Source organism: Papaver somniferum, chromosome 1 (assembly GCF_003573695.1).
Source record: "Papaver somniferum cultivar HN1 chromosome 1, ASM357369v1, whole genome shotgun sequence".
Taxonomy (NCBI): domain Eukaryota; kingdom Viridiplantae; phylum Streptophyta; class Magnoliopsida; order Ranunculales; family Papaveraceae; genus Papaver; species Papaver somniferum.
Window position 1 is genome coordinate 186,252,150 of NC_039358.1, and position 72,089 is coordinate 186,324,238.

Sequence of the window (72,089 nt, forward strand, 5' to 3'; positions counted from 1 at the left end):
TTGGCTGGCTGCGATCACGATCCTTGACAGGGAGGAGTGTGGTGGCTACGGGCACGAACCTTGGAAGGAAGGAGTGTTGAAGCAGTTTCGGCTCCTGGAGAGGACTTTGAAGCTTATGGAGCAGAACGCCGAAGCTTCGGCTTCGGATCTGGGAGAGGATGTTGAGGCTTCGTATTTAGCTATGGATCCTGGAGCAGCTTATGGAGAGAACGTTAAAGCGAAGCGGCTGCTGGAGCGAACGTTGAAGCGGAGCGACTTCTGGAGAGAACGTTGGAGCGGCTCCTGGAGAAAATTCCAGTGAAAGCGCCATTAACCCTTGACTTCGAAAAATGAGTTGATATGATATGGCATATGGGAAGACGGCACACAAATAGTGCTGGTCGGCAAGTCGTGTTTTTTCTCCTCATGGGAAAGAATATGCTTCTTCTGTTTGATTTTCCCTTGCAACTCTCAGAGTCTTGACGGTTACAATGTTGAAGTTGGAGACCTCGTTAATCAATATGTTGTCAAACTCGACATACTTCAAGTGAACAATGGTTAGGAGTCCCCAGTTCCATCTATAAATCATGCTTTCCAGGAGAGGTTGGGGTTTGGGAACGACTTCGCTGGCTGGAAACAGCTGCTTTTCTGATACAGTGTGGTTGAGGGCTGCAGATATGTCTTGACGCTGCACCTTGGAGAAATACAGAATCTCACATAAATGTTTCATCATAGAATGCACGATTTTGTGGACGGAGTCCCCAAAAATCATGCAGATCCTGATGGGAAGAGGGTCTCTGTGAACTCAGGAGGGTTGTTGATTTTCTTTGCCTCGATTTTGGAGAAGTCGTTCCTGATCTTCACGTGTGATGAAATTGGATTGCTGATTCTTTTCTACTGGGCGTTCAGGAGCAACACGAGCCTCTTCATCTATAGAGGCGCGTCCTACTGAAGTGCTTGCGTCGGATGTTAAAATTATTCCTTGTCAACTCCATCTGGGGTTGACGTGACTCTTGTGGTAGCTGCTCCATTAGTGTCTTGAGGAAGATAGGTATCTCTTTCTGAATTATATCCATGTATGTATGAGCCTTAAGAGAACCTTTTGTCTTTCTATCAAATCAACAATGGTAAGAGTAGGTTGGCTTCCTCTGTCTCCTCCAGTCTCTCGTCCCGGTGGTGGAGTTGCGGAGGCTTCGATGACAGCTGGCGGTGTCACTCTTGAAGAAATATTGGGAGTAGCGTTGGCTCTGGCTCTTGTTATAGGAGGTGTTACGCCAGAGGGGATGCCCCCGGTGTTGCTGGTGTTGGCGCTAGAGGGCGTAACGCCATGGGATGTTTTGACTGCGCTTGCAGAGGATACATTGGTGTCGGTCATTTCCTTTTGCTCTCGTTGGATACGTCTACATACTATGTCTGCATCGTCGTTGGAAGGGGCACATACCTCATACAAGGATTCAACATTTTGTGCCATCTCTGAAATTGGTGGCGTTCTCCGAGCGAATGTTTCCTGGATCTTGCTACAGCCGGTTCGCCATACTCTTTAAAAGACAAAACATATCATTTTGCGGCTTGACAACATCAGCTCGATTTGCGGCAACATCTTCTAATATTTTTTTTTCCATGCCTTTCATGGTGATTGGATTTCGAACATCGCGGCTTTCGAAGTGCTTCGGATGGTCGGGGTAACTCCTGAAGCGGAAGGTTGGGATTGGTGGTTCAAGTGAATTATGGTTAATGATTGAATTTATACCTAAGACCCACCATCTTGAGTTTGGGAAGATTGGAATGAAAATCGAGAAATTGGCTTCGCAACCGAGAGATTAATCTCCTACTGTGGTCTCCAATTGCTTGTGGGTGAAAATTGTTTCTGCTGATTTTGGTAATTTTTGGGTGTATGGATGAGAAACGAATCTAAACCTTAAACAATGCACTGCACGGGAGTACTTTTGATTCGAGATATCAATCCATACAATCCTTGCCTAAACCAAGAAATGGCCGTTCCAGGATTTCTTTGGTCACAAAGTGAAGGAGAAAGGTTGGTCTTATGGAGGGAAGCGAAGAAAGTGTTGAGACAAGAATCGCTGATTCTGAAGGTCTGGTTGTTTACGACTTGTATCAGAAAGTAGAACTGGTTAGCAGAATGGAAAGCTATCAGCTGATTTCTGGATACTGTGTTGTTGCCGACCAAAAACTTGTTGTTTGGTGGAAATAGGTGAAGCCTATTTATACAAGTCATATTGAAACGTACCCTGGTCTCGTAGGAAGTGGGAACATTTGGGTGATGGAAGAGTGGAGTAACGTATAACCGTCAGAAACCCATGCTTCCATGATGAAGGAAGTGGATACGTTTACACCCGTTACTTCTTCCCGCCACTAATTGTCCCACTTCATGACACTTTCTTATAACGGGCGTATTGCACGCCGCACGCTGTAAACCGCCAGACCAATACCCTGATGAGTATCCCCCAGTTTGTGACATGTTTGATGTCTCGAGTGTTTTCGTGGAAAACATGTAGCACTTTGTTTTGTGCGGCAAGTCAAAGTCAAGAGTCTTGCCACAGGAAAATAGCGTGATGCTATTAGGCACGTCTTGGCTGGTCGCCAAAAACTTGCCACAAGTTCGTCAGTTCGGTGGCAAACTTGGATGGCTGAGATTGCATCTCATGAGGAAGGGTATCCATTGATTATGGATACCTTCTGTTGGCGCCTGGTAATGGCGTTTTGGTGTATGCCAGTGGCACTGCAGCATGACTGATATATCTCGTGCATGCCAGTGTCACGATGGTATAAGTGGCGCCTGGCGTAGCCATGGCCACGAGATTTAAGCGGCTGGTATCCTAAAACTTTCCAAAATCCTGTCAGTTCGGTGGCGAATTTGGATGGTTGAGATTGCATCTCAAGAGGAAGGATGACCATTGATTATGGCCAAATCTTGTTGTATAACAAAATGGCGCCATTGGCATAGTGGCGTCTGGCGTAGCCATGGCGTGGCTGCATGCCAGTGGCAACTGTTGTGGCATATTGGTGTTAGACCCAAATATGACTTCGGTAACATTGGCCATGTTACTAAGTTAATCTTAAGGACTTAGGAGAGTTACTGAACTCAGTTGGCATGTAAACTTTTGGCTAAATTAGGGTTTGGCGTATCGCAACCCTATTCAGCACGTGAGTTATGATGGTGGCGTGGCTAGCATAGTTAGCACATGGCAGTGGCACGAAGTAGCGTCTGGCGTAGCCATGACCGCTAGATTTTGGAGCATTGGCGGGGAAACATTGTCCTTGTTGCCACATCAATCCCAATGCTCTGGGAAACATTACTTGGCTTGGTTGGCGTAGCAACTTTACCCAAATTAGGGTTTGGTGCGTCAAAACCCTAATTAGCGCAAACGCGCGTGCGGCATGTGGCATGTAGCCATTGCACATCGATGTTTTGTGCAAATGGTGCCATAGCCACGCCAAAGGAAACATAGCCAGGCCATCATGTAGTAATGACCACAAGAGCAGGATTCCCACGGGTGGCCATGTCATGGCGCCATTATTAGGGTTTCCTGGGTCCTGTACGGTTCGTGGCATGTTGTTGGGCCCGAAGTGGCATGATTTTCACCACGACTGCAAATTATGGTTAGGACTAACGCCACTAAAGCAGAGCTGTGTTTGGAATACCCTAATTGAATATGTTAAGGCGTTTGGCCATGAAAAAGGAGTGGGTTAGCACATTGGCGCGCTATTCATGGCAAGTTGCCACGTTCGGCATGTTTCTGTGGCAAAGTGGCGCGTTCGGCATGTTTGGCATGCCAATTAGCGTATTGGCGCGACTTTTGGAAATTCAATTTGGCATTGTGACCATCTGGCGCAACTTTGCGTCTTTTAATACTGTGGCAGGTTTAGAGCGACCTGATTGGTCGATTGAAAGAGGGGTCGCCCAAACGCGAGCGTGGCCACACTTCTGGTGTACGTGTGGCAAGTTTGGAATGACCTGATTGGTCGATGGGAAATGGGGCCGGCAAGCAACATGGGGCCGACCTCATTCTAAATGCGTGTGGCACATTTAGGGCGACCTGATTGGCCGATAGAAAGGGGGGCCGACAAGCAAGGGCGTGGCCACACTTCCAGTGCACCGTGGCGGATTTAAAGCGACCTGATTGGTCGATGGAAAGGGTCCGGCAAGCAGCATGGGGCCGACGTCATTCTAAATGCATGTGGCGCATTTAGAGCGACCTAATTGGTCGATGGAAAGGGGGCCGGCAAGCAAGGGCGTGGACACACTTATAGTGCACCTTGGCAGGTTTAAAACGATCTGATTGGTCGACAAAGGAATAAGGGTCGTTTGGGTAGCATGGGGCATGGACAAGTGGCGCCGGCTAGCCTATGGCATGACCACGCTTCCCTCGTTGTTGCGCCTACTCCGCGGATCTGTTTATTCTTTGCTTTCTGACTGAGTATTTTGCGCAAAGGCCTTAACCTTGGTACTTGGAGGTCCGTGCTACTCTGCTGCGAGTGAACACAAATCCGTCATGCCATAATGATATTAAGGGTTCTGCCGGGGAACATAGCACAGGAAAAGTACTCAGTGAATCTTATATTAATAAGTAATATAGGCAAGACGCCGAAATTTACAGAACATCTGGGATGATTGCTACATGCGCCAGTCTGGATAAATTTCATGTAAATATATTAAACGACTCAATAAATATGCCAGTGGAGAGGTTAAGACTCATGGCTCCGTTTCCTTACAGAGTGACATCACATTAGATGCAAGGTTTTACAATTTTAACCCTAAGCTAAAAACCACCATTAACAACCGTGCAGCAGATAAATAAAATAAAAACCATGCAAGCCAAAATCTTTTGAAATTGCGTACACCTTTACTCATATAAGCCAACATTTAATTATAGGTTCCTAATCTAGTGTCGGAGTTATTCCGGCCAACTAACACATTGAAAGATGCGAATATGAATTCTATCTAAGAGAACAACCTAACGTGTAAAAGCACTAATCAAGTTTAATTCCCTAGATGCATTAAATTCTATGAAATCTGGCCAATCAAAGCAATTGAACGCGTAAAAGCACTAATCCGATTTAACATAGGTTATGACTCACTTGTGACTACTAGGATGTATCACTACAAGCAACATTCACAATTATGCTACTTGTAATCAGAAATTTATCACTTTTGCGTATAATAACCTCTAATCTAGCAATCAAGATGAAAGCAAACTCAATCGACTCGCGGCTCGATTAAACAAGCATTCAAATCATGTAACGATATTAATGGTAAATCATAAACTATAATATTGAGAATGTGGTAAGAGTGTTGATTGGAATATGGGAAAATTTCCTACCAATAATCTTAGTCTTCCTTTGATGTCCTTTGGTAAACTTGGTATATCTAATCTTTGTCCCTCCACGATTGAGAATTCTCGTTGGAGTCTGGTAGGCTCAAAATCCTACAATAAATTACTGCAAGTGCACAGTGTCTAACTATTAGAACAATGGCAAGTACAGGTCGTTCCCACGAGGAGTGTGAAATACTCTACTAACTAATACCATAAACTAGCTAATCAAATTCAATAATGTTTAAACGATTTTTAGAAATTTGGAGAAAAATGAAATAATTGATAATTTTAACGATAAACAAAATGGGAATGGGTTATTAGGATTTTCGATTTCCACCAATTAATTATGCAAACTCTACTAATTTTTAAAAATATATTCCATGCATTTTTAAATATCGTTTCTCCGCCATAGTTTTCTTCGCTTCATGGGTAGTGATGCTAAAGCATTACCTATCAATCCTAAAGTATATTACGTCAAAGAACTTAACCCAAGCATGCCATATCAATTGAAAGACATAGTTAATCAAGAAAATCACATGAGCAATTAAATCCCAAGCTATATGAAGAAAAACTACTAATCAATCAAATCATTATTAAGCATATAAATGTAGAGTTTACACAATGAAATTGGTTTCTACCTAAAACCTAACATGCTCTAGCTAGACATGGCTTTCTCAAAAACCATAAACATATTCAAATCGAACTAGCTAAGCAAAAATGAATTCAAAGAAGAAGAAACTCCAAACCCTAGTATTCTCTGTTTACGGACATAGCCGCACGCCAGCCTCCCTTGTCTGCTTCTCAAAAATTCTTCTTATGGGTTACAAAACGGACACTAGATGTTGTCATCATCCTAACCACGTACCAATCATAATCTTCCAAGAATGGTAAGATATTACCATTTTACGTGCATTGGACTGACCCCAAAATCCCCATGTATAAAAGATTATGCATGCAGTTCCAGACGAATATCTTGACTTTCCTTATTTCTCAATCAGACACCAAGAGTGGTGAAGTTGCAAGACCAAGGTTTCGACATATGTTGATTCTTTCCCATTTCATTTTATCCTCATTCAAATCAAAGAGATTTTGTTTCCATATTTTGAACTAATTCCCAAATGAGACTCACTACCAAATGTCTTCCCAGCCGTGTAGCACCTACTCCATTTCTGTGACCTGACTAATCACCGGCTGCACAACGTCAGCGGCTATTCCCAGACCACTTCGGCACCCACCAAAACCGATTCAAATCATGCCATCCACACAGTCCATCTCCACCGGTGGCAGTAGCTAAGAAAGACGCTAACCAACCACACAAAACCCAGTTGACTGAATCACCATTTAAGTCTTTACTCATCTCGAGAACTCTGAACTTCAATTTGCCCAGAAATCCCATGAATGCAATTGATGTGTGTAGTCGACATCGAAATACCGAGCACCATAAAAAGGAACACTAAACCCATTGTTCCATACACATCTAAAAAATTCGTTCCTAGTCGAGTGCCGTGATTGAAAGCACCACAGATCGTAGCTGCAGCCGTTAACATCATCTCCAATAACTGATTAGAATTCACCACACAGACCCCAAATAGACTCAAGCACACAGCTGCAGTAACAAAGCTGCTTACTCCATCGATTGACTGCATTGCTCAACCATAGCTTGGTCAAAGAAAACAAACGAAACAGAAGGAACATAACTCCTTCATCTTCTCCTGCGATTACCAGTTCACGATAATCCATTCATGCGCTGTTACAGACACCATCCATCACCATCATATCAGCCATCTTGAGAACTTCTTCATCTTAGTTTCACGCTCAACCACGGCAACCATGGCAGGGCACATTTCTTCTTCACTTGCTTTACGAAAATCATCATCTGCATCTCCAACTTGGCATCAAATAATTGAGAACTTCACCATTACCTTCTATTGAAGTGAATCCACCGAGATGGCCAACCAACGTATGCATGTCTCCACTTTCTTCATTCATCACTGGCGTTCACTAGCAAGCTGTAAGGACCCTCAGTTTTGTCTTCATGCACAGTCCCAAACTCATTTGAACTATTAACCCATGCCGAGGTTGGGTAAAACCCATCACAGTACGATAACCTCATTGTTGCTGCACTTCTCATTAGTATTTCCAGCCAAAACTTTCAATCTTCCTGCGACTCGAATGCTTTCTTAACCGAACCATGTCAACAACGACCTAACTTCAATTGACTGCACTTCAGGCCATGAGACCCAAATCCAGCAGCATCACACTAGTTGAAAGCACCACTGGCATCGGCAACCAAAATCCACCTTCATTCTGTCTTCGAACCTCCATCGTACTCGAACTCAGGTGCCTTCTCTCACTCATTTGTTTCTCTTAGTGGACTGAAGTATCTGCATAAAAGTAAAAGTATGAAGTTCTTTGTTTGATTTGCCACTATCTCTGGATGTGTGGCGGCTTAAGTGGCACAACATCATAACTGTTGGCTTGACAGCCCACCATCTCATTCATTAAGTTTTGTCTCCTTCGGTTCACACCCTTGGGCCTCTGGCGGTGAAATTTCTTTCATGCTGCTGATATATGGAGATACCAGGCCAGCTACATTTCATCATTGTGGTTGCTGATATATGGAAATACCAGGCCAACTCCATTTCATAATTGTGGTTTCTGATACATGGAAATACCAGGCCAACCCTATTTCATATTTGTGGTTGCTGATACATGGAAATACCAGGCCAACCTCATTTCATAATTGTGGTTGCTGATACATGGAAATACCAGGCCAACCCCATTTCATATTTGTGGTTGCTGATATATGGAAATACCAGGCCAACCCCATTTTATCATTTAGACGTTATTTTTCAGACATCGAATTTACTTGCACTTTCTGTAAAAGCATCAAAATAGTGTTGTTAGCAAAAATATCGGGTCCTAACTAATATAAATATGAGCATAAAATGTAGCATTTACATGCTTATCAGATTCATGAGTTTGCGGTGTTGGTGTATTTTCTTGAGTTGGGAACTCAAAGTCTCGACATTTGTGGGTTTATCATTTATCAAATGTTGTCAATGACGTCTCCCAAGAAGAATTTAGGCTATCCATGCTTGATTGAGCAAATTTGTTGCTCCTTATCTATTGCTCCGATTGGAAACTCCATTGGAACTCCCAAGCTTGTGCATCCATGTACTTTCAAACGTATGAAGGAGAATGCTTGCAAGAGACAAAGATGTGACACCCTTGATGGTTCATGTGATATCCCCTCCATGAATATTCTTCATCAAATCCTCAAAGGTGTTGCTAAGATTAGTGCCAAAGTAAGGTGTGTGCAAGAACAACTACTTGTGATTGCTACTAGGTTTCCAGAAATCAAGGATGACATGGATAAGATTCAAGCCACTCTTATGGTTTCCGATGATAAAGATGATAATTAGTTTTTCGTGCTTTATCAGTTTTTGGTTTTTGATTTTGTCTAGGAAACTTCTTATGAGAATTTATTCTTGTGTTTAAGAAGGATAACTAGGGTTTGGAATAGCCATTATTGTGAGTACACATAGATATTTCCAACGATTTTCATCTTGCAATGTTTTTAGACTTATTTATTTAAATTCTAAAGCTTATTTGGAAGATGATTTTGCAGTATTAATCTTTATGGTTTTATATATTGCAACTTGTTATGGGATATGTGTGTTTGCGTCCGTGAACTATTATTGTCCCATACGTGGTCAAAAGTTAGTCTTTCATATGTCGATATGTAAGTATTGATAAAAGATTGAATGAACTTTTGACAAACAAAAGATAAGCCTATTATGTCATTATGCAAATATTGATGGAAAATAGGATGAGCTTTTGTTTACAAAGATTAAGTTTATTATATGTTATTGTGCAAATAGTGATGAAGAATAGAATGAATCTTTGTTTATTCCGAAGTATTTATTTTCCCTGATCCATATTTTTATGTAAATACTGTGCGTCTCCGTAAGTTTTCTTATGTGAGCATTTCCGATTGAATTAATCATGGGTTCTCTTGTGGTTAATTTAATTGAGATTTTTGATACAAATTCATATTTTATGTGATTTGTTAATGTCCAAAGAAATCCTTCTTTTCTTGTGAAAGTAAGGTCGCTCTAGTTGTTCTCTCGGAAATGACATTTTATGGGGGAGAGTTCTTAATTGAACTTGTGCTTAATTGCCAAATCTTTGTGGGGAGTGCGGCCGTGGAATATTATAGGGGTTATCTTGTATCTTTATAAACTGCTTGATGAATGCATTTAGTTTCGGCTATATGATTGCATCTAAAAAAGTTAATATGTGCTTTTCTTTTGGTCATGAAGTATCTCTATGGAAATTTCATTAGGATCCCACTAACTTTCGTACCTTTACCAATTTATTGACAAAAAGAGGGAGAATTAATGTGTAGTTCACACTAAAAATACATATGGTTTTCGGATTATTATGTAAGGGGGAGTGGTTTTTATGTGATATGAAGTATTGACTAAGGGGGAGTGATACATATCACCATAGTATTGTCGTCGAAGTTGTGATACAATTGAACTTTGATGCTATGTAATAATACTATGACACTGTTGTTTTGGGGTAAAAACTGATTCTACTGTTTTTTTGGTAAATTTGGGTGCGTTGATGAGAAAGGAATTCAAACCCTAAAAAAATGCACTGCACGAGAGTACTTTTAGATTCGAGAGATCAATCTGTAAGACTCTGGCCTAATACAAGAAATGGTCGTTCCAGATTCAATTCGGTCACAAGGTGAAGGAGAAGGGTTGATCTTAGGGAGGGAAGCGAAGAAGGTGTTTGAGATCAGAATGTTGAATTATGAAGGTGTGGATGTTTTACGACTTGTATTATAAAATAGTTTCTGGCTACTTGTGTCGATAACCCTTGTCATCCTCTGTCGAAATAGATTGAAAACCTATTTATACAAGTCATGTTCGAGCACCCCTGATCTCGTAGGAAGTGGAGGTGATTAAGAAATGGAGAAGTGGAGTTGTGTAGAAGTGGTGATCACCACGTTTCCACTATGAGGGGAAACTGGTCACGCCTTCACCCACTATCTCATTGTTGTTAACTGTCCGTTCTTTCCTGACACGTTCTCGTAATGGGCGCGTTGCACGCCGCACGCTGTAAACCGCTAGACCAATACCCCAGGGGGTCGAGTCGTGAGACTCGTCGCTGAAATCAGCACACAGTGCTTTTAGGTCAAATAATAAATTATATGTGAAACCAATATTTATAAGACATCGTTTATAATCGATGTGTATGAAGCATCGCTTTTAAGCAAGCAGCTGAAAATAATCGATGTGCTAGAAGCATCGCTGTTTTTGAGCTCGATCGAATCAGTCACGGATTGAGCGTCTTAAAAGTAGCACAACCGGCCATCTTTGGGTGATCGTTTGAAGACCCTATGGGCATGCTATCACTTTGTCGATCGCTCCCTGTGGAGGAAGAATGGCTGGTGATCACAATGTTGCTTTGTTGGTTTTCTGAAAATAAATCTACACTGTCCAACTAGGCTGGCGAAGTTGGGTGGACGAGATGATTTGCGGCAGTTGTGTATTGTTGTTTGACGCAATTTTAGGGTTTAGGGGCCGCACGACCAACCCTCTTTTGGGCGAGCGATTCGAGGCCTTGAGTGCTAGTTCGAACAGGTCGATCGACCATGTGCAAAGATGGGTTTCCGGTGAGCATGCTGACATCTCCTGGGCCATCTAAAATTAGATTTAAGCCGCTCGATTCGGTTGGCGAACATGGATGGTCGTGATCGATTTTCGGCAGTATATTACTGCCGCAAACACCAATTAGGGTTTCAAAGCAGCGCGTTCACCCTACTTTTGGTGAACGATTCTATACGCTCTTGGATTTCTGTGAGCAAGTCGATCAACCATGGGTGTAGCTGGGTCGCCGGTGAACACGCCAGTGCTTTTTTGATCGTTCAAGATGCGATCTAAGCCGTCCAACTAGGCTGGCTAAGTTGGACGGTCATGATATTTTTGAGACCGTGTTTGCCGGTCTTAGATAGTTTGAGATTATTTTCAAGTAGCGTGAACACCCATGTTTGGGTTAGCGTTTGAAGCGCTTGTGAATGAACTAAATAGGACTCGATCGACTAGGGCATTAGTGGGCCTTCCGGTGGTCAATACGGTGATTTCCTAGTTCCGTCAGGAGTAATCTAGGCTTACTGAATCGCGTGGCCAAATTGTGTAGCCGTGATCATTTTTGAGACTGATATGAACAGTCTAGATTTTCCTTAAGGAATTTAAACGCGGTCGATCGCGCTAACTTTTAATTAAAAAAGTGTGTAAACACGTTGATCTCTTTATAGAGAGTGGTGTGGCCAACGTGAGTGTTTTCATGCAGGTCTCAATACTGACACTTCAGGAGATTCATGCTACTCTGCTGCGAGCGAACATTAATCGTCATGTCATGCCAATATTGAGAGTTCGGCTCGGAACATTGCATAGGAAAATACTACGCAGGAAATGCATTAGTAAATAATGCAATAGATTAAAATTTACAGAATATCTGGATTGTTGCTTCATGCACCATTCTAGATAAATTTCAACAAATATATTGAATTGCTCAATACATATGTAAGTGAAAAGGTTTATGCACTCATCACTTCCAAATGGCTTTTGTTCCTTTGCAGGATGACAACGCATTAAATACAGGGTTTTACAATTTTGACCCTGAACTGAAAACCACCATCAACATTAAGTCCCCTGCTTAGCACGTAGTACCAACGCTATTGCGGGGTAAGCATTAGATGGTGACTTACAAAAATGTAAAAAGACGAAATAAATGAGGCTTACTCGAAGGAGCTTGATCGACCGCCATCGAACCGTGCAGCAGTATCGGCGTGGCCATGGAGTATCGGCGGGTCCGGTTGCCTTGGCGCGGCCATGAAGTGTCGGTGGGCCCAACTGCCCTTCTTTTCGTTTGAGTCAAAGAAGGAGTCCTTCTCCCATCTGGATTCCGCAATCGCACTTTTATAAAAGGGGGTCGACCCCCTTTTTTTTGATTTGCTCGTTGGAAATTCTTTTGTGGCAGCAGTGTTCTCTCGTCGTCGTCGTTGTCAGCCGTTGGAGCGTCCGCAACCAGCAAGGTACATGTTGCTTCCTTTACTCCTTTGTTTCTTTCTCTCTCTTTTTTTTGTGTGGATATAAACCCTAGATTTAGATGTAGTTTTCTTGAACGATAGGGTTAATAGCAGAGTAGTTAACATTGCTAGAATCATTGGTAAAACGAGCAAAGAACCCTGGGTAGATTCAGTTTGTTTGCTCTTTTCTCCACCCTTTTTTTTTGCATGCAAAACCTAGTTCTAGGTTGCGGGCGTGAATACAACGTCCGCGGCAAAAAATTTCGAGTGGGTGAAAACCCTACTGGGCCCGACTGCGTGCGTTCGTCCCACGGCCAACAGAATGATTGAGCAGGCTAAGAGGGTGATCGAGCAAGTGACGATATATATATATATATATATATATATATATATTTTAATCGTCCTTGCTAGATTGTTTATCCACAAACTTCTTCGACCATGAGCTTTCGACCATTAGCGACCATGCTGAATTTTGATAAAATATTGTGCGCATGATTCCCCTTTTGGCCTGAAGTAGTGACTCTTTTCCATTGTGCTTCATTGTAGTTATTTGAAAGTGAACAAAGAAGTTCTTGTTAAAATGTCACCTGGAAATGCTTCTACCACCAAGCAAGGATGTGCTAGCAATGCCAAAGATATTCCAAATGTAGATGATGAGCTCTTCGTCGTACCTTATCCGAATATTATGACTCATCCTGGTCGTAAAATAACCCTCCTCACAGGTTCAGAGAATGAAGAGGCTACTCCGTCAGTTTCTCCGGTGTGTGTGATGAGGTTTTGTCTCCAAAAGAAAGAGTATCCATCTTCTCCTATTGATTTCAATATTTTTCACACTCCGCTGCACTCTTATGAGGGATGGATGAGGTATATGCTGAGCAATGAATACATCAAGAGTAATTTGACTAAAGAGAAAGTTGTTGAAGCTGTCATGCATCCTCAACACTGCATATTAAGAAATATGTTGCGAGTTTAATCACCCACACGGCTATATGCAGGTGGGGGGAGATGACCATCTCTTTAGAAAGGTAGCCACTTTGTTGAGTCTTCCAGTTGCAGAAAATCTTCACTTTGAGTTGTCCTCTGAAGAAAAGATGATGTTCGCGCTCTAGTTAAGAAGGCGGAGGGATATAATAAAAAAAATGTGATGAAAAATGTTTTTATACTTGGTGGGTGTCTGAACGGTTTCCTACGCGTCCGAAAGCGGGCCAGGTGTTGGATGATGTACTTAGTGTTGCCGCGTTTTTATCTCTTTGGATGTCTAGAGATTTTTTTGATGATGACTCTAGTAAGAAGACCATAAGAGAGAAACTCATCATGTTTGCTATTAAGCTGGCGCAAGACGTAGTGCTTCCCTTAGGTAGTTTGTTCCTTGGGTCTTTGTACTCTCATTTGGATTCCATGGCAGCGGACATGTACGTTTCCAATGGATATATAAAGGTGGAGTCACATATTCACATTGCTTTTCTCCAGTCATACTTATGGTAGAACTTTAAAGGTTATGCTCCTGTCACTGCAGTTTCGTTTTCCAGTTTATATGGGGGTTCCAGAATGCTTCGTTGGCAGAAGAGGCTTCCAAAGCCTGGGTTGAAGCTAATCGATTTCTTTGATGATGTGCACACCATAGATTTCCGTCCGTGGGCACCGGTTCATTCTTCTGTGGTCCATCCAAAAACCTTTGTAGTTGTTCCGGATACGGTGTTGCACATTGGAGAGAAAATGAGTCTTGGAGAGATCATATTTATGCGAAGCTGCATGCCAGGATATGTTTCGTCCTTCTTTAATGAATCCCTTACTATAGTTCCGTATAATATTGACAGGGACGCTCGTCACATGGGATTTGATCAGGGTATTCCATTTTGTCGTCCGCCCATGCCTCTAATGGAGCTTTTTCTGCCGGTTTTTGATACTAACCTCTTCGCCGCAAAAAAGAGCCTTCCATTCTTGCTCCCAGAAAGGAAACCAGTGGCGACTAGTAAGTATGATGATTTCTGGAGAGAAGAGATCCTGGCTTTTCAAAAATTCGCAGAAGACGTTGTGACAGTCCCGTGTGACAGGCCTTCCTCTGAGATCTTGAAGCAACATAAGTTGTTGAAGCAACTTCCCTCGGGTAAACGAACCCGTAGTTCTAAACAAGGTGAACGCAGTCTCAGGAGAAAGAGGCGTGGTCAAAGGGACATGCAGGTGGCGCTCGAAAGACTCCGACTGTTCCGGTAATCTTCAACTCTTCTAATATGCAGGTGTGTACGTGCCTTTTCCCAAATGGTCAGAATTTTATGTTTTGAAGCAGTCTTACCGAATATCTTCTTTCTTTGAAATCAGGGTTTTGGGACTCTGAACGCCTTTTCTAGACTCGCTCGTTGCCATGATATGATATCTCCAAAAGATAAGTTCGGAGATAATAGATCTCTCGAAGATGAGGATGAGGTTGAAGATGAAGAAAGTTCAGAATCTGACAGCGATGGAGAAAGCACTTCCAAACGTGGTAGGGAATCCAATTGTCCCAGCCAGCCGGAAGATGAACTGGTACATCTTCTGTACATCTTTCTTTCAAAGATGATTCACTCTTTCATGTGAAATAAACATTAACCAATGATATTGCAGGAGGAGGTCGTCATAGAGAACAATCTTGAGATGGAGGTGGTTGATGATGCAGAAAACGCCTCTTCCCCTCCTGATGAGAACGAAAACGCTGCGTCCATGGCTGTAGATGTGGCTGTCCCCAAAGAAACTCTCGGAAATGGTACGACATTAGTTGTAGGATACCCCCATTTGACGCCCCTTACACATACCATTTGTTGGTTGGAGGATTTAGCATGCCGACTAAGTATGCGTAGTTGTACACCAAAATATGGAAGAAACACGGTCACATTGCCACTTTCAAGAAGATTAAGAGTCGCTTTTCATTGGTTAAGCGCGTTGACGAATCCCTATCTTCTATTCATGATATGTGCAGCGTGACTGGATGCAAAGTTTGAGTTTAACGCCTCCTGGTTGTGTGAAGGATTTTCTAAAGTCCAAGAGCTGCAAGGCGAAATAGATGATGTTCCCTCCATGGACTTTATCACTCAGCAAGAGGAAGAATCAAGAAATTGTCTCAGGAGTTGAAGCTGAAGCAGAATGCTCTCCAAAACATGAAAGACGCCTTTGCCAAGAAAGACGAGTTATTGTTGGATGATTTCCCTTGAATTATTTATGCTTTCTCCTTTACGTTTAGGTGTATTTGAGTGACGTGAGGAATTCCTTTCATGGTTTAATTTTTTTTTTTTTGGTTTTCAACTAGCAAGTTATTGCTTTTTATGAAGATATTTGGATTTTCTTTTGGGATAATTCATGAGTAGTTTTCTAAAAGGAATTATGCTTGGGTCGACTGTTCAGACTGAAATTCTAATTTTTGAATACAAGTAATGCAACCTAGAGAAATTGTGCATGTTGCATGAAAATTGCAAACGTTGCACGAAAAGGGAAATATGTAGAGGAAAATGTAACATGGAGATTGAGAATGATATTAACTCCATTCTCAAAATGAGACGTGTGCGTCGATTCCCCAGCTAATTTCCAAAAGATCTCTCGCACAAATAATCGTTTAACTAGACTTACTTGTAGACGAGGTTCCAATGAACGAAATTGAGCACTCCATAATTGCTAAAACTCCAAGTTGTGACCCAAGTTATTGCAACGCTCCTCTGCTAATGAAAAGTCCCCATCTGATTCGATCTCTCGTGTGAAACTACAAACGTTGACTTGTGGAGAAAGGTGTGAGTGGGGAAAAACGATTTGCTGGCTTTTACGGAATTGAAGAGTCGACCGTGTGGAGACTCCTTGAACCGAGCGAAATTTTGAACCTTACACAGATGCACTGCAAGAAGGGAGTGCTTTAAGTTTGAGAGATCAATCTGTAAGACCCCGGACTAAACCAAGAACAATGGCCGTTCCAGAGTCAATTCGGTCACAAGAGAGGATGGGTTGATCTGTAGGAGGGAAGCTGAGAAATACGTGAGATCAATGGTTATCTGATATTGTAGGTGTGTTGTGAATTCAGCGTGAAAATGCTCTGAATGATTGAATTTTTCTCAATTGAGAGTAATTTCTGTGAGTTCGTGTAGACGAAAGATTGTCTGTATGAACTTTGATGAGAAATTGCTCGTCTTAGCGAATGTTGTTCGAGTGTTCGAAAACTTATGTCTTTTCAATCAGGATTCAGAGACATTTTATAATGTCGGAGTTGAAAACACCATAATCCCATGAAGTGTGACAGTTGTTGGAATCAGAGAGTGGGGAAGTGGGAAATCATGTTAAACCAATTACTCATCATGCGGAGGACTTGGTTAACTTTCCACCCACTACTTTGCTGACTCTTCCAACTGATTGCACGACTTGCTCACATTCTCATCGTGGGTGAACACATGTGCCATAGACCGCCAGACCAAAACCCTAGTTAATATCCCCCCATGTGACACGATTGAAATCCCGTGGAGTCAGTTGATGACTTTGTGGGACGATGAGTCCATGTATTGCTGAGTTGAACATGATTAACAAATGTTCCGAAACTCATGAATTAAATGTATGTCTACTGAGACGAGGTATCATTATAACCTAAGACGAGCAAAACTGTGTTGCTAAATTGTTGAATATTGATAGTTGAACAAATATTCTTTGGTTTGAGCAAATATTGCCGGTTCGAGCGAATATTGCTAATTGAGCAAATATTGCTAGTTTGAACAAATATTGTTCTTTTGATAAATTGTTGGTAGCTGGACCAAATAAAATATTAAATTAAGTTACTGACTGCTGAGTCGAGCAAAATAAATACGAATGTTAATCATAGAATCAACATAAAATTATCAGAGTGTTTGAATCTGCTCAGAATCACGTTTCTGCAGAGTTCTGGATTCAAAACCCTAATTTTACCGAGATGATGATTTACTACAAATCACATAGGACCGGCTACATGGGTTGACGGGTTTGCCATATGATGCCCAAATGCTCGAATGAGATACCAAAGTATCTTGAGGACCAGTTGGTGAAAGAATGATTAAATGTTGATTTAATCATTTACTGAAATAATGCTCGTGTGAGAGACAAATCATAAAACCTGATGTAGAAAATATGAGGGACCGACCAAGAGGTCATGAGACCGGCTCTTGGTGGTCTTGGGACCAGTAGATGGTCGTTTGAGTGAAATTCCAATTGTTTGAAAAGAGTTCGAACCTAATATGAGCAACTGAGCAAATTAGGTTAAAATCATTAAAACATGCGGGACCAGTTGTTTGCAAGCCTCGGGGTCACCCTTGGTCGGTCAAGGGGATGTGCCCGTGTTACCATGATGTCCGTGCTTCAGTCCTGAGAATTTTGATATTTTCTGGTGCACGTTTGAGCAACATTTGGAGAAAATATGAAAAATCCATGGTTTTGCTGAAACTGGGAAAAATACACGAGATGATGAGAATAATAAATAAACAAGGAATCACAAGGTGTGGGACCGGCCACAGCTAGGGCATGGCCGGCCGGCTGACACGCGGTCCCACATGCTTTTCCCAGTTTTATGTGATTTTATGTATTTTTCCCTGATTTAAGGGAAATTCCATGAAACTGGAGAGTTTGGCGAAATTAGGGAACTTCCATGAGATGAGAGACATAAATTAAAACATAAAATAGGGAATGGGAGTGTGGGACCGGCAATGGTCGTGGCATGGCCGGCCGGCCAATGGGCGCGGGTCCCAAGGCACTCTTCCCAATTTTATGTAATTTTGATGATTTTAGATAATTTTCATAAAATCAAAGGGATTTGTTGAAAACCAAGATATTTTGTTGAAATCAGGGAGTTTACATGAAATCAGGAAACAAAACACCAAATAATAATAAAATAATGGGCGTGTGGGACCGCTAGGGCATGACCGGCCAGCTAGAGCCCGGTCCTACAAGTTTTCCTATTTTTTTTAATATTTTCCATGATTTTAGAGAAAATACATGAAATTAGGTAATTTTAGGGAAAATTCATAAAATCAAGGAATTTTCATAATTTGAGAAGGAATAATAAAATAATGGGACGTGAGGTGTGGGATCGGCCACGTCCAAGGCATGACCGGCTGGTGCTCGGTCCCGCAACACTTTTCCCTAATTTTATCATTTTGATAAAATCATGTGATTTGGATAATTTCTTTCAAATAAAGGAAATTTGCTCGAACAAGAGGATTTTCATGAACCCCGTTTTAGAGGATAATGCTCATTCGAGGAATTTAGACATATATATTTTTATGTATGTAAATTTATGTCCAGTGATAAAACTTTATTTATGAGCTTTCATGAGAATTAGTATTTTATCACAATAGGTGTGAGCTTTCACAAAACTAGCATAAACCTTCGTTTTTAATAAAACGCTAATACGAAGGAAAATAGATTTTTTTTAATATATATGTAGCCGTGACATATTTTATTCACATGGATTTGTTCTTATTAGATAAATTCTGAAAATTTATATGAACAAATTGCATTAATTATTGATTTGTAAAATCAAGACATGGGTTTTGAGTAACCTTCAAACTAGACAACTTATTTATGATGAAGTCATGTCTTATTGTAAATTTCATAGTTCAGTTGTGTGAATGTTCACGTTATGAAAATTATGTATATGATTTTATGAGAAAATCAATTTTGAAGATTAATAAAGTTTTGTTCGTTATTGCAGGTTTTAAGGAACGAACTAATTTCGTGTGTTAACTCTTGTATTGCAATCACTATTGTTAGTGAAATTGAAAGAGGTAAGAGTTCAAGATTTACCATTTGTAGACACCGGCGTTTTAATTTGCATGATTCCATCATCTTATTGAATTCGCGGATGACTGAAACATTGTGTGGATTTCACAGCAGCTTTGCGAAGATGTCTGATTCTCTAGCCAATGATGCTTCCAGAGATGAAAGGTGTGCAGATGATGATATCTCCATAGAGGAAACATGCACGGATGAGACTTCCGTTGGTGAGGAAGACGAAACACCTGGAGTCAAGAATGTCCCAAACATAGATGACGCATTCTTTGAAGTTCGGAGCCCGAAAATCGTCTCAAGTCCCCGGTATATCGCCTTCTGATCAATCCCAGGACGGTCACTCAAAAGAAATTGGTGACTCCTCGTGCTGATTCGGTTCTGTCTTGAACGAGGACTATTCCAGGCTTCAATGATTGAATTCAAGCTTTCTCGACCCCCTTAGAGAAGTTCTCGGGATGGTCTAGACACATGCTAGGATTTCCTCGTGTTAGAGCTATGCTGGATAGAGCACAAATTACCAGGGCCGTTCAAACATCTGGAGATTTGTATATCTTTCATGACGCACGAGGTATTGTAGCTCTTCTTGCTCGCTGGTGCATCCCAACTCACACGTTTATATGCAGCTGGGGAGAGTTCACTATTACCTTGGAAGATGTAGTTGCTTTATTGCATCTTCCAATTACAGGTAACTTTCCTGAAGAACTTTGGACAGCGGAAGAGAAAGCAGTTTCCAAAACTTTAACAGCTGAGATGGAGAGAATCAACAAGGTTTTTGGTAAAGGTTGTTACGCTCATTGGTTGACACATTGGTGGCCACGAGACGTCCCTCTTGATGAACCCGACGGTATGTTGTCTATTTGCTTTCTTGTGCTTATGGCTGTCTAGGGATGTGTTTGAAGATGCTGGTACCTTGTTGAAGCCGTTTGTAATTCCTTTCGCTATTAAGCTGGCTCAAGGTGAACAACTTCCGCTAGGTAGCTTATTCTTGGGTCTTTATATTCTAACCTGGACTCTTTAGTCGTAGACTCCAGTGTTTCGAACGGCTTCATGAAGATTGAATGCTACGCCAACACGATGTTTCTCCAAGCTCTGATGTGGGAGCGTTTCGGAAACTATGCACCCATTCCCCGTAGTGTCTTACAAAGTCTGAACTCTGCTGATGCTCGACGTATCTTCCATGAGAAAGACAACGCTAGGATTATGCGCTGGTCTACGAAGCAAATTCAGTCCAAGACACGCTTCATTGACGTATTAGATGACGAGTCTGAGTTCAACTTCCGTCCTTGGGTGGTGGTTCCTCCTCACGTTTCTCAATTGACGACTTTCAATGCTGGAGAAAGTAAGTATTTGAAATCTGGTGCTGATTTGAGCGATGGCGAAAGATCTTTCATGCTGAGTTGCACTCCCGGTCATCTAATATCACGTATGGAGATTTTTGGTGGAGGAGTATAACATTGACAGAGCCGCCCGTCAGATGGGTATGGACCAATGTGTTCCAACCTTCAGAAGGAGAAGACCATCAGTGGAACAACTTAAGACTTGCTTAGATCACACACTGATGAAGGGAGCTCTTATTGGTTCCCTTGTGCTGATCGAACTACGTATGTGACTCCAGGTACATGGAATTCTGGGATCAGCAGCTTGAGCGTCTTAATGATTATGTGACGTCCGTCCAACCTTTAGTGAAAGATCCCTTCTTCTGAGATGAGTGCCTCTCGTCCCAGACTAAGGAATATTTCTGGTGGTGACAAGCGAAAGACATCTCCAGGAGGTTCACCAGTATGTATTCTTTTGCATATTCCTCATACAACTCGTATAATCGTCTTTAATTATCACATCAATTTCTTTTGCAGGAGGGTCGTGCTGTGAGACCTCGAATTGAAGTGAATTTCTCAGAGGCGGAGGCAATTGCCCACGGTGGAGAAGGCAGGAGCAAGAATTGCAAGTTTTGCCCAACACCATAAAGTCCCCAGTCGCCTTTTTGGTGAGTTGTTGATATTTTTCCGCTGTGACTTCTTCCATCCGCATTATCAGGATCTCAAAACCAATATTTGTTATTTGGTCACAGGACTTTGCTCCGTCTAGTATTGACGGTCTTCGATTCTCTGCTGCTGGGCAGACGACTTCTGATTTGAACGTTGAAGAAGAAGTCGCCTTGAGTAATTTCCTTTATCATCAGACATAAATGTTTCATGTGAAAATGCTAACTACTTGATAATATGTCCAGGAGGATGTCGTCATGGAGATGGAAAGTGCTGATGTTCGATCTTCCTCTGATAATATAGACGAAGGCACTTCCAAAGATTCGGAGCCAAATAGAAGTAATGAGCCCCTTGTCGTTAATACGGACAATCATAATTCCTTGAGTACTTCGGAGACCCCCAAAGTGAGTATATACCCTGCATCCTCTTCATAGAAGTATGAAAGTGCTGATTTTTGAATGAATGAATGAGAATCCATGTGTATATACGAAAAACTTGGTCGAACTTCGTCGTCAGAAAATTCACAACCCAGTTCTTTTTACCAAAAACACCGTAAAATCTTCATCTGGAGTCGGATTTTCATGATCTGCATATGCATATTCAATCCCGGAAAATTTACAAGCTTTAGCAAAGAATATTTTTAAGTTTTGATCACGTTTATGGCCTGAAAAAGATGAAATAGTAAACTTCCAGGAGACTTTCAGAACTTTTTCAGATTGTATGTTGCCCGATGTTTTGATCACACCTCCTAACTCGTTCTCCCAATTCCCATGAAATTTTGACATGTTGTAGAGGACTTCCATACGAAGAGAATGGTATATAACCCAACTCTAAAATCCACACCAATTGCTCCCAGTTCGTCATTGAACACAGGTCAGTGTAAAATTTCTTCAGCCGAGTTTCTTTGAAAACGTGTTTCATGACTTTGATGCTACTTGTACACATCTTAGATGTATGATAAGGAACTTAGATGATGTTAGTTCACTTACTCTCTTAATTTTATAATTGTATTGGATTTCTCCCCTTGAATCATTCTAATCCCATATAATCTTCCCATTAGGTGCCTAACAACGAAGTTGGGAATCATGAATCCAGTAATGATGGTTTGGGAAATCTAGGAGTTGATGATGACAATACTTACATATATGTGCCTCAAGATGATGAAGTGATGGTTGTTGATGCCGTGGAGGTAGAAGAAACTCCAATTGTGCCTCAGACGGCGGAACCCGAACCCGAAATATCAAAAGCTACTTCCTCTGAAATCGCCTCTATGATTATCGATGTTGCTCCAGTAGATGAGAACCATATGATAGTGCACGAGTATCCTACTGCAGGGATTTCCTTCGATCCTCAATTTGGTGAGTTACTCCCATATCACCAGCTTGTTGGAGGATTTAGCGTTCCTATCGGATATGTTGTTATGTACAAAGAACTGTGGGAAATGTATGGACACATTGTTGTTACTCAGGATCCAGGACGCAGTTATTTCTTGACGAGACAAGTAGAAGTCATCTTGCGTGTTATAAATGATATCCGGATTACAGCCATAAATGTTGTTACCCAAGACGTACTCTTTGATTGGGAGTACAACTTGAAGAATACTGAAGATCTTGGATTCAATCTGAAGTGGCTCCGTCAAAGACTTGAAGTTATCAGGAAAGGAGTAAAGGGTGATGTTCCGTTCCCTACCAGTGATGCCGTGTTGAAGAAGATGAATGAAGTTGTCGAACTAACCAGGAAGCTGGAGGCGGAAAAGGCAGCCTTGAAAGTCTTGGAGGAGGCAGAAGAGCAGAAATCTTTCTTTGATGGCTTTCTTTAGTTTCCTTTCCATAATATCAAGAACATTGAACTATGTGAGAGATGTGAGATTTTATTTGGGTTTTGATTCTTTGATAGGTGTCGAGTCTGTGACTGAGAATTTTCTTTGATTTTGGATTTGATAGAGATTTTCTTTAAGTAAAGTGAATTGAATTTCTGATAAATTGCTGAATTCAAATACTGATTGCAAGTATTGCAAACGTTTTGAAGGGATTGAAATACAATAAAAGAAAATCCTAAATGTCAAATCCAGACGTCATGAGTTCTCAAACGCCCAGTACCTCAAATGCCTAATAATTTCAGATAAACGCCTTAAGCCAATTCTCGTGAATTACTGGCAGGGTTCTACCATCTGTGTTGATCAATTTGTAGTATCCTCCAGTTATGGACTTAGCAACCATAAATGGTCCTTCCCAATTGGAGCTCCTTGAAGAGTGGAGATCTCGTTTAGCCGCCTTGAAAACCAAATCCCCTTCTTTGAATTTGTTTGGTTTAGTAGTTCGCGCCTTGAATATCTTTTGCTGATTCCATGGTTGTGGCACGTATGGACATTCATGTAGAGGAAAGTACCCAACATATTGTCTGACGTGCTTAGCCAGGTCCTCAGCAATAAACCTCTTGATAGAATGACCGACTTGGAGAAGCTCTGAACCATTGGGTATAATATTGGCGAATGAATTTATCCATTCATAACTTTTGGTAATTGCTAAATCGTTTGTAGGGAGAAGTCCTTGAATTAAAGTATCATATTTGAACATTGGTAATATTGGAGCATGAAGAGAAATAAGACTTTTCTGAGCTCGAAACCTTTTGACAAAGGTATGTGGATTTTCCCCAGGTTCTTGCGTAAGTCCCATCAAGGTTTTTACTTCCTCCAGATGCTCAAACGGTGGGGCGTCCTCTACTTCTTCTTCTGATTTGGAGTCTTTGTCGGCGATAGAGTGTGTTGAAAGCTTTGAAGTTACCCTTCCAGCATGAATCCAAGTTCTTCCAAGGAACATGTCATATCCAGGATCTTCTGGAATTATGTAAAACTTGGTCTCAGTGCAGACCAAATTTTCCGTGACTTTGAGAATGATGAAGCTGTATGCATCTCTGGAGATTCCTTCGTGGTCTTTGATTGCTATGGGAGCATGAGTAGCCTCTTGTCGAGTAATGCCAGCAGCTCTGAGAGTTTTCAAAGGGATGATGTTGACGGCGGTGCCGACATCAACAAATGCTCTTTTGAATTCATTTCCTTTAATATGCACGGTGGTGAGCAGTCCCCAGTCATACATTTCTTTGTCGGTGGCTGATGGTTCAGGAGGTACTTCTGGAATCAGTGGGCGTTTCCCATACACTATGTGGTTCAAAGATGTGAACATATCTCCTATTTGTTCTTTTGATAGATAAAGCAATTCGCAAACATGCTCTATCAATGACTGAACTGCTTCCTTGACTGGTGCTTCAGAAATTTAGAAAGTCCTGACAGGAAGCGGATCTTGTGTACTCCTTCGGCTCCAAGGTTAAGTTCTCCTGACTCAACCTTTTCTCTGAATATGTGTTTCAAAACTTTACAGCTACTTGTGGGGTGATTGACGAACCTATGGAATCGGCATTAACGAGGATTTTCCATGTCTTCTCAGTTGGGTCTCTCTTGACGTATGGAAATTTGATTGCACCATCTTGGATCCAGGCGTCTAATAGTTCGAGCACTTCTCCAATGGGGAGAGGAAAATTAGGTGCATCATCAGGAGCATCTGTGCGTTGGCCAGGAGCCTGTGTCTCTGGTTTTTCCTTCTTTTGCGTCTTTGGAGGAGCTGCAGCATGCTTGTTCGGGGATTCAGCCTTGCGCTTTCTCCCTTCTGCAACAACGTTTGTAGAGGACTGCAGGTTGTACTGCTTTTTGATCAGGCGTCTGCTTCCTCGAGTGTCACGTGATTCCTCAGTCTTTGTGGAATTTTTGGTGACGATGGACATGTGATGCCTTGTGTTTTCCACGGTTCTCCAGAAGGCGCTCCACGTCTTCCCGAGTAATGAAATTTGATGGTTCATTTGCTGATGAATCTGCAGCTTTGCCAGTTTCATCATCATCCACTGTATGGATTGGGATTACTTCAGGATCAGCAACATCTGAGGATTTCTCCTTCTCTTTTCCCTTTTCTTGAGTCTTCTCTGTCATCTTATCAGTAAAAGTTTTGAGATAATTACACAGCTCCTTCTGTGTAGCATCCATGTCCGTCTGATTCTTTGCGAGAGTCTCCTGCACTTTGATAAGATCAGCAATGGTAGGTGGTGGATTTCCTCTGACTTCTTCAGGGTGTCGACCGAACAGGGGATGACCTTCAGCATGAGGAGGAGTTATGTCACCACCGTCAGTGTTGGAGGCCAGAATCGTTTCCGGGATATTCTGATTGTCATTGTTGTTGTTGCTAGTACTAGCGTCGTTTGTGTTGGAACCTGTTACTAACCCAGACCTAAGACCAGCCATCTTGTGAAATCGTGATATTCCAACTGAGAGATTAATCTCCCACTGTGGTCGCCAATCTGTGAGTGGGGAAAAACGATTTGCTGGATTTTACGGAATTGAAGAGTCGACCGTGTGGAGACTCCTTGAACCGAGCAAAATGTTGAACCTTACACAGATGCACTGCAAGAAGGGAGTGCTTTAAGTTCAAGAGATCAATATGTAAGACCCCGGCCTAAACCAAGAACAATGGCCGTTCCAGAGTCAATTCGGTCACAAGAGAGGATGGGTTGATCTGTAGGAGGGAAGCTGAGAAATACGTGAGATCAATGGTGATCTGAGATTGTAGGTGTGTTGTGAATTCAACGTGAAAATGCTCTGAATGATTGAATTTTGCTCAATTGAGAGTAATTTCTGTGAGTTCGTGTGGACGAAAGATTGTCTGTATGAACTTTGATGAGAAATTGCTCGTCTTGGCGAATGTTGTTCGAGTGTTCGAAAACTTCTGTCTTTTCAATTAGGATCAGAGACATATTATAATGCCGGAGTTGAAAACACCATGATCCCATGAAGTGTGACAGTTGCTGGAATCATAGAGTGGGGAAGTGGGAAATAATGTTAAACCAATTACTCATCGTGCGGAGGACTTGGTTAACTTTCCACCCAATACTTTGCCGACTCTTCCAACTGATTGCACGACTTGCTCACATTATCATCGTGGGTGAACACACATGCCATAGACCGCCAGACCAAAACCCTAGTTAATATCCCCCCATGTGACACGATTGAAATCTCGTGGAGTCAGTTGCTGACTTTGTGGGACGATGAGTCCATGTATTTCTGAGTTGAACATGATTAGCAAATATTCCGAAACTCATGAATTAAATGTATGCCTGCTGAGACGAGGTATCATTATAACCTAAAACGAGCAAAATTGTGTTGCTAAATTGTTGAGTATTGATAGTTGAACTAATATTCTTTAGTTTGAGCAAATATTGCCGGTTCGAGCGAATATTGCTAATTGAGCAAATATTGCTAGTTTGAAAAAATATTGGTCTTTTGATGAATTGTTGGTAGCTGGACCAAACAAAATATTAATTTAAGTTACTAACTGCTGAGTCGAGCAAAATAAATACGAATGTTAATCATGGAATCAACATAAAATTATCAGAGTGTTCGAATCTGCTCAGAATCACGTTTCTGCAGAGTTCTGGATTCAAAACCCTAATTTTACCGTGATGATGATTTACTGAAAATCACATAGGACCGGCTACATGGGTTGACGGGTTCACCATATAACGCCCAAATGCTCGAATGAGCAAAAATACCAAAGTCTCTTGAGGACCAGTTGGTGAAAGAATGATTAAATGTTGATTTAATCATTTACTGAAATAATGCTCATGTGAGCGACAAATCATAAAACCTGATGTAGAAAATATGAGGGACCGACCAAGAGGTCAAGAGACCGTCTCTTGGTGGTCGTGGGACCAGTAGATGGTCGTTTGGGTGAAATTCCAATTGTTGGGAAAGAGTTCGAACCTAATATGAGCAAATGAGCAAATTAGGTTAAAATCATTAAAACATGCGGGACCAGCTGTTTGCAAGCCTCAGGGTCACCCTTGGTCGGTCAAGGGGATGTTCCCGTGTCACCATGATGTTCGTGCTTCAGTCCTGAGAATTTTGATATTTTCTGGTGCACGTTTGAGCAACATTTGGAGAAAATATGAAAAATCCATGGTTTTGCTGAAACTGGGAAAAATACACGAGATGATGAAAATAATAAATAAACAAGGAATCACAAGTTGTGGGACCGGCCACGGCTAGGGCATGGTCGACCGGCTGACACGCGGTCCTACATGCTTTTCCCAGTTTTATGTGATTTTATGTATTTTTCCCTGATTTAAGGGAAATTCCATGAAACTGGAGAGTTTGGCGAAATTAGGGAACTTCCATGAGATGAGAGACATAAATTAAAATATAAAATAGGGAATGGGAGTGTGGGACCGGCAATTGACGTGGCATGGCCGGCCAGCTAATGGGCGCGGGTCCCAAGGCACTCTTCCCAATTTTATGTAATTTTGATGATTTTAGATAATTTTCATAAAATCAAAGGGATTTGTTGAAAACCAAGATATTTTGTTGAAATCAGGGAGTTTACATGAAATCAGGAAACAAAACACCAAACAATAATAAAATAATGGGTGTGTCGGACCGGCTAGGGCATGGCCGGCTGGCTAGAGCCCGGTCGCACAAGTTTTCCTATTTTTTTAATATTTTCCATGATTTTAAAGAAAATACATGAAATTAGGTAATTTTAGGGAAAATTCATAAAATCAAGGAAAATACATGAAATTAGGGTTTCCAACTAAAGGCTTTGTATAAGTTTTAAATTTTATTTTCTCAAAATAATAAAATTACCCGATTTGAGAAGGAATAATAAAATAATGGGACGTGAGGTGTGGGACCGGCCATGGCCAAGGCATGACCGGTTGGTGCTCGGTCCTGCGACACTTTTCTCTAATTTTATTATTTTTGATAAAATCATGTGATTTAGATAATTTCTTTGAAATAAAGGAAATTTGCTCGAACAAGAGGATTTTCATGAGATCGTGAAAATAGTAAAAATATGATAAAATATAAAATTGGGCGCGGGACTAGTCTCGGCATGACTGGTCGAGCCTGGTCCCCTGGCGCTTTTGCTTAATATTTTATTATTATTATTTTCCCTTCCTATTTTGCATAGGTTCCTCGTTCGTTCGTATTTTTGAAATGATCGTTCGTGCATTCAAAATGCTGGTCTGTGCATTATCTGCTAATTACACTTGCACCATTTTTGTCAGGGCTTATTCGATGCTCAGATGCCTGTTTCGTTGAATATTTATTACTAACCTGTGGAATTCTGCTGGGAAGAACCACAGATTGAAGTAACGAAATATAACGAGGAATCGTAGAGTATTGCTGGATATTCAGGCGATTAATTGACGACTCGTAGAATATTGTTGGATATTCAGACGATGGCTCGTAGAATATTGCTGGATATTCAGACGATTTAAGATAATTAATTGCTGGCTCTATACTATAAGGGATTCATGTCTAGGAGCATTAATTATCTGAGGGTTGAGCAATATGAACTTGATGGAGTGTCATATTCCTCTTGCATAGTCAGGGAAAACCTGGTTACATCCCGAAGACGTTGTCGCTCTATACTAGCAGACTTGCTGTCTAGGAGCCGCTCAATCTTTCGATTCTATACAATATGAGATGTGCCGTGGCCTCAGCTGAGAGACTACACATCTTCATCTTCCCTGAGAGACTTTCTCCATCATAGGCGGCATGAGCTTTCATGCATAGAGACATGAGTCTCGATACTCATCCGATTGACGGATCCGGAGTAATTACTGAAATTGCTCAGTATTCATGAGACGTGTCATGGCCTCAGCTGAGACGCTACACATCTACATGTACTCTGAGAGACGGCCTTCTCAGTCAGAGATTTTATGGCATGAGCTTTCATGCTTTGATGAGATACATGAGCCTCAATACTCATCCGGTTGCCGAATCTGGAGTATAGTTTTACAATTCTACCCTTTGTCGAAAATCCACCATCTACAAAAGGGAATATTCTTAATTCATGGATGTAACTCCCATGCATTAATTTTCTCCCGGACAATGCGTTTTAGGCTGTTGCATTCACTGGTAGGGTGATGGATGAATCTGTGGTAATAACAATATCTCGGATCAATCATCTCCTGATCAATTGGTGGACGCCATACAAGAGGTAGTTGTACTACTCCGTCTTGCACCCAAACTTCTAGCAGCTCTAAAACCTTCCTCATGGCAAATGGGAAATGCGAGTACCCTGGGTCTAACTTTTCTTGTGCTTGCAGATGTTGTCGTGAGAACTCTTGCGGGCTTTGATATGAGGCTCGTTTCGAGAGTAGAGTTGAGACGTGAGTATGTGTTTACATAGACACAGATCTCTTAGCTTGGCGGTTTTGTTGAAGTGCAACTTCTCTCGAGGGCCCTGCATCAATGACCATAGCGCTGCGACGTGGTTGAACCGAGTACGGTTCATTAGTGAAGCTCTTGTCTCCATGGAGGTCTTGGCAAATTTCCCCTTCCTCAAGCGCTTCTCTGCTCGGTAAAATCAGGGCGGTCGTGGCTGTGGACTGTTGAACAACTCTCTGAACTTCTGCAAGGGTCTTGAGATATAGACTCTCCAATAGAGTTTCATAAGCTGGTTCCCTTCCCTTATTCCGCAGGTATTGTGACTCTCCTGGCGAGTCCCTTTCCCTGTGAAACGATTTTGGATCTTTGCTGCCGGCTGTGCTTCGTTGATCGTTTCCTTTCGGCTCATGTCCGATGTGGTTACATATTCTGTCTGCATCATTATTGGCGGAAGCACATATTTCAGATAAAGATCCGATGTCATATTTATCGTTGATGGTGTTCTTCGGGAAAATGCTTTCCGACTCCTTCCATAACCGGTTTACCATACTTCTTAAAAGACAAAGTGTCTCATATTTCCGTTTGGCGATATCAGCCTGATTTGCGAGGGCATATTCTAACATCCTAGCATGCCTTCTACGGTGATTGCACTTCGATCATTCATGACTCTCGGAGAGTTTAGCTGGTGGGGATGCATTACAGAGTGAAAGTTGAGATTGGTGATTGAAATGAAATTGGGTTAACAAATGTGTTTAGACATAAAATCCACCCTCTTGAATTCGAGAAAATTGAAATGAATTTGAAAATTGATCTTGCAACCAAGAGATTAATCTCCCATTATGGTCGCAAGTTGTTTTGGGGTAAAAACTGATTCTACTATTTTTTTGGTAAATTTGGGTGTGTTGATGAGAAACGAATTCAAACCCTAAACAAATGCACTGCACGAGAGTACTTTTAGATTCGAGACATCAATCTGTAAGACTCTGGCCTAAACCAAGAAATGACCGTTCCAGATTCAATTCGATCACAAGGTGAAGGAGAAGGGTTGATCTTAAGGAGGGAAGCGAAGAAGGTGTTTGATATCAGAATGTTGAATTATGAAGGTGTGGTTGTTTTATGACTTATATCAGAAACGGTTTATGGATACTTGTGTTGATAACCCTTGTCGTCCTATGTCGAAATAGATTGAAAACCTATTTATACAAGTCATGTTCGAGCACCCCTGATCTCGTAGGAAGTGGAGGTGATTAGGCAATGGAGAAGTGGGGTTGTGTAGAAGTGGTGATCACCACGTTTCCACTATGAGGGGAAACTGGTCACGCCTTCACCCACTATCTCATTGTTATTAACCGTCCGTTCTTTCCTGACACGTTCTCGTATTGGGCGCGTTGCACGTCGCACGTTGTAAACCGCCAGACCAATACCCCAATGAGCATCCCCCAGTTTGCGACATGTTTGATGTCTCGAGTAAGTGGGTCGATTCGTGAGACTCGTCGCTGAAAGAAGCACACAATGCTTTTAGGTCAAATAATGTATTATTTGTGAAACCAATTGTTGATGGTGGATTTTCAACAAAGGTAAAAACCGTAAAATCATGATAATGCATGTTTCTGACACGGCTTCAGGCATGTGACGATTCATATTTTATGAGCCATGATGAATATGTTTCTCGAAAGGCCTCCACTAGCTGAGCGTTCGATACCTCGCATTTCATCATGACCTCTATATAGAATAACATAATTGCGCGGTTCTCCGTATGATTGAGGACTTAATGCCTTCAGGACGTCGGTGACACTTGTTGTTCCCTGACAACATAGAGAGACCCACCTCTACATAAACGATCGGGCGGTTCTCCATAAGATTGAGAGCAATAACGCCTTCAGGACGTCGGTGACACTCACTGTTCCCTGACTATGTAGAGAGACCGTGTATAGATCCAGACGGTTCTCCGTAAGATTGAGAGAAATAACGCCTTCAGGACTTCGGAAACACTCGCTGTTTCCTGACTACACACCTTTCAGAATGGATATGACGCTTTAACTGGCTAATATCCATTCTGCAATAGATTAACTCTACCGTGACATTCACCACTGAATTCCTAGAAGATAATCTATTTTTATCTCATTACTCCGATTTCATGATCGAATCCATGACTTATCTCATGGAATGGTAATGGATAATCTCATTACTCCGATTTCATGATCGAATCCACGGCTGATCTCATGGAATGGTAATAACTACTTTCATTACTCCAATTCTATGGTCAAATCCACGATCCCATGGAATGGTAATACTCGTTTTATTATTCTGAATTCATGGTCGAATCCACAGCTGATCCTACGGATTAATAATAAATAACTACTCACTTTTATTACTCAGTTTCATGAATCATTCTCCACTGAATTTCATAAATTAGTAATAAATACTCAACAATGGGGCATCTGGACTATTACTGAGTAAGCCCCATAAAATGGTGCAAGTGTACCCAACAATGATGCACGAAAGAGCATCCGAAAATATGGACAAATGAGGAATCCTACACAAAACAGGAGAGAGAAAATAATAACATTAAAATAATAAAGAGGCGCCCATGGGATGGGCCCACCGGCCGGCCGACCATGCCCTAGCCATGGTCGGTCCCATGCCTCTTCCATTATTTTTCTTATTTTGTTATTTTCATGAACTCATGAAAACTTCTCCATTCTAGCAACTTCCCCTGTTTGAGCAAAACTCATGGTTTCTCCATATTTTCATGGTTTTATGAAAAATAATAAAAATAGGGAAAGGTGTTGCGGGACCGGGAAACTTAGCCGCCGACCATGACCTAGTTGTGGCCGGTCCCACACCTTGCAATCCCTAATCTTTCATAAATTGTTATTTCTCTCATCTCATGAAACTTCCCTGTTTCAGCAAAAATCATGGTTTCTTCATATTTTCTCAAATATTACTCAAACCATGAAAAGGCCAAAAAGTCAAGTGGTCACGTGACTGATTAGGCTACTCACGCCAAATATTTAAATTATCATTATTTTAATATTTTGATCAAACGAGTAAGGTTCTACTTGCTCATTCGAGCAAAATCGAGAATTTCAGTCAAAGATCGAACTCTTCTGAAAATCCAAGATATTGCTCAAACGCACATCAAAAAATGTCGAAAATCTCAGGAGTGAGACACAGACATTATGGTGACACGAGCATGCTCCCTTGACCGACCAAGGGCGGCTCTAAGGCTTGCAACGAGCCGGTCCTACCCGTTTTCACAATTTTGACCTAATTTGCACAATTGCTCATATTGGGTCCAAACTCTTTCCAAACAACTTGGGATTTGCTCAATCGACCATCAGCTGGTCCCGCACCCTCAAGGGCCGGTTTTATGCCTTCTTGGCCGGTCCCTCACTTCTCCATAAATTAGGTTTTTATACCTAATGCTCAGACGAGCACTATTTCAATAAATGATGAAACCCGCATTTAATCATCATTCTTTCACCAACCAGTCAACTCAAGACCCTGGTGTACGCTCACTAGAGCAATTGGGCACCACATGGTCGTCCATCATTTCATGTGGTCGGTCCTCTCCTATTTTCAACAATTCATCAATTAACGAACAATTGATCAAAAATTAGGGTTTCGAACAAACGCTCAACAAATCATCATTCTGAGCAAGTTCAAACACTAAATAAATTTATGTTGATTCAGTAAACAACACGCGGATTAATCATATAATATTTGGTAATCTGCCAATATTTTAATTAATATTTTATTGGGTCACGCCACCAATAAATAATTCGTCGAATTGAGAAATACTTGCTCAGTTGCTCGAATATTAATCCAACTATCAATATTCAGTAATTTATTCATCGAATTGAGCAATATTTGCTCAATTGCTCGAATATTGATCCAACTATCAATATTCAGTAATTCGTCGAATTGAGCGATACTTGCTCAATTGCCAACTATCAATATTCAGTAATTCGTCGAATTGAGCAATACTTGCTCAATTGCTCGAATATTGATCCAACTATCAATATCAAGTAATTCTTCGAGCAATACCTGCTCAGTTGCTCGAATTTACAATAATATTCGAGCATTGTCTAACGTGTTGCATTGAGCATTTGATCACTCATGCTCGATTCAACAAAACCTAGACTCATTTTCTAAACATTCAACAACTGACTAAATACATGTCTGTCATGCAGACTCCACGATTCGTGAGACATCAATCACGCCACATGGGGGGATATCAATTAGGGTTTTGGTCTAGCGGCCTACAACACGTGGAATCATCCACGACGAGAAATGTGAGTAAGTCGTGCAAACGGTTGAAGGAGTTAGCAAAGTAGTGGGTAGACGGTTAACCAAGTCTCCGCACGACCTGGAACTGGTTTCACCACGATTTCCCACTTTCCCACTCTTTCACTCAAGAAACCGCCATACTTGCAGGGATCAATGTGTTTATTCTGACAATATAAATAAGTCTCTGGATCCGTGATTGAAAAAAAACATTTTTTTTTCGAGAAATCACTCTAAAAAATTCCATCAATCACCCAGAACTTATTCGAACTTCACAGTTCATTAATTTGCAGAAACCTTCAACACATCCACAATCCTTCATCATCATTGATCCCACACAATTCTCATCTTCCCTCCTACAGATCAACCCATCTCCCTCTTTGCGACCGAATTGACTCTGAAACGACCATTGACTTGGTTTAGGCCGGAGTCCTACATATTGATCTATCGAATCTAAGCACTCCCTTTGCAGTGCATCTGTGTGAGGTTGAACAGTTTGCTCGGTTGAGAAGTCTCGACAACATGCTCGTCTCTTCAATTCCCTAAAAAACCAGCAAATCGTTTTTCCCCGTCTACAGATTGGCGACCACAGTGGGAGATTGATCTCTCGCTTGCAATCTCAAACTTTCACAAAATAGTTGATCTTAGGTCAGGTTCAGTTACTAATCCTAACACAAACAACGCCAGCACTAACAACAATGGTGGTACTCCAGAAACCGTTCCTGCTTCCAACAATGGTACTGGCGGCACCACCCCTCCTCAAACCAACATAGGAAGTAATCCGCTCTTCGGTAGGACTCCTGAAGAAGTCAGAAAAGATTCGCCTACCATAACCGATCTCATGCAGATTCAAGAAATTCTTTCCAAGAATAAAAAATAGATGGCAACAACACAAAAGTAACTATGCGCTCATCTCAAGGACCTCACTGACAAGATATCAGAGAAGACTCAGGAGAAGGGAAAATCCAAAGAAGAATCTCCAAATGTTGATCCTGAAGTTGTTCCAGTAGTTGACGATGATGAAGTCCACAAAGCTGCGGAAAAGTCATCAACAAAAGAGCCTGCCGGTTTCATCACTCGTGAAGATATGGAACGTTGTATGGTGGATCGAGGGAAAGGCAATGAACCATCTGTCCACTATCATCAAACTCCATATCCTGCTGCTATGCAGAGAATTACTCTCCCAAAAGGCTACACTTCTCCAACGTTCACACTATACAACGGAACATGGAACGCTCGAGAACACGTCTCTCGATTCCTTGAGGCACTAGGAGAGCACGAACACAACCATGTCGTCCGTCTGAAGGAATTCTCGAAATCTCTGACAAGCCGAGCGTACAACTGGAAGAATGGCTCAGAAGAACACTGAACATCCGAACGACTACGTGATGATGTTCATGATTCAAGCTTTGGATTGTCATGACCCTAATGTCACTGAAAAACAATTGGTGGACTTGTGCATCAACGGGATGATCCTAGTATGCAGAGCCTGGATGGAAAATCTTCAGTTCTATACTTTCTCAGAACTCCACGAAGCAGCCAAGTGATCAGCAACTACTGCTTTTTCCTTACTGAAAAGAACAAGAGCTACAAAAGTCGAGGAACTGCAAGAAACTCGAGGCAGTGCCAGGCGCTTGATCAACAAGCAGTACAATATCCAACCTTCCATGAATGTTGCTGAAGGGATCAAGAGAAAGCCGAAGGGCAATCGCATCAGAGGCTTCTCCAAAATCCCAGTCTCCTTTGAAGGCGCAAAGAAAAGATAACCAATCCTAAAATGCGCAAACCTCGACCCAACATCAACGAACGAGGAAATTATCAGACATACTCAAAATTCTTTCTTCTCATGAAGGAGTGATCGAGTTACTGGAAGTCTGAGTTCAAGATGGTGCAATCAAATTATTTTTCATCAAGAGAGAGCCAACTGAAGGAGAAATGGAGAATCCCAGGTACTGTCGCCTTCATATGTCCATCGATCATCCAACAAGTAACTGCAACATTTTGAAACACATCTTCAAAGAGAAGGTTGATCCATAATAGCTTCAACTGAGGACTAAAGGAGTACACAAGAATCCTCTCCTAAACCTTTACACTCTCTGAACAATCAGTCAAATAAGCAGTTCAATCGTTGATCGAGCATATCTGTGAAATTGTTCTATCTGTCTAAGGCACAGAGGAAAGACATGTTCACGACACCGAATTACATTGTGTGGTACGTCCATCCATCCCGGAAAATGCTCCTTGAACCTTCATCCACATACAAGGAGATGCACGACTGGGGACTGCTTACCACAGTCCATCTCAGAGGAAATGAATTCGGAAGAATGTTGATCGATGTTGACACTGCCATCAACGTCATTCCACTGAAACCCTCAGAGACGCAGGCATCACTCGACAAGAATCTACTCGTGATCCCATCTCAATCAGATACCTTGAAGGAACGCTCGGAAATGCTTATGGCTACATCACTCTTAAAGTGAGCATAAGTTCAACCTGGACATAAACCAAGTTTCGCATAATCAGAAAGATCCAAGATATGACATGTTCTTCAGACGAGCATGGATCCACGCTGAAAAGATGGGTACTGACAAATTGGTTGCACATCTCCCCAACAAAGAAAGTTCTGATCTAGAAGATTTAACGGACATTCCATTATCAGAGCACTTGGGGAATTCCGAACTTTGACAAGGTTGTGCATAGACATTCATCAAGAGGTTCCACTCAGGAAAGTCTCATTCCTTCCATGTATGTGTCATTTATTTCCTCACATGCTATCCTAGCATGGGGACTCAATCCTGCTAGCAACTCTGCTACTGCAAGACGAATGGTAGCTTCACTGCATTAGTATTTTACCAAGTGGTTGAATCTGACATTTTTCCGAATCGAGCACTGAGACATTCATTACTGAGATGATATCCAAGCATCGCAAAGAACACTTTCGGCGTTTCTCCATAGCCTTGCAGGAGTGTCCATGTCTGCCACAAAATCAGAAAGCTCTGATGTTTGCACAAGTGTTGAATCCCACTACCGCAACGAAAGGAATGCTGAATCAACAGAAGATACTCAGGGCCGAGACAATCAAACCTAAGACATTCGATGCTTAAGGAATATACGCTTCAACGCTCAAGCATCTAAGAAGCCTTCGAATTGTACTCCCAATCAAAGAGTACACCTTCGACAATGGCGCATCTGGCTCCAGCACAAATATCTCGACGATGACACACTGATTCAACAACAGCACGATCAAAGTATAACTGAACTACAATCGATAAGTCTTCATTATCCCATGATAAGACTTATGAAGCAGATGCAACATCATTCATCCATGGATGGCACAAACTCCTTCAACTCTGCTAAGCGAATGAGAGATGCACTGGGGACTTGATCTTATTGGAAAGATCAATTCAATATATTTCAATAAATGTTATCCACATAAAAAGTCATTGCAACCTGATGAGATTCCATGAAACGTCATCAACGGAACCTCTCTACATCACAAACCTTGCACGACTGAGGAACTTCCCCTCTTCACCGATCACATCCAAAATGAAGACCGGTGCCATCTTCCACAACAACGTCGATTCACTGACGAAGCCAGTTCACAGTAAAGTTATATTGTTCAAGAGAATTCGGGTTGATCAGTACACCTTCATCTTGGGAATGCTCAACCCGCCAACTAGTTCGTGAATGTAAAAGCTCACTTGATGGAGGAGCAAATACTATGTCGATAATCATGGTTCTATCCTTTTCGGTCTCTGAAGCAACTCTGACCATAGTATCAGCATCAACAAGGATATTTGGAGGAATCTCAGCATCAAAAAGAATGTCTGGAGAAAATCCAATCGTGATCTCAGCATCAACAACGGTCTCATGAGCAACATCCTCATGATAGGGCTTCATCAACTAACCATTCTATGAAGCATTGCTCTATGAAGCGGACTTCTCCAAGCATTAATGATCATATAAAGTTGTGTAGACATGAATATATGTTCACATGAAAGTCTTTCCGAAGCTTGCACAATGGGCGGTCACAATCCCAAGTCTTCTACAAGATGTTCTAATCACCTCTACAAATGAGATACAACACACCTCAGGCCATGGGTTTACAAAAACGTACCAATAGGTGAGGAATGCGACAATTCTTCCTGAATGAAAGATGTTCGTCTATGTCTTTTATACAACATACCAAAAGGGCGCATCAATCGGACAAACGAGCTGAAATATATGGCCTTTATCGTCAGGTCTATGAAATCTGAAAAATTTGTGAGGGATTACAAATTACAAATGTGCACGCTTTGTTGGCTGACCTCTGCAACTCCAAATTGAGTGATTCTTTTCTCATGTGATAAATCAGTCTCTTATATTCAAAAGTTGGGGTCAAGCATCGAATTCCGACGTCGTATGAGGTTCCTACAGCTTCCAGAGCATACAACATACAAGCAGCAATTCTCTGACGGGATTCATAACTTCCACAGTCGGTCGGTGTCCACCAGGTCTTTCCACTTATTCCTTCATCAAGGTGTCTCCAACTTCGACCACCTATGTCTTTACATAAATTTTATACCTGGTTCTCTATCTAGGTCTTGCCAGAATAAGGGAAAGCGAAAGGGAGAGATTTAACAAAATACTGGGGACTGATGGTCCGTTGATCATTACGATCAATTTCATGAGTCCAAGACTCGTGGCGCCGGTCTCTCTAGTGCTAATCATTCATCATAAAATTAATTATATCACCGGGACATGCAACCATGGTCATTACATCACCTCCTCTTGAGAGCAACCTCAGTTATGGCCCCATGACCAGGGTTTCAGAAGTGATGTTTCTACGACTGACGGAAACAAGATGGCACTGCAATCACCATGCTCATGTATCAATCAAGGGGTCCTGATCTCAAATTAATAATATATGACATTAAAATCCTTCACCAACTATTCAAGACACAAGCGAATGGTCTAAAGACATAATGGGAGTGTTTTACAACAAGCTCGTCTGAGATGATTTTGCACTGTCCCGCACAAAGAAGCAAGATGGAAAAAATTGGTGAAGAATCTAGGGATGGGTCATATACCATTCTCTTCGTATGGATGTCCTCCACAACATATCCAAAATTCACATCAATTGGAGAAACGAGCAAAAAGATGACAGTTGAAAAAATTCACATCAATTGGCCAAAACTTTGGACTACATGACAGTTGAAAAAGTTCTGAAAGTCTCCTGAAAGTTTACTGTTTCGCTGATTTCACCTCCTAAACGTGATCAAAACTCAAAAAGCTTCTCTGTTAAAGGTTAGAAATCTCCTGAGCATGAAGATACATGGGTAGACCGCGAAAATCCGACACCAAATGAAGATTTTATGGCGTTTTTGCTAAAGGGATGAGTTCTGAATTTTATGATGACAAATTATGACGAAATTCTTCATTCATCCACATCAGGAGCTACACCATCAATGCAAGGCCGTACTTCATCTTCAGTTGATACTCATTTGCTGGAGTCGACGGTGTTTCTTCTGATGAGATATGAGCTTTTCATCTTTAGCTCTTTTCTTATGTGACATTTCATCACGTCTCTGCTTTCTTAGCACGGAAGAATCCCAGATGATCAAGAGACATACAATTGTTGATGGTGGTTTATATAATGTGTCATGTTCCACGGCAGAACCTTAGTATTGACTGGCATTATCTTCGTATATACCAAACCCTAATTCTCGCACCACCGTGCCAATGGAAAACCATGCCAGCCACGTCTCCGCGCCAAGGCATGCCAACCATGACAGCAACGTCTTCGCGCCAATGGAAAACCATGCCATCCACGTCTCCGCGCCAAGGCATGCCAACCATGCCAGCCGCGCCACCGTGCCAATGGCAAACCATGCAAGCCACGTCTCCGCGCCAAGGCATGCCAACCATGCCAGGCCGGCCACCGTGTCAATGGAAAGCCATGCCAGCCACGTCTCCGCGCCAAGGCATGCCAACCATTCTAGATGTGCCACCGTTGCAATGAAAAACCATGTCAGCCACGTCTACGCACCAAGGCATGCCAACCATGCCAGTCGCGCCACCGTGTCAATGGCAAACCATGCCAGCCACGTCTCCGCGCCAAGGCATGCCAACCATGCCAGCCGCGCCACCATGCTAATGGCAAACCATGCCAGCCACGTCTCCGCCCCAAGGCATGCCAGCCATGGAAGTCGCGCCACCGTGCCAATGGCAAACTATGCCAGCCACGCCGGTCCTACTACATGTCGTTGGCTGCCAAAATGAAGGGTTGCATCAATCAACGGCCACCCTTCTATCTGAGATGCAGATCTTAGCCGTCCAAGGTCATCAGCAAACGCGTGGTAACCTTTTTCCCAACGCCAAGCCCTAACTTTGGCCGCGCCCAAACTAATGCCAAACCCTAGTTTTTGGCCGTGCCTAACTATGCCAAAATCCTAGCTTGGTCACGCCTAAACCGTGCCAAATCCATGTCGGCCACGCCTTCATGCCGCTGGCTGCCAAAACGAAGGGTTGCAACAATCAACGACCACCCATCTGAGATTCAGATCTTAGCCGTCCAAGGTCGCCATCCAACGCGTGGTAACCTTTGTCCCAACGCCAAGCCCTAATTTTGGTCGCGTCCAAACTATGCCAGAACCCTAATTTTTGGCCGCGACTAACTATGCCAAAATTCTAGCTTGTTCAGGCCTAAGCCGTGCCAAAGTCATGTTGGCCACGCCTTCATGCCACTGGCTGCCAAAACGAAGGGTTGCAACGATCAACGACCACCCTTCCATCTAAGATGCAGATCTTAGCCATCCAAGTCCGCCACCGAACTAAAAGACTTGTGGAGACCTTTCGCCTCGACGTCAAATTCTTTGGCTTGTGCCACCAAAATCTAACTTTGGCCATGCCGCCATCCCTCCTGAATTCTTTCTGGTTTTTACTGTCGGGCTGTTTTCACCACCCAAACGAGCTCAAAACCTAAATATTCACGCGTAAGGAGATAGAAAATTCTTTTCCGTTCGAAATGGAGGGCGGATCGTCAAAATCCGAGTCCGTACGTGAATTCTACGGCGATTCTAGTAAAAGGCGCTAATTAGGGTTTCGGTATGTCAAACCCTAATTTAGACACAGTCGTACACTTCCGGAGGCTCCCTTCCAAGCCGAAAGAGACTCCCTTGCAAGCCGCACACTGCCAGCAGCTCCACTTCACACCAAAGCCATGACGGCCATGCAACCATGCTGCTGGCTTCCAAACGAAGGGTTGCAACAATCAACGGCTACCTGATAAGCACAAAAGTGCTACATTTTATACCCATATTTATATTAGATAGGACTCAATATTTTGACTAATGACACTATTTTAGTGCTTTTGCAGAAAGTACAAGTGAATTCGATCATCCAGCGAATAAACATCAAAATGTGAGACTTACTGGTAAAGCGAGTCGAGGTCAGCACACTAATGCCACCTAAGATTGGTCAAGAGTGACTTTATTATTGTTAGCATAAGAATGGAAGAATATTACCTCCATGACCACGTGCAAATGAAGAAAAAGGAAAGATTAATATATTTTGTCCTTACATAAGTTATCTTGCTATATTTATATAAAGAATCTGAAGGAATATTTGAAGCCAACTGACGTCATTTTGCAAATACAGTTAAGGTGGGACCCAACACATGCAAGAAAATATCATGCTTTCTAAATGAAATTCATATATTATGGAAAGTGGAGATTCGGTGATACTTTACAATGTCTCGTCATATTATGACATGCGGCACAACATCATTGGGTGAATTTATATTTTCATGACATGTGGCAGACTTCTATTGGGAAGTGATGTGGCGACGAAGAGGAAAAACGTGAATTCATTTGTGAGCTATATTTATGTGTTGTTTCAAAATATACTAGGGGGCTCCGGGCCACGGAGCTGGAAGAGAAACAGGAGAAGGATTTTGGAGTTTTGTTTTCGATTCTTCGTTTATCTTTAGCTAAAGTTTGATTTTAATATGTTTATGGCTTTTGAGAAAGCCATGGCTAGCTAGAGTTATGTTAGGGTTTGGGTAGAAACCAATTTAATTGTGTAAACTCTACATTTATATGCTCAATAATGATTTAAATGACTAGTAGTTTTTCTTCATGTAGCTTGGTATTTTATTGTTCATGTGATTTTCTTGATTATTTATACTTTTGAATTGATATTTCGTGCTTCGGTTAAATCCTTAGACGTGGTATGCAAGGATAAATAGGTAATGCTTTAGAATCACTACTCATGAAGCGAAGAAAACTAGAGCGGAGGAACAATATTTGAAAATGCATGGAATAGATTTTTAAAGATTAGTATAGTTTGCATAATTAATTGGTGGAAACCGAAAATCCTAACAACCTTCTATCATTCTGTTTTTTCGTTAAAATTATTTATTGTTTCATTTTGTTTCAAATTTCTGAAAACTCATTAAACATTATCTATTTGATTATTTGGTCTTGGTATTAGTTAGAAGTAGTATTTTCACACTCCTCGTGGGAACGACCTGTACTTTCCATTGTTCTACTAGTGAGACACTGTGCACTTGCAGTATTTTATTGTAGGTTTCCGAACCTACCAATTTTTTGGCGCCGCTTCCGGGGAGTGGTAGCAAAATACTCGCTAGTTGATATTATTGTATATAGCTTATTTTTAATTTTTGTAAATAATTTATTTTTATTGTTCTTTTAGTTCTTTTTACGCAGTTTGTTTGATTTTTTTAGGTACTTTAGTCTGAAGTGCGGGCGAAAAGAAAGTATGCACTCGCAAGATATTTGCAAGAGCCACTTGGGAGATCCATTAGAGGTTTGCTTAGCTCATTTTGGGTATGATTTTGATGACGATAGTGTTATTTGTGAAGTCAATGCCTTGTTAGACTCCACACCGCTGTTAGACACTAATAAATGGAAATCCAAACTAGAACCTTTAGTTTTGTTCGAGTCTCGACTAGTTCCATCAGTCGAGAAAGTTTCGACCATGACCTTTAAGCCATTAAGTTCAGAATTTTTTTTTCTCGATGATATTGATAATGAAACCGTTTTAGATGATAACGGGTCTATGATTCATGATATTATTGCTCCATTTGATCCAACATATGTTCGTGTGCCCTATTTTTCTCAACTGGAACCAATACCAGCCAACGCATGGAAACCTTTGGCCCGACGCCAAAACCTAATTTAGTCGCTCCCTAACAATACCAAAACCCTAGTTTTTGGTCGCGCCTAAACTATGCCAAAATCCTAAATTGGCCATGCCTAACCATGCCGGCCATGCTTTCATGCCACTGGATACCAAATGAAGGGTTGCAATAATCAACGGATACCCTTCCTCTCAAGATGCAAAATCTCGACCGTCGAAGGTCACCACTGAGCCGGCAAGTCTCCCAAGCTCAACTTTCCAAATAGCAGCAACATGCTGCATGTTTTCCACGAAAACACTCGAGACATCAACACATGTCACAAACTGGGGGATGATCATTGGGGTATTAGTTTGGCGGTTTACAGCGTGCGGCGTGCACTACGCCCGTTACAAGACAGTGTCATAAGGATGAGGCGGTTAGTAAATACAGGGAGTAATGGTGAAACTCTTTCCTTCATTATGGAACATCAATTCCAGGCGTTACCGGTTACCACCTCCTCCCATTTACTCACTCGTTTCCATTTCTTACGGGACCATAGTACGTTTCACTTCGACTTGTATAAATGGGTCTTACCTATTTCCACCGAACGACAAGTTTTGGTCAGGAGCATACAACACTCAGAAATCACTTGTTAGCTTTCCCATTTGTTAGCTTTCACTTTCTGATACAAGTCAAACAACTACTCTTCCAGAATCAACTATTCTGGTCTCAACACTCTCTTCGCTTCCCTCCTCAAAACTAACCCTTCTCCTTCACTTTGTGACCGAATCAAGTCTGGAACGGCCATTTCTTGGTTTAGGCCGTATTTGTACAGATTGATCTCTCGGATCTAAGGTACTCCCTTGCAGTACATTGTTTAGGGTTTAACCTCGTTTCTCACCCACAACACACAAAATTACCGAAACCAGAAGAAACTGTTTTCACCCTCAAACAATTGGCGACCACAGTGGGAGATTGATCTTTCGGTTACAATATCAATTTCTAATTACCGATCTCATACTTAAACCAAAACATCAAGGTGGTGGAAGCAAACGATCCGCTCAGGGATCGACGACTTAGTTACCTGGCGACTCATTTACCAGTCATAACACGACAAGGGGTGACTTGGGACTTACCAGAGGTTAGAAGCAAACGATCCGACCAAGGATCGACGACTCGGTTATAAGGTGACTCAGGGACGACTGGGGACTTTCCGCAATCACGGTGGTGATCCCATAAAACTCAGACTTTAACCCGGAAGATCCATTTTTCGTTAGGAGATCCGAAAAACCGAGTAAGTCTTGCTAGACAAAATACATAGTCTACTACTTCGAATCTTTACAGAGATGATAAAAAACGATAGCCATATTGTTCCCATGTTTCATTTCATGCTTTCTACTGTCACACAACATTCACAGTTCCATGGCTTTCCTGGGATACTTATGCTACTTATAGTCATAACCAAAACAACATTATTCTAAAATAATTCATTCCAAAAGAATTATCCAAAACCCTCATAGATAACAGTTATCTATCAATTCCAATCAAACCATAAACCAGGCGCTTTGTTTGCCTTTCAAAAAAAAACAGTCACCTACCTGTAGTGCCTACTTTGCATAATAATGACTACCCGTCACTATTCATGAGGTAGCCGACGTTACTACGGTGATATTCGAAGAGGAATTGTTTATGATGAAGTATTTCTACAAGTTTATTAAATGCATACCCATGGCTAGGGTTTACACCAGTTTAGAAGAAAAATATTTCTACAGATTTATGGAAGGCATACCTATGGCTAGGGTTTGCACCAACACAAGAAAACAAGAGAACAATTTGAAAGAGAAACGCTGGAGTACATAGATAGAATATGCTTGCCCACTTTATTTCTATCACGCTACCGCTAACACCAGGACGTGATAACAAAGATACGAGATAAAAAGGAGAGCCAACCCCTTTCATAAGCATAACACTTTTGGAATTGGAATAAGGAAAGGACTTCCTGTTTGAGCTGCGTATGGAAAGAGGCAACTGGGCCCGCAAGAACAAGTCTGCGCCACGCCAAACCAGCGTCGTGCCAAGCCAGCGCCGTGCCAAGCCACTAGTCTGCGCCATGCCCATCCAACAGTCTGCGCCATACCAAATCCAAGCCAGCGTCCACGCCAAGCTAGCGCCCATTCCAAGTCGATCCATCGCTAACAGCTTGCATCTTTCCAACGCCAGCAACTTGCATCCTTCCGGCGCCAGCAGCTTGCATCCTTTCAGCGCCATTTTCTCCGCTCCACAACCATCCAAAGCAGCGCCGGCCTCACCCTTCGAAACATCGCCATGGCTCCAGCACTCCGTGATCAAAACTGTGCCATCTCTGCACAATAAACCTACGATCACCAGAACCAGAGCCGCTTCCGCCACCCCAACATTTCTTCAAGTATGATAGCTCCAACCGTCACCAGAGACGCTGCTACTCCACCATCATGGCAAGATACTGGAAGAGCCAGAAGAAGCCGACCTCCTTTTACCACTGTTGATTTGATGAAAAGACGAAAGGTTTTCGTAAGGCTCAGACAGACGTGTTTATAACTCAGGAAGAGATACCTATTTCCTCAAGACACTGACGGAGCGGACACCATAAGAGTCACGTCAACCCAAGAGGGAGCTGACAAAGAATACTTTTAACATCCGGCGTAGGAACTTCAGCAGGACGTGCGTTTATAGATGAAGAGGCTCGCGTTGCTCTTGAACGCCCAATAGAAGGGAATCAGCAATCCAATTTCATCGCACGTAAAGATCAGGAACGACTTCTCCAAAATCGAGGCAAAGAAAATCAGCAACCCTCCTAAGTTCACAGAGACCCTCTTCCCGTCAGGAGCTGCACGATTTCTGGGGACTTCGCCCAAAAAGTCGTGCATGCAGTCTATGATGAAACAATTATTTGAGATTCTATATTTCTCCAAGGCGTAGCGTCAAGACATATTTGCATCCCTCAACCGCACTGCATCAGGAAAGCATGTGTTTCCAGCCAGGGAAGTCGTTCCCAAACCCCAACCTCTCCTGGAAAGCACGATCGATAGATGGAACTGGGGACTCCTAACCTCTGTTCACTTGAGGGATGTCGAGTTTGACAGAACGCGGACTCCGACTTCAACATGGTAACTGTCAAGGCTCTGAGAGTTGCAAGGCACCACTTCAACGTTCTCTCCATAAGTGGCTCTGTTTCAACGTTCTCCAGCAGCGGCTCCGCTTCTACAGCCGCTCCGCTTCAACGTTCGCTCCAGCATCCGCTCCGCTTCAGCGTTCTCTCTATAAGCTGCTCGAGGATCCGAAGCCGAAGCTTCAATGCTTGGCTTCTTGAGTTTCAACGTCCTCTCCAAGAGCCGAAGCCGCTTCAACACCACTCCTTCCTGCAAAGGGTCGTGCCACCACACTCCCCATGTCAAGGATCATGATCGCAGCCAGCCAATCTTCGTAGTCATTGCCACCTTTTGGTCCATCCCGCCAAAACTCGTGACCATGGGCAGTTTGCTCGCTTACGCATCCAGCCAATCCTTTTACTTCCATGGATGCCCATACAATTCTAGCCAACCTACATTGTTCCCACGACAATGTAGTCTCTTCTGATTACGTCTGCTACCAAGAATTGTTGCCGCTCATTTTTTGATACCAGCCAAAGCTTCACCGCAGCAGCAATCACTACAAAGATCTACACGGAATCCCTTCACTGTCAAAGCTCAGAAGACACAGTCAACCAAAAGGACATATCCACAACAAGGTCATCTACTCCTCAAGGTTGTAGCGCAAGAATATCATCACCTCTCGATCTAGAAGACGCCTTCAACACTTTACAAGGCCGCGGCGGATCCCAAGCCTGCTTAGAGGAAAACAACTTCAGAAACTAAAGAAAAATGCGACTGTGGACTGATCATCGCGACTCATGAGATGACTCCAGGGATGCGGCTGAAACATTTTCTTGAAGAAACAGAGGGAGCCACGATAAACAACATAACTCTCTCATTCCTACCTCTTCTCTATCCAGAATATTTCGTCCATGTGTATCCCAGCAACACATCCAGAAGAGTACAATAAGCTTGCATCGAATCCCGTGGACGTAGATTCAAGGCGATGCAATGAAAGTATGCTACACATGGGGACTACCAACATGGGACGTTTTCACTCCCCTCAACCAGGATAGTCCAAGATTCATAAGATGGTTCGAAGGATGTCGCTTGGAACAAAGTCCTTAAAGACTTTGATAGCAATACATCGGCAATGGAACGTCTCCCAACTCATCTATTTTATCCAGTGGCGTCGGAAGATTTCGACCATACAAGCATTCACAGCACATCATCATCACGGTCAGAAAGTCTAGGCACTGAACAACCTAAACCCGAGGATTGACCGACAACGTAACCCGAGTCTCCAATATTAGCCCTAACATGGTCGTTGCCGAGTACATATTTCATTCATCCGTCCCAAGAATGCGACGGAGTTCGGTAAATTTTGGAATCCATTGGAGAGACACTGCGGACGAAGGCGCGGATCCGGACGGGCAACAGAAAACAGAAGAAGGTCAATATCTCTTTTCATGCGGACGGAGTTTCTAGAGTTTGAACAAAATAAATATTCCTTCTTGCTCCATGAAACGGATGACTGGGCGCGACTACGCCACCTCAGGCCCGCAACATCCCTCTTGAATTCTTCCTGAATTTTACTGTCGAGCTGTTTTCACCTCCCGAACGAGCTCAAAACCTAAATATTCTCGCGTGAGGAGATAGGAAATTCTTTTCCGTTCATAATGGAGGGGAGAACCGTCAAAATCGGAATTCGTACGGGAATTCTACAGCGATTCTAGTAAGGGGCACTAATTAGGGTTGCAACATGCTAAAATCCGAAGCAAGTTATTATCTTCCCGAAGCCAGTCGTCACCTTCCCCGGGAAGTGAAGCAAGTTATTATCTTCCCGAAGCCAGTCGTCACCTTCCCAAGGAACTGAAGCAAGTTGTTATCTTCCCAAAGCAAGTCATCATCCTTCCACGGAACTGAAGCCAGCCGTCATCCTTCCGAGGAACTCAAGCTATCTCCACTCCAATTCCAAGCCGACCAATGCTGACGGCTCCCATTCCAAGCCAATCAAGTGCTAACGTTCCAAGTCCAAGCCGACCAATGCTGACGGTTGTAGAAGGGGAAAAACGATTTGCTGGTTTTTACGGAATTGAGGAGACGTCCGTGTGGAGACTCCTTGAACCGAGCGAAATATTGAACCTCACACAGATGCACTGCAAGAAGGGAGTGATTTAAGTTCGAGAGATCAATCTTTAGGACTCTGGCCTAAACCAAGAACAATGGTCGTTCCAGAGTCAATTCGGTCACAAGAGAGGATGGGTTGATATGTAGGAGGGAAGATGAGAAATGTGTGGGATCAATGGTGATATGAGATTGTAGGTGTGTTGTGAATTTAGCGTGAGAACGCTCTTAAAGATTGAATTTTACTCAATTGAGAGTGATTGCTCAGACAATAAGTTCGTGTAGACGAAAGATTGTTTGTATGAACTTGCCGAGAAATTCCTTGTTTAGAAGAATTTTCGAGTATCCGAATCTTGTCCTTTTAATCATGATTCATAGGTTTTTATATATTACTAAATTAAAAACACCATGATCTCATGAAGTGTGACAGTTGCAAGAATCAGAGAGTGGTGAAGTGGGAAATCGTGTTAAAACCAGTTGCTCATCGTACGGAGACTTGGTTAATTTTCCACCCACTACTTTGCTGACTCTTCCAACTGATTGTACGACTTGCTCACATTCTTGTCATGGGTGAACACACGTGCCATAGACTGCCAGGGAAAAAAACCTTAGTTAATATCCCCCCATGTGACATGATTGATATCTCGTGATTGTGGAGTCAGTTGCTGACTTTATGGGACGATGAGTCCATGTATTGCTGAGTTGAACATGATTTGCAAATGTTCTGAAACTCATGAATTAAATATGTCTGCTGACACGAGGTATTATTATGTTGATTACCTAAGACGAGCAAACTGTGTTGCTGAATTGTTGAATATTGATAGTTGAACAAATATTCTTGAATCTGAGCAAATATTGCTGGTTCGAGAAAATATTGCCGGTTTGAGCGAATATTGCTCATTTGATGAATTGTTGGTAGCAGGACCAAATAAAGTATTAATTTAAGATACTGACTGCTGGGTCGAGCATAACAAATAAAAATGTTGATCATGGAATCAACATACAATTATCAGTTTTTTAATCTGCTCAGAATCATGTTTTTGCAGAGCCCTAGATTCAAAAACCCTAATTTTAATGAAATGATGATTTATTCAAAATCAACCGCCGAGTGAAGCAGGGACCGGTTACATGGGATGATGAATCCACTTTGTAACGCCCAGATGCTCGAATGAGCAAAATACCAAAGTCTCTTGAGGACCAGTTGGTGAAAGAATGATTAAATGCTGGTTTAATCATTTATTAAAATAATGCTCGTGTGAGCGACAGATAACAAAACCTAGCCATGAAAAGATGAGGGACCGACCAAGAAGTAATGGGACCGGCTCTTAGTGACCGAGGGACCAATTGATGGTCATTTGAGAAAACCCCAATTGTTTGAAAAAAGTTCAAACCTAATACGAGCAATTGAGCAAATTAGGTTAAAATAACTAAAATACGTGGGACCGGCCATTTGCAAGCCTTAGGTTCACCCTTGGTCGGTCAAGGGGATGTTCCCGTGTCACCATGATGTTCATGTATCAGTCATGAGGGTTTTGATATTTTCTGGTGTGCGTTCGAGCATCATTTTGAGAAAATATGCAGAATCCATGGTTTTGCTAAATCTAGGAAAAATACATAAGATGATGAAAAATAATAAATAAAACAGGGAATTGCAAGGTGTGGGACCGGCCATGGCTAGGGCATGGCCAACCGGCTGACAAGCACGGTCCCACACTTTTCCCAGTTTTATGTAATTTTGCGTATTTTCTCTGAATTGAGGGAAATCCCATGAAACCGGAGAGTTTTATGAAATTAGGGAACTTCCATGAGATGAGAGAAATAAAATAATAATAAAATAGATAATGATGGAGTATGGGACAGGCAATGGCCAAAGCATGGCCGGCCGGCCAACGGGTACGGTCCAAAGGCACTCTTCCCAATTTTATGTAATTTTCATGATTTTAGAGAATTTTCATAAAACCAGGGAGATTTTTTGAAACCAAGGTATTTTGTTTAAATCAGGGAGTTTTCATGGAATGAGGAAAACAAAAAAAATAACAATAATAGAATAAGAGGCGTGTGGGACCGACTAGGGCATGACCGGCCGGCTAGGGTCCGGTCCCACGAGTTTTCTTAATTTTATAATATTTTTTATGGGTTTAGGGAAAATTCATGAAATCAGGGAATTTAGATGGTTTTAGGGAAAATTCATGAAATCAGGGAATTTTCATGGATTGAGAGAAATAATAAAATAATAGGGACGTGAGGTGTGGGATCGGCCACGGCTAGGGCATGGTCGGTCAGCTGGCGCTCGGTCCCGTGACACCTTTCCCTAATTTTATTATTTTCTTGACATAAAGAAATATCATGAGATTAAAAATTTTCTTTGAAACGAAGGAGATTTGCTCGAATGAGAGAATTTCATGAGATCAGGAAAAAATAATAAAATATGGTAAAGTATAAAATTGGGCGTGGGACTGGTCACGGCATGACCGTCCGGCTGGTGAGCCCAGTCCCCTGGCGCCTTTGCTAATATTTTTTTATTATTATTATTTTTCCTTCCTATTTTTGCATAGGTTCCTCATTCATTCATATTTTTGAGATGCTCGTTTGCGCATTCAAATGCTGGTCTGTGCATTATTCCTAAGTACACTTGTACCATTTTAGTCAGGGATTATTCGGTGTTCAAATGCCTGTTTCGTTGAATATTTATCACTAACCCGTGGAATTCTGCTGGGAAGAACCACGAAATTAAATGATGAAATATAACGAAGAATCGTAGAATATTGCTGGATATTCATGGGATTAGAGATAATTAACCGATGGATATATACTAGGAGGGCTTCCTATCTATGAGCATTAATTATCTGAGAGTTTGAGAAATATGAACTTGCTGGAGTATCATATTTCTCCTATATAGTCAGGGAAAACCCAGTTGCATCCTGAAGACGTTGTCGCTTTATACTACCGGCACGTTGTCTAGGAGTCGTCCAATATTTCGATTCTATATAGAAATAATTACTGAAATTGCTCAGTATTCATGAGATGTGCCGTGGCCTCAGCTGGGATACTACACATCTACAGATACTCTGAGAGACAGCCTTCTCAGTCAGACATTTTATGGAATGAGCTTTCACGCTTTTTTGAGAGACATGAGTCTCAATACTCATCCGATTGCCGGATCCAGAGTATGCATAATTATGGTTTTACGATTTTTCCCTTGTCGAAAATCCACCATATACAACGGCTAATCCCAATCCGATCCAATGCCAGCGGCTTCCCTTCACGCCAAGTCCATGCTCGCAGCTCCGCTCCGCGTTCCAAAGCCTAACCCGGAAGGCGTGCAACCATTCCATATAGAGGCCACCATCTTGCGTCTCAACCGGCCTCTCCCACTCCACAACCTAACCTGCGGTACCACGAGAAGAATTTATGCAAGGCGCCAACACGAGCATCACGAACTCTCCTTACCTCTCGAAAAAGGTTAGCCGGGTCTTCCTGACCATTTTTCATGACTTGTCATTTCGATTTTTTCCTTGCCTGTCACCATCTTATGCTTACCTCGCAACAATGATCCTGTTCCGAGCTAAGCAGGGGACTTAATGTTGATGGTGGTTTTTAGCTTAGGGGTAAAATCGTAAAACCGTACATCTGACATGACGTCACTACGACCACTAGCACATTTATTGAATCAATCAGCATGCCTACATAAGAATTACCAGGGTACCTTTTTTTTATATATACATGTGTCATGTTCTACGGCAGAACCCTTAGTATTGGCTGACATTATCTTCGTATATACCAAACCCTAATTTTCGCACCACCAGGCCAATGGCAAACCATGCCATCCACGTCACCGCGGAAAGGCATGCCAACCATGCCAGCCGCACCACCGTGCCAATGGAAAACCATGCCGGCCACGTCTCCGCGCCAATGGCAAACCATGTCAGCCACGTCTCCGCGCCAAGGCATGCCAACCATGCCAGCCGCGCCACCGTGCCAATGGAAAACCATGCCAGCCATGTCTCCGCGCCAAGGCATGCCAACCATGCCAGCCGCGCCACCGTGCCAATGGCAAACCATGCCATCCACGTCTCCGCCCCAAGGCACGCCAACCATGGCATCCGCGCCACCGTGCCAATGGCAAACTATGCCAGCCACGCCTCTATGCCAAAGCCACACCGGCCCTACTACATGTCGCTGGCTGCCAAAACGAAGGGTTGCAACAATCTACAGCCACCCTTCCATCTGAGATGCAGATCTTATCCGTCCAAAGTCGCCAGCTAACGTGTGGTAACCTTTGCCCCAACGCCGCGCCCTAACTTTGGCCGCACCCAAACTAATGCCAAACCCTAGTTTTTGGCCGCGCCTAACTATGCCAAAATCCTAGCTTGGTCACGCCTAAACCGTGCCAAATCCATGCCGACCACGCCTTCATGCCGCTGGCTGCCAAAACGAAAGGTTGCAACAACCAACGGCCACCCTTCCATATGAGATGCAGATCTTAGCCGTCCAAGGTCGCCAGCCAACGCGTGGTAACCTTTGGCCCAACGCCAAGCCCTAATTTTGGCCGCGTCCAAACTATGCCAAAACCTTAGCTTTTGGAAGCGCCTAACTATGCCAAAATCCTAGCTTGGTCACTTCTAAACCGTGCCAAAGTCATGTCAGCCACGCCTTTATGCCGTTGGCTTCCAAAACGAAGGGTTTCAACGATCAACGACCACCCTTCCATCTAAGATGCAGATCTTAGCCGTCCAAGTCCGCCACCGAACTAAAAGACTTGTGGCGACCTTTTGGCCTCGATGCCAAATTTTTTGGCTTGTGCCACCAAAATCTAACTTTGGCCATGCTGCCATCTCTCCTGAATTCTTTCTGGTTTTTAGTGTCGGGCGGTTTTCACCACACAAACGAGCTCAAAACTTAAATATTCCCGCGATGGGAGATAAAGAATTCTTTTTCAATCTAAATAGAGGATCGGATCGTCAAAATCCGAGTCCGTACGTGAATTCTACGGCGATTCTATTAAAGGGCACTAATTAGGGTTTCGGTATGTCAAACCCTAATTTAGACACAGTCGCACACTTCCGGCGGCTCCCTTCCAATCCACAAGCGACTCCCTTGCAAGCCGCACACTTCCAGCAGCTTCACTTCACACCAAAGCCATGCCGGACATGCAACCATGTCGTTGGCTTCCAAACGAAGGGTTGCAACAATCAACGGCTACCCTTCCTTCTAAGATACGAATCTCAGCGATACAAACTTGCCACCAAACGATTTGTGGCAATCCCTTGGTCACGACACCAACCTGGATACGACGCCTATCCTTTGGTCATGGCACCAACCTGGATACGACGCCTATCCTTTGGTCACGACACCAACCTGGCTACAACGCCTATCCTTTGGTCACGGCACCGACCTGGCTACGACGCCTATCCTTTGTTCATAGTACCAACTTGGCTACTAACCCCAAACCCTAGCTTTGGCCACGCCTAAACCGCGCCAAGGCATGCTGACCACGCGACATGTGCCAATGGCATGTCGTGCCAGCCACCTTGTCGCGCCTAAACCATGCCAGCCTTTCCTTCACGACGTTGGCTGCCAAAACGATGGGTTGCAACAATCGACGACCACCTTTCCATCTAAGATGCGGATCTTAGCCATCCAAGGTTACCATCTAACGCATGGAAACCTTTGGCCCGACGCCAAGCCCTAATTTAGTCGCGCCCAAACAATACCAAAACCCTAGTTTTTGGCCGCGCCTAAACTATGCCAAAATCCTAACTTGGCCATGCCTAACCATGTCGGACATGCTTTCATGCCACTGGCTACCAAACGAAGGGTTGCAATAATCAACGGCTACCCTTCCTCACAAGATGCAAAATCTCGACCGTCGAAGGTCACCACCGAGCCGACAAGTCTCCCAAGCTCAACTTGACAAACAAAAGCAACATGCTACATGTTTTCCACGAAAACACTCGAGACATCAACACATGTCACAAACTGGGGATGCTCATTGGGGTATTGGTTTGGCGGTTTACAACGTGCAGTGTACACTACGCCCGTTACAAGACAGTTTCATAAGGATGAGGCGGTTAGTAAATACAGGGAGTAATGGTGAAACGCTTTCCTTCATCATGGAACATCAATTCCAGGCATTACCGGTTACCACCTCCTCCTATTTACTTACCCGTTTCCATTTCTTACGGGACCAGAATACGTTTCACTTCGACTTGTATAAATAGGTCTTACCTATTTCCACCGAACGACAAGTTTTGGTCAGGAGCATACAACACTCAGAAATCACTTGTTAGCTTTCCCATCTGTTAGCTTTCACTTTCGGATACAAGTCAAACAACTACTCTTCCAGAATCAACTATTTTGGTCTCAACACTCTCTTCGCTTCCCTCCCTAAAACTAACCCTTCTCCTTCACTTTGTGACCGAAGCAAGTCTGGAACGACCATTTATTGGTTTAGTCCGGATTTGTACAGATTGATCTCTCGAATATAAAGTACTCCCTTGCAGTACATTGTTTAGAGTTTAGGCTCGTTTCTCACCCACAACACACAAAATTACCGAAACCAGCAGAAACTGTTTTCACCCTCAAACAACAATGTATCAACTTTCTAGGGTATCTGAAAGGTTGATTCACCTCGGCATGAAAATCTGCAGAAGTCTTCATCTTTGAATTGATATTTCTGGAGCACTCCCCGGAAGAACTAGAAGGGTGGTTGTAACAGGAAGTCACCATTATCTGAGGCGAAAGACATGGAGTCATGGATATACCAATAACAAACACGCAACAAAAATGGTAACCATCCAACTCTTACCTATTTACAATTTCACTAGTTGTAGTGATTATAACGTCAGAATTTCGAAAACTTGCTCGTTCCTTCAAACCTGCAAAGACGAACAAAATTCGTTATTCAAGACCATAACGTGATTTTCATAAAACTGTGGACAATTCACGAAACTTCCATCATGTGAACAATTCAAATAATTTTCACCGTGTGAGCGACTCCCATCGAGTGAACACTCATTGGTTTTTGTGCATACACTATCAGGTCAGCAAATCCATACAAACAATATTTCATCAAAAATTGTTTACTTCTAGCAATTGTTGAAATCAAAATTTGATTTGACATAAATTTTCATTGTGTGAACATTCACTGGTTTTTCAAAAATTGGACAGACGTCCATTCTGCAATTGTGAAAACTCACATACAAACATTATTTCTCCATGTATGATTGTCTACTTTCAACATTTGTTCAAAATCAAAACATTGATTTTATAAAAAATATTTTTAACGTGAAACTCACGTAAATTTGAAAATATATATTTTGCTCCCTCGTACAAGCATCCGTCTTTGAAACGAGAGTATATTTTCAAACTGTAAAAAATTTCATGAAAGTTCATAGACAAAAAATTTATTACTAACAGACGCACGTCTATTCAAAAAAAAAAAACTTTTCTCTCGTACGAGCATCTACCTTTGAAACGAGAGTTTATTCCCTTTTGTGAAATCTCACATATTTAAAAAATAAAATTTTGGCTTCCGTGAAAGCGCATAAACAAAATTTTTATCATTAGACTCAAGTCTATTTTGTTTGTTTCTTAAACTAACGAACGAACGTCTGTTCATAAAATAAGGATTTATTTTGGGTCTGGACCCGCAAACCTTAAACCGACCAAAATTGGACTTTTAACCGACCAAATCAGCAGTGGCTCATCTCTCCATGTTCACGGGATGACACTCTATCATACTATCAGGATCTTCACCTGAACATTTGCTCGTACATGACACCATTGGAGCAAATCGGGGATTCTGAAAATGCCTTTGTACGACCGAGTTCAACCACTGATCTCGTCGACTGAGAATCACCATCTAATGCTTACTGCGGAACATGACTGTCCCTCACTAAGCAGTGGACTTAATGTTGATAGTGGATTTTCAACAAAGGTCAAAACCGTAAAATCATGATACTGCATGTTTCTGACACGGCTTCAGGCATTTGACCATTCATATTTTACGAGCCATAATAAATATGTTTCTCGAAAGGCCTCCACTAGCTGAGCGTTGGATACCTCGCATTTCATCATGACCACTATGTAGAATAACATAATTGGGCGGTTCTCCGTATGATTGAGGACTTAACGCCTTCAGGACGTCGGTGACACTTGTTTTTCCCTGACTACATAGAGAGACCCACCTCTACATATAAGAAATATTGGGCGGTTCTCCGTAAGATTGAGAGCAATAACGCCTTCAGGACGTCGGTGACACTCACTGTTCCCTGACTATGTAGAGAGACCGTCTATAGATCCAGGCGGTTCTCCGTAAGATTGAGAGCAATAACTCCTTCAGGACTTCGGAAACACTCGTTGTTTCCTGACTATGCACCTTTCAGAACATATATGACGCTTTAACTGGCTAATATCCATTCTGCAATAGATTAACTCTATCGTGGCATTCACCACTAAATTCCTAGAAGATAATCTATTTTTATCTCATTACTCCGATTTCATGATCGAATCCACGACTGATCTCATGGAATGGTAATGGATAATCTCATTACTCCGATTTCATGATCGAATCCACGGATGATCTCATGGAATGGTAATAACTACTTTCATTACTCCGACTCTATGGTCGAATTCACGATCCCATGGAATGGTAATACTCGTTTTATTATTCTGAATTCATGGTCGAATCCACAACTGATCCTATGGATTAATAATAAATAACTACTCACTTTTATTACTCAGTTTCATGAATCATTCTCCACTCAATTTCATAAATTAGTAATAAATACTCAACAATCGGGCATCTGGACTATTACAGAGTAAGCCCCATAAAATGGTGCAAGTGTACCCAACAATGATGCACAAACGAGCACCTAAATGCACGAACGATCATCCGAAAATATGGACAAATGAGGAATCCTACACAAAACAGGAGAGAGAAAATAATAACATTAAAATAATAAAGAGGCGACCATGGGCCGGGCCCACCGGCAGGCCGGCCATGCCCTACCATGGCCGGTCCCATGCCTCTTCCATTATTTTTCTTATTTAATTATTTTTATGAACTCATGAAAACTCCTCCATTCTAGCAAATTTCCTGGTTTGAGCAAAACTCATGGTTTCTCCATATTTTCATGGTTTTATGAAAAAATAATAAAAATAGGGAAAGGTGTTGTGGGACCAAGCAACTTAGCCGCCGGCCATGCCCTATCCGTGGCCGGTCCTACAACTTGCAATCCCTAATCTTTCATAAATTGTTATTTCTCTCATCTAATGAAACTTCCCTGTTTCAGCAAAAATCATGGTTTCTTCATATTTTCTCAAATATTACTTAAACCATGAAAAGGCCAAAAAGTCAAATGGTCACGTGACCGATTAGCTACTCACGCCAAATATTAAAATATCATTATTTTAATATTTTGATCAAACGAGTAAGGTTCTACTTTCTCATTCGAGCAAAATCGAGAATTTTAGTCAAAGATCAAACTCTTCTGAAAATCCAAGATATTGCTCAAACGCACATCAAAAAATGCTGAAACTCTCAGGACTGAGACACGGGCATTATGGTGACACGAGCATGCTCGCTTGACCGATCAAGGGTGGCTTTAAGGCTTGCAACGAGCCGGTCCCGCACGTTTTCACAATTTTGACCTAATTTGCACAATTGCTCATATTGGGTCCAAACAACTTGGGATTTGCTCAATCGAGCATCAGATAGTCCCGCACCCTCAAGAGCCGGTTTTATGCCGCCTTGACCGGTCCCTCACTTCTCCATAAATAGGTTTTAATACCTAATGCTCAGACGAGCACTATTTCAATAAATGATGAAACCCGCATTTAATCATCATTCTTTCACCAACCGGTCAACTCAGGACCCTGGTGTACGCTCACTCGAGCAATTGGGCACCACATGGTCGTCCATCATTCCATGTGTTCGGTCCCTCTCCTATTTTCAGCAATTCATCAATTAACGAACAATTGATCAAAAATTAGGGTTTCGAACAAACGCTCAACAAATCATCATTCTGAGCAAGTTCAAACACTAAATAAATTTATGTTGATCCAGTAAACAACACGTGGATTAATCATATAATATTTGGTAATCTACCAATATTTTATTTAATATTTTATTGGGTCACGCCACCAATAAATAATTCGTCGAATTGAGCAATACTTGCTCAGTTGCTCGAATATTGATCCAACTATCAATATTCAGTAATTTATTCGTCGAATTGAGCAATACTTGCTCAATTGCTCGAATATTGATCCAACTATCAATATTCAGTAATTCGTCGAATTGAGCAATACTTGCTCAATTGCTCGAATATTGATCCAACTATCAATATCCAGTAATTCATCGAGCAATACTTGCTCAGTTCCTCGAATTTACAATAATATTCGAGCATTGTTTAACGTGTTCCATTGAGCATTCGATCACTCATGCTCAATTCAACAAAACCTAGACTCATTGACTAAACAGTCAACAACTGACTAATTAAATACATGTCTGTCATGCAGACTCCACGATTCGTGAGCATCAATCACGCCACATGGGGGGATATCAATTAGGGTTTTGGTCTGGCGGCCTACGGCACGTGGATTCATCCATGATGAGAAATGTGAGTAAGTCGTACAAACGGTTAAAGGAGTTAGAAAAGTAGTGGGTGGATGGTTAACCAAGTCTCCGCACGACCTGGAACTGGTTTCACCATGATTTCCCACTTTACCACTCTTTCACTCAAGAAACCGTCACACTTGCAGGGATCAATGTGTTTATTCTGACAATATAAATAATTCTTTGTACCCATGATTGCAAAAAAAACAATTTTTTTCGAGCAATCACTCTAAAAAATTTCATCAATCGCCCAGAACTTATTCGAACTTCACAATTCATCAATTTGCAGAAACCTTCAACACATCCACAATCCTTGATCATCATTGATCCCACACAATTCTCAGGTTCCCTCCTACATATCAACCCATCTCCCTCTTTGCGACCGAATTGACTCTGGAACGGCCATTGACTTGGTTTAGGCCGGAGTCCTACAGATTGATCTCTCGAATCTAAGCACTCACTTTGCAGTGCATCTCTGTGAGGTTGAACATTTTGCTCGGTTGAGGAGTCTCGACAACACGCTCGTCTCTTCAATTCCCTAAAAACCCAGCAAATCGTTTTTCCCCATCTACACCAATATTTATAAGACATCGCTTATAATCGATGTGTATGAAGCATCGCTTTGAAGCAAGCAGCTGAAAATAATCGATGTGCTAGAAGCATCGTTGTTTTTGAGCTCGATCGAATCAGTCACGGATTGAGCGTCTTAAAAGTAGCACAACCGGCCATATTTGGGTGATCATTTGAAGACCCTATGGGCGTGCTATCACTTGGTCGATCGCTACCTGTGGAGGAAGAAAGGCTGGTGATCACAATGCTGCTTTGTTAGTTTTCTTAAAATAAATCTACACCGTCCAACTAGGCTGGCGAAGTTGGATGGACGAGATGATTTGCGGCAGTTGTATGTTGCCGTTTGACGCAATTTTAGGGTTTAGGGATCGCAAGGCCAACCCTCTTTTGGGAGAGCGATTCAAGGCACTGAGTTCTAGTTCGAACAGGTCGATCGACCATGTGCAAAGATGGGTGCCGGTGAGCATGCTGACATCTCCTGGGCCATCTAAAATTAGATTTAAGCCGCTCGATTCGGCTGGCGAAGATGGATGGTCGTGATCGATTTGCGGCAATAACATACTGCCGCAAACACCAATTAGGGTTTCAAAGCAGCGCGTTCACCCTACTTGGTGAACGATTCTATACGCTCTTGGCTTGCTGTGAGCAAGTCGATCAACCACGGGTGTAGCTGGGTCGCCGGTGAACACGCCAACACTTTTTTGATCGTTCAAGATGCGATCTAAGCCGTCCAACTAGGCTGGCTAAGTTGGACGGTCATGATGTTTTTGAGACCGTGTTTGCGGGTCTTAGCTCGTTTGAGATTATTTTCAAGAAGTGTAACACCCATGTTTGGGTTAGCGTTTGAAGCGCTTGTGAATGAACTAAATAGGACTCGATCGACTAGGGCATTAGTGGGCTCGCCGGTGGTCAATACGGTGATTGCCTAGTTCCGCCAGGAGTAATCTAGGCTTGCTGAATCGCGCAGCCAAATCGTGTGGCCGTGATCATTTTTGAGATTGATATGAACAGTCTAGATTTTCCTTAAGGAATTTAAACGCGTTCGATCGCGCTAACTTTTAATTAAAAAAGTGTGTAAACACGCTGATCTCTTTATAGAGAGTGGTGTGACCTACGTGAGTGTTTTCATGCAGGTCTCAATACTGACACTTCGGGAGATTCATGCTACTCTGCTGCGAGCGAACATTAATCGTCATGTCATGCCAATATTGAAAGTTCAGCTGGGAACATTGCATAGGAAAATACTAAGCAAGAAATGCATTAGTAAATAATGCAATAGACTATTGTTGAACCAACTAAGTGTACACGTTTAGGTACGATTGCTGAAACCTAAATGAAGTTACATTTCATTTGTGTATAACAAGCTAAGGTCGATCTAACGGTTGAAAGATATTAACTTGAATCTAATCAGGTTTTCATCCAATAGGTGAATATTGAATGCTTTGTTACCAAGGTAACTTAGATTGCAAACCCTGATTTGGAGACTATATAAAGGTGTTGATGGTGGTTTTTAGTTCAGGGTCAAAACTGTAAAATCCTGTATTTAATGCGCTATCACCCTGCAAGGGATAAATCCATTTGAAAAATGACGAGTGCAAACACTCTCCTCGCTCATTAATCAATTCAATATATATGAAATTCGCTCAGAATGGTGCGCGTAGCAGCAATCCCAAAATATTCTGTGAATACTTTCTTCTACTAGCATTGCCCATTAATGCATGACTCTCCTGGTATTTTCCCCTTGCTATGTTCCCAGATGAACTCTCACTATTGACATGACATGACGATTAAGTGTTCACTCTCAGCAGAGTATCATGAATCTCCCAAAGTACCAATATTGAGATCTGCATGAAAATACTCACACATGCTACATCACTCTCTGACAAAGAGATTTTCGTATCGACGCACTTTTAATTAAAAATAGATCGACCGAACATGTTTAATTTCCTTAAGGGAAATCTAGATTGTCCATATCAGTCTCAAAATAATCACGGCCACACAATTTGGTCGCGCAATTCAACAAACCTAAACCACTCCTGGCAGAACTAGGTAATTACTGCATTGACCGTCGGTGGGCCCACCAACGTCCCAACCAACCGGACTTTGCCTAAACGCGTCTCAGCATTGTCAAACGCCAACCCTAAACCGGGTAGTCGCACTATTGGAAGAAGCTCGAATGAGCTAGACTGACTAAAACAGTCTCAAAAGTGTTACAACCGTCCAACTTTGCCATCCTGGTTGGACGGCTTGGATTTTCCTACGAGTGGTTAAGGAAGTGCCAGCATGCACACCCACAGCCCAGCCTTTCCCCCACCCGATCGGTCTGTCCACGGCAAGTCCGTAGAACAATGAATCGTTTGCCCAAAATATGGAAGACGCGATGCTTTAAACCCTAATTTAGGTCGCGGAAGTGTATTAGTGTCTTAAATCGATCACGGACACCCAACTTAGCCAGCCTGTTTGGATGGCTTAGATCGCGTTTTGGACAATCAGGGAGGTGCGCACAAGTTCACCACCGGCCCAACACTATTCATGTTCGATCGACCTACCCATGGGAAGTCAATGATGCATCGAATTTCTCGATCGAACTAGAGAAGTCGCGACTGTTTCAAAACCCTAATTGGGTTTACGGCAAGACATTTCTGTCGTAAATTAATTACAACCATCCATCTTCGCCAGCCTAACCGGACGATGTAGATCTAGATTCAAGTGGTCCCAAAGGTGTTAACGTGACCTCGATTGACCCACATTTACATGTGACTGGACGGCCTATGCAAACCAGATCTCGATGCCTAGAAGCGCACGCCCAAAGGGTGGTAGGTCACACGGTTTTCAAACCCTAAATTATATCAACGGCAGCAAACATCTTCCGCAAACCATCTCGTCCGTCCAACTTCGCCAACTCGGTCGGACAGTTCGGATTAGATATTAGGCGATCAACGAGGTACCTCAATGATCACCGGACGCCACTTTGTCATGGGAAGCAATAAGACAAGTAGTGGCTCATTCAGGTAGCCTTCAAACGATCACCCAAAGGTGATCGGACATGCTGCCATTTTAAGACGCTCAATCCGTGACTAATTCGATCGAGCTCAAAAACAGAGATGCTTCTAACGCACCGATTACTTTCAGCTGCTTATTCGAAAGCGATACTTTACGTACATCGATTATAAGCGATGCTTTATAACAATCGGTTTCACAAATAATTTATTATTATTTAACCTAAAAGCACTATGTGCTGATTTTAGCGGCAAGTCACATGACTTGATCCATTCACTCGAGACATCAGACATGTCACAAACTGGGGGATACTCACTCGGGTATTGGTCTGGCGGTTTACAGCGTGCGGCATGCAACGCACCCATTACGAGAATGTGACAGGAAAGACATACGGTTAACAATAATGAGAGTAGTGGGTGAACGTGTGATCAGTATTCTCTCATACGGAAACACGATGATCACTACCTTCCGCACAAACCCACTTCTCCACTACTTCACTTCCTCCACTTCCTAAGAGATCAGGGTGTGCGTTCAATGACTTATATAAATAGGTTTTCAATCTATTTCGAAAAGGACGACACAAGTGTTATCAACACGAGTATCCATAAGTTATTTTCTGAAACAAGTCATCAAACAACCACACCTTCATAATCTCAAACACCTTCTTCGCTTTCCTCCCTAAGATCAACCCTTCTCCTTCACCTTGTGACCGAATTGAATCTGGAACGACCATTTCTTGGTTTAGGCCAGAGTCTTACAGATTGATCTCTCGAATCTAAAAGTACTCCCGTGAAGTGCATTTGTTTAGGGTTTGAATTCGTTTCTCATCAACACACCCAAATTTACCAAAACCAGCAGAATCAGTTTTTTCCCTCAAACAACTAGCGACCACAGTGGGAGATTAATCTCTCGGTTGCAAGATCAATTTTCAATTTCATTTCAATTTTCTCAAAGAATTCAAGATGGTGGATCTTAGGTCTGTATCAGCGACAAATTCCGATGTTACTAGTGCTGACAACACCTGGTGTCCACATTCCTGCTGGCGACACCAATGTACCACCTACCAGCACGATCAACGCATCTCGTTGCACTAGATCCTCAACTACCAACACCAGCGGCACATGAAACGTTCCCTTAGGCGTGACACCTCCAATCACCAGAGCCAGGGCTGCTGCCGCTACCCCCAATGTTTCTTCGAGCGTAACACCCCCGGTTGTTACTAGAGATACTACTACTCCCCCATCAGGACGAGAGACTAGAAGAACCAGAGGAAGCCAACCCCTATTACCATTGTCGATTTGATGGAAAGACAAGACGTTCTCGCTAAGGCTCAGACATACATGGCTTCAACTCAGAAAGAGGTACTCACTTTCCTCAAGACGCTAACAGAACGATTACCGCAAGAGCCGCGTCAGCCCATGGAACCAATAAGGAGTACCTTCAACGCTTTTGGCGCAAGCACTTCAATAAGGCGTGCATTCATACATGAGGAAGTTCGTGTTTCTCCTGAGCGCTCCAGAGAAAAGAATCAATCATCCAATTTCGTCACACGCGAAGATCTAGAACGACTTCTCCAAAATCGAGGCAAGGAAAACCTAGTGAACCTGCACCATCATCAACCTCCGTATCCTCCTGATGTGCAAAGAGTTCCTCTCCCGAGAGGATACTCCTCCCCTCAGTTTTCCATTTTTGATGGTACTGGTAACTCCCGTGAACACGTTTCTCGTTTTTTGGAATCTTTGGGAGAGCACGAATACAATCACGTCCTTCGCCTGAAAGAGTTCTCAAAGTCGCTTACTGGAAGAGCGTACACCTGGTACAACAACATCACACCAAACAACATATCAAACTGGTGTGAGATGGTCACTACTTTCTACAAAAAGTATTTCTTCGTGTCTGAATAGATCACCTTCTCAGACTTGGGAATAATGTTTCAACGAAACAACGAGCATCCAAATGATTACGTCAAAATATTCAGGATTCAAGCACTGGATTGTCACGATCCAAACGTGACTGAACAACAGTTGGTGGAGTCATGCATTAACAGTATGGTTCCCATCTATCATGTTTTACTAGAAAACTTACGTTTCCAGACATTCTCTTAACTCCACGAGGTTGCTAAGGTGTTGGCTACGACGGCACCAGCATTGTTGGAGAGAACTAGACCGTCCAGAGGTGAAGACGCACGTGAAACCCGAGGAAACAGGCGCCTTATCAACAAGCAATACAACATTGGTCCCTCTGTAAGTGTGGTAGGTGAAGGAGGGAAAAGAAAAGCTCCAGCAGCGGAGAAACAACCCAAATGCGCAGCGCCGACACAGACGACTCCATCCCGGAAAGTCGCGGCTAAGACTCCTGAAGTTGGAGATGCTGCTCCAGACTTCCCATTTCCAATAGATGAGGTCATTGAACTCCTGGAAGCATGGATTCAAGATGAGGCGATCAAGATACCTCCTCTAAGACGTCCGCCGACTGAAGAAGAGATGGCGAATCCCAAATATTGTCGTTATCACAGATTTGTCAATCACCCAACCAGTGACTGCAACAAGTTGAAGCGCATTTTCAAAGAGAATGTGGATGTTGGAGAACTTCAATTAGGAAATGAAGGAGTCCACAGAGACCCTTTTCCTGTCAGGAGCTGCATGATTTCTGGGGACTCTGTCCACAAGACTGTGCAGTCTATGATGGAACATTTATGTGAAATTCTGTATTTCTCTAAGGCGCAGCGTCAAAACATGTTTGGGGCTCTCAACCGTGTCGTATCAGGAAAGCGTCTGTTTCCAGTTAAGGAAGCTGCTCTCGAACCCCAATCCTTCCTGGGAAACGCGAGTTGTAACTAGGGACTCCTTATCATCGCTCGTTTGAAGGATGTCGAGTTTGACAACGCGTTGATTGATGTAGCATCTGATTTCAATATTGTCACTGTCAAGGCCCTGAAAGCTGCAAAGATTTCGAAGCAGGAAGTTGTTCATTGCCCAACCATAATTAAAGGTTTTGAAGGAGAGTCAAGAGATGCTTATGGGTACATCGACCTCGAAATCAAGATAGGAGACGCTATAACACGCGGTAAGTTTCATATTGTGAAATATTACCCGAAGTATGATATTATTCTGGGGCGCTCGTGGGTGCATAACAACAAAGCAAAGCTAGGGGCATGTTCTTTGCCAGTGTCTATACCTAAAAGGATTACCAACAAGCCGCCAAACCCCGAAGATTATTTGTTGTCGTATCGAAAACTTGGCAGTATGACGCAATTACCCGGAGAGAGCCCATCAGCATACATTACAAGGTTCCGAACCCAAGTAAGTTTTATTGAACAACCTTTTTTGCAACCAGTCACTCCTCCTTCCGCTGAGTCTTGGGGACTCACTCCAATCAACAATCCAGCCGTCACTAGGAGATGTGAATGGGAGGCTGGTTCATTCAAACGCTTTGTTAAAAGTTTAGAAGTTGTCTTGGTCAAAGACGGCGAGCCCAAGGATCCAGTGGTTGTAAAATACCCAAACCCGTTTGAAATTGGAGATTTGGTAATGAAGGCGACCGCATTTAAAGTTGGAGATGTGACAGTGAAGGTGACCTCTCAGTATAATTCTCCTACATAAAGGGAAGATAAACCACACTTGGTAGCAGATGTTATCTTAGGCGGGTACTGCAAGCTCACCAATGCCGACAAACTGGAGAGCGTGACAATCCACTCACGATGGCTCAAACCTTTCAATACCTAAAACGTTGTGCTACCTTTTCCTCCAACGTTCTCTTTAGTATTTCCTCCAGCAATTTCCTGTTTCATGCAATATTTATAATTCCTCCAAAATGATTGTACTGCTTGCATTCATAATTAGGGTTTCAATTTATCAGTTAATCAAAATATTATTTCCTTTTAATCTCTTTACTCCTGAATCATGATACAAAGTCTTGAACAAACCTAAAACCCTCACCAGTACCCATCAGTTCAAACCAGAAAGAAACATCTGATATCTTTCGAGAAACATTAAAGGAGTGCACGCATAAAGAAAAGAGGCAAAGGATTTGGGAAAGTGCACTATGAAGAGAGGTTCACTCCAAAAAAAAAGCGCTTCTCCATCATCACGTGATTAGGGAGGTTGCAATACGGGGCAGACAGGTTCGTGGTCAATCTATGATTTCCATTATTCCATCACCTTAATTGTTCTTAGGGTTACATGCAATCATCATGAAGACAGTTCACAGTCACATAATGCATCATCACTTATGAATGTTGCATTCTCTTTGGATGGACAACTGAATGGAGAGATTCTAACCCTACTGGAGAGTGTCACAGTTAGGGTCTCAAGATAACGTGAATAAAAGAACCATTGTTTAAATAAACCTAAACTCAGTCACCGCTGAGTATAAAAAGAAATGTCTACAAACTATGAAGGAGCATTCATCTACAAAAAAAAAGGAGATGGAGGATAAAAAAAGAAAAGTCTAATCATCAGTGAGATCAGCAGTGTCTTCACCGGATCCATAATTGGAAACTTCTTCAACACCTTCATCACAAGCCACTACATCCTCTCTGGAGTCCGTCTCGACTTCCCTTTATGATGCCGTTTCAAAGCCTCCCTCAACAACTGGTTCAATATTCCCTCCAAGAGACGCGCATACATCATTCTTGGAAGCTATTTCAACATCTTCTCCAGATGCCGCTACCTTGATCTCCTCAGCAGCCACTTCAGTGTTCCCTCCGACGGTTGCTTCAATACCCTCCACGGAAGCTACTTCGGCCTCTCCCTCACGAACTACCCCAATAGCCTTCTAAGGATGCTCTGGTTCGTCCATGTCAGAATCGAGGATGATGATTTTGTTACGGACAGGATAATCATACTTGTTTTTACTGGAAGGTCTCTCATGCTCGATTCTTCTCCGCTTTAGCCGAGCTGCAAACCTTTCGGCTCTCGCGCTCGGCGGTTGACACGCTTCCTCGCGCCTCGATTCTTCCTCCATGCCGACTGAAGCTAAGAAAGCCTGAACACGCTCCCGAACGAGACGTAGGTGCAACTGTATGGCACAGACAACTTCACGAAAAGGGGGATCTATTTTAGCCATCACCTCCCCGAACGCATTAGCCTTGGTTTTGCCGACTTCAAAGCTTTTTTCTGGAGAAGTAAAGGAGTAATCATCACCAGCAGATCCCATCATATACTGCAAAAAGGAATTATGATTATATGTCAACAGCAAATATATACAAAAAAAAATCAATTAATCATCATCAATTAAAAATCAAATTACATGATGAACGTGAAACAATACCTGGAATAAAGAAGAAAAGTGATTCTCGATAGGAGAAAGGCTCTGGAATCTTCTTTATATTCCACAAATCAACGAGATCCCAAGAAGAAAAGGGGTCTCTACTCGCCACGTATAAAGGCTCCATATACGGGATAACAATCAAATAGATACTCATCTATCTGAAGACAACTGACGTGCGCCGAAGGGAAACGTACTTCACTCAAGAGACGAGCCAGGCTCTATCTATCCTGTTAATGTACGTAAAAACTCTTGTTGTGAATTTTTTACTGTCACCATCTAGTGCATACCCCGCAATAGTGTCACTATTACGCGCTAAGCAGGGGATTTAATGTTGATGGTGGTTTTTCGTTCAGGGTCAAAACTGTAAAATACTGTATTTAATGCGCTATCACCCTGCAAGGGATAAAGCCATTTGAAAAATGACGAGTGCAAATACCCTCCTCGCTCATTAAACAATTAATATATATGAAATTCTCTCAGAATGGTGCGCGTAACAGCAATCCCAAAACATTCTGTGAATTCTTTCTTCTACTAGCATTTCCCATTAATGCATGACTCGCCTGATATTTTCCCGTGCTATGTTCCCAGCCGAACTCTCATTATTGACATGACGATTAAGTGTTCACTCTCAGCAAAGTAGTATGAATCTCCAGAAGTGCCAATATTGAGATCTGCATGAAAATACTCACACAAGCTACATCACTCTCTGCCAAAGAGATTTTCGTATCGACGCACTTTTAATTAAAAATAGCTCGATCGAACATGTTTAATTCCTTAAGGGAAATCTAGACTGTCCATATCAGTCTCAAAATAATCACGGCCACACAATTTGACCGCGCAATTCAACAAATCTAGACCACTCCTGGCAGAACTAGGTAATTACCGCATTGACCGTCGGTGGGCCCACCAACGTCCCAACCAACCGTACTTTTCCTAAACGCATCTCAGCGTTTTCAAACGCCAACCCTGATTAGGGTAGTCGCGTTATTGAAAGAAGCTCGAATGAGCTAGACTGACTAAAACAGTCTCAAAAGTGTTACAACCGTCCAACTTTGCCAGCCTGGTTGGACGGCTTGGATTTTCCTACGAGTGGTTAAGGAAGTGCCAGCATGCACACCCGCAGCCTAGCCTTTCCCCCACTCGATCGGCCTGTCCACGAAAAGTCCGTAGAACAATGAATCGTTTTCCCAAACCATGGCAGACGCGATGCTTTAAACCCTAATTTGGGTCGCAAAAGTGTATTGGTGTCTTAAATCGATCACGACCACCCAAATTAGCCAGCATGTTTGGATGGCTTAGATCGCGTTTTGGACAATCAGGGAGGTGCGCACAAGTTCACAACCGGCCCAACACTATTCCTGTTCAATCGACTTACCCATGAGAAGTCAATGATGCATCGAATTGCTCGATCGAACTAGAGAAGTCGCGACTGTTTCAAAATCCTAATTGGGTTTACGGCAACACATTTCTATCGTAAATTAATTACAACCATCCATATTCGCCAGCCTAAACGTACGATGTAGATCTAGATTCAAGTGGTCCCAAAGGTGTTAACGTGACCACCATTGACCCACCTTTACACGTGACCGGTCGGCCTACGCAAACCAGAGCTCGATGCCTCGAAAGGCACGCCCAAAGGGTGGTAGGCCACACGGTTTTCAAACCCTAAATTATATCAACGGCAGCAAACATCTGCCGCAAACCATCTCGTCCGTCCAACTTCGCCAACTCGGTCGGACAGTTCGGATTAGATATTAGGCGATCAACGAGGTACCTCAATGATCATCGGCCGCCACTCTGTCATAAGGAGCAATCACACAAGTGGTGGCTCATTCAGGCAGCCTTCAAACGATCACCCAAAGGTGATCGGACATGCTGCCATTTTAAGACGCTCAATCCGTGAGTGATTCGATCGAGCTCAAAAACAGCGATGTTTCTAACCCATCGATTACTTTCAGCTGCTTATTCGAAAGCGATACTTTACGTACATCGATTATAAGCGATGCTTTATAACAATCGGTTTCACAAATAATTTATTATTATTTAACCTAAAAGCACTATGTGATGATTTTAGCGGAAAGTCACATGACTTGATCCATTCACTCGAGACTTCATACATGTCACAAACTGGGGGATACTCACTGGGGTATTGGTCTGGCGGTTTACAGCGTGCGGCGTGCAACGTACCCATTACGAGAATGTGACAGGAAAGACAGACGGTTAACAGTAATGAGAGTAGTGGGTGAACGTGTGTTGATGGTGGATTTTAGTTTAGGGCTAAAATTATAAAACCAAATTTATGCACTGACATCCTGCAAAGGATAAAGCCACTGATAAGTGATGAATACTTCTTCGCTTTACTAGTTCACCTAGAATGGAGCATGTGACAACAATCCCAGTATTCTGTGAATTAAATACACAAAATTCATCCAGGTTGGAGCACGTTCTAACAATTCCATATACCCTGTGAATTTATAGCATTATTAATTAATGCGCGATTAGCCTTGTATTTCCTGTGTTTTTCCCACAGAACTCTCATTATTGGTACAGCATGACTACTGAGTGGTGCTCTCAGCAGAGTAACACGAATCTCCAAGTGTCAATAATGAGGCATGCACAAAATACCCATACAGGCTACATCTCTCGGTGTGTTATACTACCCCGATTGAGCATACATCTATCGATGTGTTATATTAGCCCGATTGAGCATATTTGTATCTGTACTGTCCATACCAGTCTCAGAAACAATCACGACCACGCAAATTGGCCGCATGATTTAACCAGCCTAGACGATCCTCAACAGAAGCATACTATGACCACAATGACCACCAGTGGGCCTGTTTATGCCCTGGTCGGTCGAACACATGCCATACTCCCAAAAGCCACCAAATACCAGCATGGAAAAGGGTGGTCGAATTGGTATGTAGCAGCTTGGAAGAAGCTTGTACGAGAAATACCACCGACGACAGTCTCAAAACCATCCACGGCCGTCCAACTTCGCCGTCATAATTGGACGGCGTGGATTATCCCATGACCGGTCAGACAAGCTTGTCCTGCACACCGGCGGGCCCCCTCTCTACCTTCCTGGTCGACCATCTCCTGACCTAGCCATGGAGCAACGTGCATTTTCCCAAAGTATGGCCGGCGTGATGCTCAAAGGTCGCGGGAAATTTCACTAAGGTCTTAAATCGATCACGACCATCCAACTTCACCGGCATGTTTGGATGGCTTAGATCAGGACTATAGCCGTCGAAAAGGTATCACCATGTTCACCACCGGCCCAACGTGGGCCCCGATCGACCTCCCCAAAGGAGGAGCATTGCATGCAAAACCGATTGGTTGAAGTTGCACGGGTGTGAACTGTGTGAAACCATAATTAGGGTTTGCGGCATGTTACATGTGTCGCAAATTGATCACGAGCGTCCATCTTCGCAAGCTTGGACGGAGGGTGTAGATGTAGATTTAAAAGGGCCCGAGCATGTCAACATGATCACCGTGGGCCCGTCTACATGCATGACCGATCGGCCAAGACCGACCATGGATGGACACCTCGGTTTGTGCGCCCAAAGTGAGCATGACGCGCGTATTCCCATTCCTTTTCGGCATGGGATTTCTGTTGTAAATCAATCTCAACCGCTCCTCTTTGCCTGTCAAATTGATTGGCTTAGATCACATCTTCATGGGACAGTGAGGTACAGACATGTACACCGGAAAGACGTCTACACGCATGCCCGATCGGTTCTGCCAAAAACATATCCCATGTTTGGATTAGACCAAGCTGAAGAGTGATGCTTGCACACCTCTTCAAAACCCTAAAACTTCATCAGCGGTCGCAGATGAGCGTCATATATCATCTCGTCCTTCCAACTCTACCATCTTGGTTAGGAAGCCCAGGCTAGATGTTAGTTGGCCAATAAGGTGTTGTGGTGATCACCATCTGTCACTCTACCACATCATGTGATCGGCCAAGAAAGGGCTTGCCTACGCAGCCTCCAAACGATCACTTGAAGGTAGCTACGCGTGCAGCTGTTTTGAGACGCTTAATCCGCGGCTTACTCCGATAAGCTTTAAAACAGCGAGGCTTCATGCATATTGAATATATTCGATGCATTACATGCATAGAATACACACGATATTTCGTAAATATCGATTTCCCAAATAACTTAGTTATTTAACTTAGCACCGTATGCTACTTTCTATGGGTCCCACGATCCACACAATCGAGACATCAAGCATGTCAAAAACTGGGGGATACATACTGGGGTATTGGTCTGGCAGTTTACAGCGTGCAGCGTGCAACGCGGTATCACAAGAACGTGTCAGGAAGACATGGACTGTTAGTGATGATGGGAGAAGTGGGCAAAGACTGATCGTGTGACACTAACATGACTCCACTACTCCATCACTTCACTTCCTCCACTTCCCACGAGAGACGAGGGTTTTGCTTTATGACTTGTATAAATAGGTTATCCTCCCTATTTCCACAACAGACAAGACAGAAACCAAGTGTTGATACAACGTATTCAAACACACAGAGCTTTGCTTACATTATTGCAAGCTAGTTCGGTATTCTGATACAAGTCAAAAACAACCAACACCTTCACGG